This window comes from Megascapheus bottae, chromosome 8 (genome assembly GCF_031878675.1).
Source record: "Megascapheus bottae isolate mThoBot1 chromosome 8, mThoBot2.hap1, whole genome shotgun sequence".
Taxonomy (NCBI): Eukaryota; Metazoa; Chordata; class Mammalia; order Rodentia; family Geomyidae; genus Megascapheus; species Megascapheus bottae.
In genome coordinates this window covers 64,463,253-64,535,341 of record NC_143516.1, presented here as the reverse complement: position 1 = coordinate 64,535,341, position 72,089 = coordinate 64,463,253, and the positions used below count along the sequence as shown (strand labels likewise).

The following is a 72,089-nucleotide window of genomic DNA, read 5'->3' as shown; positions in this document are numbered from 1 at the left end:
GAGCCATGTTCTTATCTTATGCTTTGCCCTCCCAAGTAAGGAAAAAACCCAGTAGGAGTGAGAAAATGGAAGCCCTCAATTTTTCCTGAGGGAAAGAAGAAAGCTGTGTTTGCTTTTGTTTTTCAGTTCCCATTTTAGTCCCAGGCCATTATTAGATTGCATTAATTCAGGGCAAGGGGGGTGGGGAGTAAAGTTAGATGGAAAACATGGAGTTTACTTAATGATTCAGCTAATGATTCTCAGCCTCTTGAGCAGCTAGAATGACAAGCATGAGCCGTTGGGGCCTGGCTTTTCTGGTTACTTTAGAGATAACTTGATGGCATGCTTCAGCTGCCGTCTACCTACTTTAGGATTCCAGGTATTGCTGGGCTTGGGGGGGGGGGCATGCCAGCAGATCGGCTTCGCTCCTCTGAAGTCTCTGCCCAGACTGGCCTGGAACCATGACTCTCTTCTCAATCTCAGCCTCTCCGGTGGCTAGGATTACAGGTCTGAGCCGTCAGCACCAGACTGATTCCAGAAATCTTCAGCAGTTCTGTAAACTTATAATATATAAACCATAATATTTGCCTGTTCAAATGTAGTTTAGTTCTTAGCACATTCACAGAGTTGGTCAACAAACACCATCAGCTAACTTATGATCTCACGCCAATGGAGAAATCTCATTATATATTAATAGTAATTTTCCATTCCCCTCTGTCTCTGTCCCAGAAAAACACTAATCTACTTTCCATCTCCACAGAATTGCATCGGGCTGACCGTTTGCATGTATGGAATCATATATTGCATAGCCTTTTATAACTGGTCTTTTCACTAATAATGCTTTCTGAGTTTCATCTGCATTATAATATCATCCTGGCTATTTATTCTTTTTTATGGCTGAATACTATTCAATTGCATGCATACACTACATCTTTACCTGCTCACTTGTTGAAAAACACTTGGATTGTTTCTACTTTTGGATTATGATTTTCAACTGTTACTCAAAATTTTTTATGACATGGAGCCTATTTCTTTCCTTTATTTTCTCAGTTGTGGGACTTGAACTCAGGACCTAGAAACTGTCCCTGAGCTCTTTTGCTCAAGGCTAGTGCTCTACCATGTTCAGCCACAGCTCCACTTCCGGTTTTAAAGGGGTTACTTGGAGATAAGAGTCTCACAGGGACTTTTCTGGCCTTGAACCTTGATCCTCAGATCTCAGCCTCCTGAATAGCTAGAATTATAGGCCTGAGCCACCAGTGTCCAGTGCAGTCTATGTATTACAGCTTCTATAAGTCTCATCAGGTGATTAGTATATTCCATTTAAATGAACCAAAGCCATTATTAAATGGCTATTATTGAAAGTTTCCAAATAGCATAAAATAATTATCTTTTGAAATAACCAATTATTGTACTAAACTTTACTATTCGCAGTGAAAAGCCAGGTTACTTTGGTTATTTCATGCAACTTGAAATTAAGACTCCATTTCTACAACACTTTGAAACAGGATGAAAAGCTGCAGCTTGGCTCTGAGATCTACATCAAGTCACTGGAGATAAACCTGACGTTGGAAGTCCATCCATTAAATTCCATGTAGAGTGGAGGGGGGCACTTTATTGTTTTCCATCATATAAACGAACAGAGACAGATTTCTACAGCCTTGGCACGAAAAGTCCCTGGTGGATTTGGCAGTCGATGTATTTGTCATCTTACATAAATGGGGAAATCCGATTTCGCTTATTCACGAGTTCTCGGGGTGACCCCAGCTCTCCCAGAGAGAGAGCCCCAGTTCTCTGTCTTCCCGCTGCGCTGGGCTGGGGCGCATGGCAGCCATCTGGTATTAGGGTATAACAGGGACCCCTCTTTCTGGAGAGAGGCTGAGGAGTTTCAACGGCTAGCTCTGGCATGGTTGGACACCCCTTTAATCCCAGCTACTTGAGAGCTGGAGAAAGGAGATCAGAGTTGGAGGCTAGCCCAGGCCGGATAGAGGAAAAACAAAAATTAACTCAAAGCAAATAGAAAATAAAGCCAAGGACAGAATAGGGCTCCGATACTGCAACATTCCCTGGCTAGCCGGGCCCGAGTGTAGTCCAGCCAGCGACCCTCTGCAGACAGCCCGGACCGCAGCAGGGCTCCGGCCACCTGGTAACCACGATTGCGAGGCTTGAGTTTGAATTCAGGGCCTATGTCTCGAATGGTGGCTGTTCTTTGTGTTTCCTGTCAAACACCGCTGGATTAACAGTGTGAGATTCAGAAAAGGGGCCACTCAAGGACTTGACCATATGTCTCAGGGCCTGGGAGCTCTCCCCGAGCTCTTCAGCTCAAGGCTAGCACTCTACTACTTGAGCCACAACACCACTCCTGGATTTCTGGTGGTTCATTGGAGATAAGAGTCTCACAGACCTTCACGCCCCGGCTGGCTTTGAACCTCAATCCTCAGATCTCAGCCTCCCTGAGTAGCTAGGATTATAGGCGCGAGCCACCCATGCCAGACTGAGATGTGATTTTTAAATAATGTACTTAGTTTTGGATAATGGTGACTTTCCTTCTGGACCAGCTATGTTGTTCTCTGGGAATGATTTCTATGAACACAGCCTAGAACAGATTGCTTCAACTCTTCCAACAATTTTGTGAACATGAATTTCCCATCTTCAGTTCCAGCCTGCAGAAAATGTGTAGAACAGTTCTTTTCGTTGTTGTTGTTGGCAGTGAATTGTAACAAAATCAATATCTTATTTGGCTATTTTGAAAATGAAATAATATATCTGTGGACACAAGCACTCACTACAGCCTCCTATGGAGTGAGGTCTAAATACATGTTGAGCACACTAATGAGCAAGAATGTGAACAAGAATTTTGACAGCAGCTCAAAGAGTTTCTTTTCTACAGATGAATCTAGCACTAGAAATATATGGATCCAGCTGCTACTAAATGGTGCTTGAGTCATGCACAGAGAATATGCCCACATTCCTGTGACATGTTCATTCAGGAAATGCTATTTGGCCCTTTTCTGACCCCATACTCAGACAGTGGCCACTTTACCTGGCTCTAAAAGGGGAATACCTCCCCCCCACCAAAAAAAAAAAAAAAGAAACCTCTTTGTCTCTGGGACATTAGGAGAATGTTGTGAAAGGAGCCATAAATACACTGATAACAGAGACATCTTATTGAAATCTTCTCTTTAAAAACCAATTTACTTGATTTTAGAAGGCAGATAAAGATAAATAATAGGCTATTCTTGGAAGTGGGGCTGTAGCTCTAGGGGTAGGGTGGTAGCCTTGAGCTGAGGAGCTCAGGGACAATGCCCAGGCCCAGAGTTCAAGTCTCACAACTGACAAAAAATAATAATTGGCTATTGTTAAATAAATGCTAATTAAAATACGGAAATTAGAAATGAATTGTAAAATACTCTTTATCAGGATACCAAACAACAACAAAAGAAACTGTATCAGGCACTGATGGCTCATGCCTGGAATCCTAGCTACACAAGAGGCTGAGATCTGAGGATCTCAAAGCCAGCCCAGACAGAAAAGTCCATGAAATTCTTATCTCCAATAAACTACTCAGAAAAAGCTGTAAGTGACTCTGTGGCTCAAGTGGTAGAGTGCTAGCCTTGAGTACAATGAGGCTCAGGGACAGAGCCTCGGCCCTGAGTTCAAGCCCCATGACCAGCCAAAAAAAAACCAAACAAACTCAAAACAACTAACTGAACACGCATTAATTCATCCTCAGATTCTTCAGTCTCCCTTTCAAAGTAAATTCCCTTATCAAACATGCCTTGCACTGAAGCCACCCAAATATCTTATTTTTCTGTTCTTCCTATTGAGTCCAGATTTTGAACCTCAAATGGCCATTAATTTGTCCCATGAGAAGCACCTGCGATGACACACCATTCATGAAATGCAGAAGGGGGATGGCAGGTGTTGGTGACAATGATAACATGACAGGTTTTGCTTTTGCTTTTTCACATGAGTCTTGAATTCACATTTGGGGCAAATATAATTGTTCAATTTTGTAGGTAACCCCTTGCCTTGCTTGGCATGCATGCTTTATCATCAAAGTAGAGTTGCTGGGTAACACATAGAAAAGAGGTTAGGAATCTATGTATTGGTTGACTCTGCTGAGATTCTAGCTAGTTTTTAGTGACCATTGCTGGGCAAGAGGTTTCCCTAAATTCTCATTTTGTTTTGTTTTGTTTTTAATCTGTAAGATAAGCATAATGAGAGTCTCTCTTTACAATTTTTATGGAATGTATCAGTCACAATGTATTTGAAATGCTTAGCTCAGTGTCTGGCATTTTGGAAATATGTGATGCTGTACCTGGGCCACAATAATTTCTTCTCATTAAAATTTCTTTGCAGATTGTTATGATGAGTTTGTGTCAAGACCTAGGACACACTGGTAATATTGTTGTAGCACTATTCACAATAGCAACGTTATAGTAACAGTTCAGATGTCCTACTATAATGAACGCACTAAAAATGTGGCCCCTCTACATAGTGGAATATTACTCATTATGTCTCTTGTAGACACATGGATGGATGTGGAAACCATCATATTAAGTGAGTAAACCAGATTCAGAAGGAATCTGGTTTCCCTCATATATGGATGTTAGGCTTAACATATAAATATATAAATAAGTATACATGGTGTAAGCACATATGTATACGATTAATTTGATTGAAGTACAATATATGCATATGTGAAACACCATGGTGAAAACCCTTGGAACAAATAATGTGCACATAAAAAAATCAATCAATGTTCAATAGTTGAAGCATGTCTTGTATGGGGTTTAAGCATTCGTGGGAAGGGGGCAGATAAATGGGCAGAGGAGGGCAGCGTGAATAGAATTAAAATACTTTATATGAGTAAAAATGGCATGAGGAAACTTGGTGAGATTGATTTGGGAAGGAAGGAGAATGGTAGAGGCATGATTATGATGATGCATCATGGTTGAGCTGGGAGCCAGTGGCTCACATCCGGAATCCTAGCTTCTCAGAAAGTTGAGTTCTGAGAGGCAGACCAGGCAGACAGATCTGCGAGACTCTCATCTTTAACCAGCAAAAAGCCATAAATGAATAGTGATAGAGTTTCAGTCATAAGTGAAAAACCCAAAAAAGAGCACAAGGCCCTGAGTTCAAGTTCCAGTACAGGAACACATATACACACAAACTATTATATAATAAATATATAACTATATACAAATATATTATGTGCTTATATAATATATAAATATATATAAAGGACTTGTTAAACTTGTGCAACTGAAATTACTGAAAAATCACAGATTAAATAATAACAAAAGTTAAATAACATAACTACAAACCTAAATACTATTGCTATAGCACTTCATAAATTCTATTGTCGCCAACTCCCACTGAGGACTGACCCTGTTTTATTTCTGAGATCAGCCAAGATTTGGCGCATTCCGGATGATAGGGCCATAGACAAAAATGCTTTTTTTTGTGGGTGATCCACCTGTTTATTTCCATCCCCAAAGCCTGGGAGATTATATCTAGATACTTGGCCTCTGCGCCAGAATCTAAACTTATTCCTAAGATATTTGTAGACAGGAAATACGAACTATTCTTTTATGGCTATTACTTGGAATTTTTATTTGTATTTCTTTGATTTGTGGTGGGGCTTGAAATCAGGGCTTGGGTGCTGTCCAAGCTAGAGCTCTATCACTTGACCTACAGCTCCACTTCCAGCTTTCTTTTCTGAGTAATCCTGCCTGAGCTGGCTTTGAACCAGGATCCCCAGCTTTCAGCCTCCTGAGTAGCTAGGATTCAGGGGTGAGTCACCAGTGCCAAGAATATTTTATGTATAGGACTATACTTTGAATTATAAGCAGAGAGCTTTAAAAGAAAAGCTCCAAGCAGAGGGCTATGGGTAAGATTTGCTACATTGAGATTTTCTGCAATGGTCATTTGCAGGACATCAGGATTGCACTTTCCTCTGCACCTGCAAAGGTGTGGAGAGTTGTTTGGAGTTCTGACTATTCCTCTTAACCAAAGGCAAGCTCTCCTCAGGGCTCAAAGGCAGATCAGGTCCTGGGAGCTGACGAGTTGGTTGCCTTCCAACTACCCAGTGTGGCTTAATCCTTTAGACCAAGGGGCAATCAGTCAAGCCCAGAGAGAAAGACTCTGACTTCCCAGTTGTTCTTGACTCTGACTTGCCCCTATTTTTCTGTAACCAGGCTACTGGTGCTTTGCCACATAAACAGTAATCAAATGTGACTCCAAGTTTTGCCTGTAGTGTCAATGGTGGAAGTTTATATTTGACTTCTGTTCTGTAAGTGGTCTGAACATAACTTGACTGGGATGCCATTGTTTAAGCTTAGGCACAAGAGGGAACAACGAACTGGCTGGTACCAATTGAGCATCGATAATGAGAAAATTCTTTTAATTTTTCTTTCAGAAAAAATGTTTATATCCATTTTATCAAAATGCCTTGATTTTAAAAATCACTTTATAGAGATATAATTTACATACCAAAAATAGACAAATGTAGAAGGGGATAATTTTATCAAGTTATGGGACCATTATGAAAATCTAGTTTTAGAATATTCTAAATTCCTCATTGCTAGTATATTGAAATGTAGTTGATTTTATATAGTGCTCTTGTATCTTGAAATCTATCAATATTTATATAATTTAAGTTTTAGTTTTTTCTTTCTTTTTTAAGGTTTTCTGTATACATAATTATCTAAGAATCAGTGTTCCTTTATCTTTTCCTTGCCCTATTTTTTGTGCTTGTACTGGACCTTGAACTCAGGGCCTTGCATTATATTCTGGCTTTTTCATTAAGGCTGGAACTCTACCACTTGAGCCACATCCCCACTTCGGGCTTTTTTGCTATTTAATTGAAGCTAAGAGTCTTATGGACTTTTGTACCAGGGCTGGCTTTGAACCTCAATCCTCAGATCTCTTGGGGTAGCTAAGATTATAGGCAAGAGCATCAGCAGGTGCAGGTGCTAGTGATTCTCCATGGATTTTAAATTCAACAAGAGATATCCAATATATGCCGTCTATGAGAAGGAATTACTAAGAAGAGACAAGACTAATTTTGCCCTACATAGCTCATCAGGGTGTTGATGTGACAAGATGTAATAACCAAGAACCTATTTCTTAGTTTCTGGAATAAGATGCATCTTCAGAGTTATTTATTTACTTAGTTATTTCTGTAGTATTTATATTTATGTTATAATATATTTCCTTAAGGCATGGTTATTTACAATACTCGATGAGAATTCCTTTTCCTTTATAGGTTGAAAAAGAAATACGAAAGTGGCAATTTAAATGCTTTCTGGTGGCATTTATGGCTATGGCTTGTACATTACATGCGAGAATTCCTACTGTTGTGTTAACTGCCATCATGTCCCACCAAACAGAAAACGAAAGACCTATTTACTTCTCTCCTTTCTTTTTCTTCAAAAACCACTAAAGGACATCCCTGCAGGTGAATTCTGATTTTGTTTTTGAATTTTAACTGAAAATTTGCGTGCCATGCTGGACGCCGGTGGCTCACATCTGCCATCCCAGGTGAGTAGCTGAGAAGACTGTGATCTGAGTATTAAGGTTCAATGCCAGTTCAGCTAGGGAAGTCTGTGGAGATTCTCATCTCTAAAAGTCAGACATTCAGCAATGGTTCAAGTAGTAAAGAGCTAGCCTTGAGCATAAAAGCTCAGAAGCAAAGATGTTCAATTCCCTGTGCTCACTTTTCGGGTCTCTGCCTGAAAGTTTCAAATGCCTCGGTTCGTTTTGCATATCCCCCAACAGCTTCAAGAGTCCTACGAGGCTTGCTTTCTTCCCAATTCAAGACAGGCACCGCATCAGACTTTTGGCTTGATTTAGTATCTGCCGATTGATTTCACGTGGGAAGTGGGAATCGGAGAATTTGGTTGAGAGCCTGCAGCTTGGTGATTAGCTCTGCGAGGATTTGATCATGTCTGCCTTGAACTCCAGATCCCTTTGTTGTCATTGAACCCCCTGCCAGGTTTTCCTTGAACTGCTTGGCTCCACATCGCAGTTTGGTTCCCATTAGCTGGCCATGGCACTTCCACAGTGACAGTCCTCATACCCGCTCAAGACCACTGGACAACTATGAATGCTGGTGGCTGTGAAGATCACTGCTTTTGACAAAAGAGATGTGCCACACCACTGCTGATGTCACGGTATGGAAGAAATGGCTGTAGAGGTGTGTGATGCTGTGGCATATGAAGTCACTTGGATCAAACCCGCAAACAATTTAGTTCTTTCTTGATAAATGCTATTAACTCTTTTCGTAAGCCCCCTGTGGCTGGAGGACCACAGGAGGGGAAGCTATTTGACTTTTCAAATGTGAGCTCAACATCCTCCCACCCTGACTTTTTTGGTTTTGTTTTGTGCTGATCCCCGGGCTTGAGCTCAGGGCCTGGGCTCTGTTCCTGGGCCTGTGTGCTTAAGGCTAGCACTCTATCTCTGGTTTTTGGTGGTTAATTGGAGATAAAAAAAAAAAAAAAACCTCATAGACTTTACTGCATGGGCTAGCTTTGAGCCACGATCCTCAGATTTTAGCCCCCTGAGTGGCTAGGATTACAGACTCAAAATTACTTGGCTCAAGGTTTTATTTTTGTGTTGTTTTGTTTTGCTGTTACTGATAAAACGAGTCGCTCAAACAAGTCCTGATTTTTGTAGTGTTATGCGTGGCTTTTGGGGACAGCATTTTTCTGATGTCCAACTCTTCAATTATCCCATGAACAAAATGGCCAGCTGGGCAGTATCTGTCATGCCCGTTGTCTTGTCATAAACCACGGAGAAAAAAGGCGTATTTCATGAAGAATCCTTCCTTTTTGTTCCCCTTTAATATCTCATGCTTAGTCAGTAAGCTGATTCCGAATGGTTCTTTGAGACAAACTAACCCTGAAATAATTTTACTTTGGGGTTAAAAACCCTGAAGCAGCCACTCTGCACTCTTCCAGAAACTTCTCTACATGAGGCCTCAGTTTCTTTGGGATTTTCTAGCTCTCTACATAACTGAATGATGTTGGGTCTGTCTCAAAGAAGACCAGCAAAGCTGCTTGCTCAACTCCAAACACCAGCCTAGAGCAGGGATTTTATGTAGATACATTTGGCCATGAAAGTCATTGAGTTTTGCATGTGTTGAGCTGTTGTTCAGTAATTCCAGGCTTTTGTTTATTTGTTTGGCTAGTATCAGGGTTTGAACTCAAGACCTTATATTTGCTCAATTATCATTTGAACAAGCCTCCAGCTTGAATTTGGTTATTTTGGAGACGGAGTCTCATGAAATTTCTGCCTGGTCTTGCTCTGAATCTTAATTTTTGAGATCTCAACCTCCTACGTAGGTAGAATCTTAAATATGAGCCACCAGGTACCCGATTCCAGATTGGTTGGTGCATTGCCACAGAGTGGGTGTCCATTTGAATACTGAGTGAAATTATGCCTGAAACAGGTTACTTTATCTAGGACATACATCCCAAGATAACAAAGGTGATGTTAACAAATGTTTGTCACAGAAGCAAACAAATCTGGCAGGGTTGAGACAGCTACATTTTCAGATGACTGGGACGTTCTTTACAGTTGACTTAGATCCCTCTTCATCATTAGTTAATATTGGCTCTCACTTCTAGTCACTTCCCCACCCACTTTAAAGTTGGAAAAGAACTACTCAAAACCAATTACAATTTTGCTTCTGTGTAAGTCCAAAAAGTGCCACTGATGTATTATCACATGCTCAGTAGATTTGCTATTGCAAAGTGTCTACATGGAATTGTGCATGGCTCGAGATTCAAAAAAATCCATGTCTTCTGAGGAACCAGCCCCAGATGGCAGCAGCTTGTCTGCCATCTTGGCCCTGTTGCCTCCCTTGCATGTCCCTAGGGGCTGCTGGCCTGGTTCTGCTTCATGCTGGCTCCATGGTCTCCCATGAGCCTCTGTCCCAGCATTGGCTGGCTGAGCTGCACCCCGCATGCTCCCCTCTGCACTGGGAACTCAACAAGCTAATTAGGCTAGTAAAGGGCCCAGAGAGGCAGAAATCTGTTGGAATTTTTAGTCTCATTCATTTCTTTCAGAGGAGCTTGCAAGGAAGCTCCTGTCAGCTTTTGGAACGAGAACAGAATCTCAAAAACTTGGCATGAGAAACAGCTGAAGGCGCCAGCCTTCCAGGCCAAAGATTCCAGTCACAAAGGGCCCCAATTCAACATTTTCCCTTGGGGCAAACTTCAAAGTATGCAGGAATCGAAAACTCATATAATGGAAATAAACTCTGCTAAGACTTGCTGGGCACACATTTCTCCACTCTGCCTCAGTGCTCTGACTCCTGAAGGCCATGACACTTAGTTACTAGGAAGGAAGACAGAAAAAGTTTTCTGATTCTCATTTACTCCACTTATACTTGATTTATTATACATTCTTATTATACAGATGTGGAAATATGTAAATACTGTTTCCTAGTTTCTTTCAGTGTTTTGTCTTATTCTTTTGTTTCTTTACCTAAGGCTCTGGAACAATATGTAATCATGGTTTAGAACCCAGTTTGTTCCTTCCTTGCTCCTTCCTCCTCCTCCTCCTCCTCCTCCTCCTCCTCCTCCTTCCTCCTCCTTCTCCTCTCCCCTCCTCCTCCTCATCCTCCTCCTTCCTCCTCCTCTTCCTCCTCCTTCCTCCTCCCCCTCCCCCCTCCCCCTCCCCCCTCCCCCTTCCCCCTTCCCCCTCCTCCTCCTCTCCTTCCCTTCTCCCCCTCCTTCCCCCTCCCCCTCTCCTCCTCCTCCTCCTCCTCCTCTCCCTTCTCCTCCTCCTTCTCCTCTCCACTCCTCTTCCTCCTCCTCCTCTTCCTCCTCCTCCCCTTCTCTTCCTCATTCTCATCCTCGTTGTTGTCATCCTCCTCTTCCTCCTTCTTCACCAGGAACTGGTGACTCACACCTGTTAACCCAGTAGGCTGAGATCTGAAGATCACAGTTTGAAGCCAGCCTGGACATAAAAGTTCCTGTAAGATATCTCTAACTAACCACTCAAAAATTGAAAGTGGCGCTATGGCGTAAGTGGTAGAGTGCTGTCAGCCTTGAACACAAAGAGGCTCAGGAACAGCCTCCAGGCCCTGAGTTCAAGCTCCACGACTATATATAATTTCTTTAATGATAGAAAAAAATCATGAAATGACTATAGTAAGTGATCAAAGTAATCTCCTCACTCCAGCCCCCGAAATAAACAATGTTTGGACTTGTGGCACTTTTTTCTAAGTAAAATATGAGCTACTTCAAATAGATCATAGAAAACTGTAAGTAAAACGTTTTAGAAATTCATTTGGCCATTAGACCCAATTTAACAGAATAAGCACTGGAGGTTTTCATCTCTTGGACGTCTCTTGTTTCTGTGTGCTCCTGGCAGTACCTAACTTTGTCCCCACTGGTGAACAGCTCGCCTCCAGGCTTTTGGGGATGGCAAGAAAAGAATGGCATTCTCACAGCCTGTGGGAGAGCATTGTTCACAAACCAACGCCCGTATTCAGAGCACAAATGTGTATTCCTCGGGACTGCTGCTGTAGTCATTTATACATTTTGCTTGCTCCTACATAGTGCCATTATCTGCATGCTTTTCTAATGATTTGATTAAAATTTGCAGCATAGTCAGCTCCTTAAAGTCTTGGCACAGTCTGTTAAAATTAGGATTTCCTACCAGAACATGTTGGATTTCGTAAAAGTAGAATAGACAAAATCTTCAATTACTAGTAAGATCTTACCTCATAGAGTTTCTTTTGGGGTAGTTAGGTGTTGGTTATTATTATTTTTTACCACCACTATTTTGGAATTCTGAAGCCTGCACCATTTAGATTTGGATTACTGTCAATTATCAATTAGTGGAGACAGGTGTGGGTTGTTTCACCCTTTCCAGCACTTTTCCATGCCACTGCAACTCTACAGAAGCTTACTATTCAGTGGCATGATGGATAAGTGGCAGTCTGATGGCTTGGGTAGGGAAGGTGCATGAGGGAGTCGTTCTCTTAGAACTCTTGGACCCTGAGAAATTAATTAGTCCCCTTAATAGCCTTTAGAAACTAAGTGGCGAGCACTAAACATCATGGAATCTTTTGTTCTGAGAATAAGGTATTGCTGTGCCTCACAGTTCTCATTCTGAAAGGGCAGAACTACAGTAGTGAACGGAGGGGTCAGAACAGAACTCACACTGCACCCTGGAACCATCTGCTCAGACATTATTGTCACTTAGATCCATGACGTCTTTCTTTCTTTTTTTTTTTTTTTTGCTAGTCCTGGGCTTGAGCTCAGGGCCTGAGCACTGTCCTTGGGCTTTCTCAAGGCTAGAACTCTACCACTCAAGCCACAGCATCACTTCCAGCTTTTTCCTATGTATGTGGTACCGAGGAATCGAACCTGGGTCTACGTGCATGCTAGGCAAGCACTCTACCACTAGGCCACACTACCAGCCCCTGATGTGTTTCTTATCAAGAGGGTGCAAAGGCACGAGAACAGCTTGTCAAGGTTTATATTATTATTGTTGTTTTCTTCTTATTATTGTGAGAGTGTGTGTGGGGGGGTGCATGCCAGTCCTGGAACTTGAACTCAGGGCCTCTTACTCTCCCTTGGCTTTTTTTTTCTGCTCAAGGCTGGTGCCCTTCCCTGTGGGCCACACCTTCACTTCCAACTTTTTGTTGATTTCTTGGCGATAGGAGTCTCATGAACTTTTCTGCCTGGACTGGATTTGAACTGTGTTCCTCAGATTTCTGCCTCCTGATAAACTAGGATTACAGGTAATTCTAGCTAACAACTAACTCACTGTATGGTGTTAGGCAAATGAGAGCTCTCTTTCTAAATTTCCTCATCTGCTCTTTAGATAAAATCTGAGGACTTACTACTTTTTTTCAAAGCACATAACTAAAGAGCATAAGACAGACCAGGAGAATTTGTCAAATCATAAGCACACAGTTCCCAGAGTATGTGCTCATTTCTGACTGCTCTGTCAGGTTCAAGGAGCTTCCACCCCACCTTTGGTTTTGATAATTCATTGGAAAAGTTCCTGGAACTCATTTATTACCATTATACTCATGGTTACCACCAATGATAGCAAAGGGATATGAACTAAAACCAACCAAAGGAGGAGACACACAGTGCAGAATTAGGAGAGTTTGAATCTCAAAGTCTCCCTGATCTGGAGGCTAGATTATCTCCAGGTGTCAAGGCCTGGACACTATACAATAGAGAAAAAGACATCCTGGAATGTTTTCTTTTCTTTTTTTCTTTTCTTTTTTTTTGTTTGTGAGTCATGGGGCATGCACTGGGCCTGGGTATTGTCTCTCAGCCCTTCAGCTCAAGGCTACCGTCCTACTCCTGGGCTTGGGCTTTGTCCTTGAGCTCTTCAGCTCAAGGCTACTGCCCTACTTTGAGCCAAGCCACTTCCCATTTTCTAGAGGTTAATTGGAAATAAGAGTCTCAGGTCCTTTTGTGCTCTGGCTGGCTTTGAACCTTGAACCTCAGATCTCAGCCTCCTGAGTAGCTAAGATTACAGGCATGAGCCACTGCACCCAGCTGAAATGCTTTCTCAAACTTAAGTGTTCAGAGACTTTATTGACACTTTATTACCTAGGCATGCTTAATCGATTGTTTGATTGCCCCATGGATCCAGCCCAGCCTTGAGATTAAGCTGCTATCAGGTGACAAGAGGGATAACGAGGTATCACTTTGCCTGCATGAACTACTGGATACAGACAGGATCCACACCTCTCTCTGGTCAGGTCCAATTCTTTATTATACAATCTGGCACATGATCAGTACTCTCCTAATATACATGATTATTAATAATTGTTCCCATTCTTCACTAAGACATTATGCAATAACATTTTCCCACTTCATTTTTATTATGAAAATGTACAAATATCAGGAAACATTATTGCGAGAAACCTTTATACTCATTGCTAAATGCAACAACGAATATTATCTACATTTATTTTTATCTCTAGATGAGTTTATGTTACCATGCATGTTAATATAAAATATGTATTATTTATCTATGTCATTAAACATTTTTTTTAGGTCTGAGAGTAAGGCTCAAACTTTGGACCTGACATTTTTGCTCACTGGCCAGTGCTCTACCATTTGAGCCACACCTCCAGACCTCACGTGTCAAATGTTTTAAGATGTATTTTACAAGTTTCATATAGTGCTTTTTTTTGACATTTTTAACTGTGACTACAAGGTGATACACAGAGGGGTTACAGCTGCATAAGTCAGATAAGGAGTTCATTTCTTTTGGACAATGTCACCCCTTCACTTACTCTTTCCTAGTTTCTCCCTCCAATCCCCACAAATAAGCTGTATAATCTATTTTCAGCAAAGTGTCGAATGGCCATCACTACTGCATTTGTTCACATTTTGTCCCTCTATTCTGTGTCCTCCTTACCTCTCCAAAGACAGAGAAACAAAAAGACAAAAAGAAAACAAAAACAGCAATAAAGAAAAAAACTCTTATTTCCATTTCTTGGAGTTCATCTTGATAAGTATTATTTCATGTGATACACATAGCTATTGAGCCTTTGTCTTCCCTCCTTCTTGGTCTCAGTGTGTGACTGCCTAGAGTCTTTTATAATTTATCATGTCCTCATGATTTTTTTAACCATCCAGTATGTTTACTTGTAGATTTACAGTCACATTTGGGTTATCACAAATGAGGAAAACCATGCACCTATGTTTCTCTGGGCCTGGCTTACTTTGCTTATTATAATTTTCTCCAAGTCTTTCCATTTCTTTATGAATGGTACAGTATCATTCTTTCTGATGGGAGCACAGAATTCCATTTGGGAATATATAGCATATTTTCTTCATCAATTCATGCACTGAGGGGCATCTGGGGTTGATTCTATGTCTTGGCTATGGTAAACAATGCTGCAACAAACAAAGTTGTGCTGGTAGCTTTAGTGTGGCCAGGTTTGTGGTCTACTGGATAAATGCTCAGGTGTGGAATGCCTGGGCCACAGGGAAGCTCTATGTTTAGTCTTCTGAGGAACCTTCATACTGCTTTCCAGAGTGGTTGAACTGGTTTATATTCCTATCAATACTGAAGTAGCATTCCCTTTTGGCCACCTTCCTGCCAACGCCTGTTATTAATTTTCTTGATATTGGCCATTGTAACTGGGGTGAGGTGGAATCTCAGTGTTTGTTTTTAGTTGCATTTCTTTTATGGGCCAAAGATATTAAAGACTTCTTCATTTCTGTTGGCCATTCTTACTTCTTCTAAGAAGTCTCTTTTACGTCTTTAGCCCACCTATTGAGTTGTTGTTTCTTTGAGTGTATATTTTTGCTAGATTTTATTTTTTGAGCTGTAAATATATTTTGGATATTAGACTGATATCTGATGCATAGCTGGTAAAAATTTTCTCCTGTGCGATGGGCTTTCTGTTTAGCTTGTTAGCTATGTCTTTTGTCATGAAGAAACTTTTTAAGTTAGTGCAGTCCCAGTTAATCAATCTTCTTTGATCTTTTGGTAATTCCAGATTTTTACTTCGGAAGTTCCAAGCCATGCCTTGCAGCTGTCGTGTTGCTTCTGCTGCTTCTTGTAATACCTTCATGGTTTCTGGTTTTACACTGAGGAGTATTTTTTTGTTGTTATTGTAGAGGTTATAGTCATATAAGACAGGCAATGAGTACAATTCTTGTTGCACAATATCACCTTTTCTCTAACCCATTTTGAATTGATTCTGGTGTCTTTCTTCCAATCTGTGTTTTTGGATTCTTTAAACAAATAATAATTTTGTGGGTTCATTTCTGGGCTTTCTATTCTGTTCCAGTGGTTGTCAGTCCTATTCTTTTGCCAAGCCGTTTTCATTTCTATGGCTTTGTAATAGACTTTGATGTTTACTATTGATATTCCTCCAACACTGTTCTTCCTGCAAAGGACTGCTTTTGCTATTTGGAGTCTCCAACTCCCATTGGTCATACTTTTTGCGGAATCCTGTTTAAATACGCTGTAGATATCACACCAATCATCCTTCAAAGCTTCAGCATGCATTTTGGAGCAATAATTACAAAATCATTAAGCAGTCATACAAACTTTAAAATCACACAGCAATTCCCTAATATGTATTATCCAAATTGCATTTTAATCAAAGGGGGAGACAAAACAAGGGTTACTTAAGGGATTTGTTTTGTTTCCCAGATTCCTTATCTCTGGAAATTCTGCTCATGCTGTGTTTCCCCTAAGAAAAGCATATGTCTCACAGACTTAGCCTACGTTCCCATGTAGACTTACATAATATTTCTTTTAGTGCATCAGGCATGGTGGTAAGTGCTTTTTATAATCTTAAGTTGCCATTGGTCTTCACCAACAACCCTCCTTTCTAATGCAAACCTTGTGCACTGGTTTTTCAGAGGAATCATTCTTTCACCTCCAACTTCACAGAGGTCTTGGTTCAGAAGTCTTCCATGTGTATCCTGTAGATTCAGCCATAGGTTCTAGGGGCCTCTGGGTAAGGTTCTGGCTAATGGGTGGATCACAGTCCTTCTATGAAGTTCCCACACTACCACCAGGAAATAATTTTTGGCATTCAGTTGTTTTAGTGGTTTTAAAAGTCACTAATCAACTTCAATGTAACCATTTTACAAAAGAAATGGAAGTACATAGTGAATGGATTTTTCTCAGGTAGCCAAAGCTTTGTTTGTCAACAATCCAACTCAAGAATACTTGAGTCCATATACTTCCTTCTGGCCTTTGGAACTGACTGACACCTGCTCTCTGACCCCTGGCTCCCTCTCCATTCACAGCTACTTAAAGAATTGGGAGGATTTGTAATTTCTCCATCAAGTCTTTTTCCTTTCAACCATTTTCCTTTTGAATATTTTTATTGTCTTTAAGTAGTTGTACAAAGGAGCTGCCATTCAAAACAGTTTACAAATACAGTGCATCTTAATTAATGTCACCCCTTCCAACATTCTCACCCACCCTTCACACTCTACCCCATCCTCACTTTTCTTTTTTCTTTCTTTTTTTTGCCAGTCCTGGGGCTTGAACTCAGGGCCTGAGCACTTTCCTTGGGCTTTCTCAGGACCAGAGCTCTACCACTTGAGCCACAGTGCCACTTCGGGCTTGTTCTATGTATTTGGTAACAAGGAATCAAACCCCAGTCTTCATGCATTCTAGGCAAGCACTCTACCACTAGGCCAAACTCCTAGCCCCATCACTTTTCTTAATTTTTAGTTTATGTATTGATTTTTTGGGCCATTTAATGAAGCAGTTTAAGATAATTTCTTGTCTCCTGGAGCTTTGTTAGTGTGAACTACATACATATTACAATTTTTTTCCTCTAGAAAACATTTTTTCCCTTCTTTTACACATTTTAAGTGAAATCTAGTGCTTTTTAATTATGAATAATTTTTCCTGAATTATTTGCAGTCATTGTACTATGTTTGTATCTAACAGATTTAGCACCCATCTCTAAAAATGAGATTATTTTTGTATAATCTCATCACTATTATCTGCAAACTAAATTCAATTTCTAATATGTACTAACAGGAAATCTTTTTCTCTTCCCTTTTTTTGTATTTTAGGTTTGACTCCTGTTACTTTGAAAGGTAAACTTTCCATTTAGTCTACATGAATAATTCAATAAACATCCACTGAATAATTATGTGCCCGGCATCAGTGAGGTGTTTAGCCTATGAGGATGAATAACTAGCTCCCCAGATCCCACTCAAGGCTCAAGTTCCACTTGTGGAAACAGATAAGAAAACAGCATTCTTCAGTAGGCCAGGAAAGGTGCTATGAACATGAGATACAAAGACAGCTCACGGTGACAGAGAGATCAAAAGGTTGACCTCTGTTCCTGTGCCTCTGAGACACCCTGTGGACACATGACTGACAAGAGTTTTAGTTCTTAGTTTTGAAAAATCAGTACCCAACTTCACTGTAAAAAAAATGAATTCAAGAATTGCATATTATGGGGGTAGGGAAATAGGGACCAAGAATGAGCAAGGGTATCAATGTTTGTGAAATAATGCACCTTCTATCTGGTGAATATAATGCAACCCTTCTATTAATTACAATAAAAATATATGGAAAAATTGTATATTAACCAACCACCTTTTTGTCTCTTAAGAACAAAGCCAAAAATGACATCTTCTGTTACAAAAGTTATTACAAATGACTCATAACACCACAGATGAAACATATACTGCAAGGTATTTTGTATACAATGAGTACCCAGTTTTTAAAAATACAATCTTCTTTTTATTATTAAGGTGATATACAGAGGGGTTACTATTTCATGGTCAGGTAATGAGTTCATTTCTTTTGCAACAATGTTATCCTTTTCCCTTGATGAGTAGTGGGTGTGTTTTTTTCTCCCTCTGTGTGTGTGTACACAGGCACTAATCCTGGGGCTTGAACTCAGGGCCTCATACTCTAGCTTGGCTGTTTTGTTGTTGTTTGCTGGTTGTAGGGCTGAGTTCAAATTGAGTGAAAATTCAGGACTTGCACTATTTTTCGCAAGGCTTGCACTCTACCACTTTGAGCCATAGTACCACTTGTTTTTTGAGTGGTTAATTGGAGATACAAGTCTCATGGAGACTTTTCTGCCAATATTGACTTTGAATTACAATCCTCAGGTCTCAGCCTCCTGTGTAGCTAGGATTATAAGCCTGAGCCCCTACAGCCCATCTTTCTAGTTTGGCTTTTTTACTTATGGCTGGTGGTCTATCAGCTGAGATACACCTCTACTTCTGGCTTCTTGCTCACAGGCTTACCTTTGTAGGCTACCTTTGTACCATGGTCCTCCATCTTAGTCTCCTAAAAAGCTAGGATTATAGGTGTGAGTCATCAACACCCAGTGAAAGTGTGTCTTTTGATTAGATTATTCTGATTTATTTTCTACTATTGGAAGATCATATATACTTCACAAAAGAGGTTAAATTTTTGTAAAGAGAGACTCAACTAAGAGCAAAGCACAGGCTCCCTAAGGCCAGCCCAGTTTCTGTTTATGGCTGTGAGGTCATCTTCCTCTAAGCTTCCACTTTCCTCACACCATTATTTACCTGTCAGGTCATTCAAACTCTACTGGTCACCTGAGTGACAGACTGAAAAGACAATCATTGGAAGGACCATAAGAGAATTTTTCTTGGAAGTACAATTCAAACTTAATTATGCCAAATGCATGGCCATTTTTGGCAGGACTTCTATAGCAACCAGAGGAATGATTCTATAAGAATGCCATTTGGTAAGTTAACTTACTTAATTCCTTGTGGATATGTTTATGACTAACATCTGTTAGGATCATTGAGATAAAATTCTCAAACTGCATTAGGGAAATGATATTAATGGCTTCCTGTGGAAGAGGGCAGGGCTCTATAATGGCTCTTGAAAATGTACATTTATTTGGGTTAGGATGTAATTAATTTTGTCTACTAGTCTCTGCTCTGCAGAGCAAAGAAACTGACCCTAGTGTCCTGCAAAAGGTCTGATATTTAGATGTTCAATGTGTGTGTACATGTGCATGTGTGTGTGTGCATGTGTGTGTGTGTGTGTGTGTGCATGTGGTGGCACTGCAGCTTCTACCCAGGGCCTCTGAGTCACTTGGCTGGCTTGCTCGCTTGCGGGGATGCCCCTCTACCACTTAAGTTATACCTCCAGCTCCCACATAGTTCTGATGCATGCATTAACTTGAAAGACTTTCTTCCACAGTGTTCTATGCTAAGTAAAATACACTTTAGAAATCAGGATGGATGTACAGAAGAACACAAAAACTGGGGGAAAATGTCAGATGACCTTGCTGTTTTTGCAAGTCCAAATGAGAAAATAAGTACTTTCTGTTAGGTGTTCCACCTAATGTCGACATTGTGTGTGTGTGTGTGTGTGTGTGTGTGTGTGCAAGAGCACACGCAATGTTCTTAAATTCAGAGCTAGAATGCAGGTTTCATGTTCCTTTTTGCTTGGCTTATTCAGTAAGGCTGGTAATCTACCACTTTACTCACACCTCCACTTACAACTTTTTGTTGATTAATTGGAAGATAAGAGTCTTATGAAAGGGCCAGGAGTTTGACCTAGTGGTATAGTTCTTTCCTAGCATCCACAAAGTCCCAGGCTCGATTACTTGGTACCACATACATAAAAACGTGAAGTGATGCTGTGGCTCAAGTAGTAGATCTCTAGCCTTGAGAAAGCCCAAGAACAGTGCTAAGGCCCCGAGTTACGGTTCCCTGGGGCCTGGAAAAATAAACAACAAAAAAAGAGTCTCATGGACTCTTCTGAGAGATCTTTGAAACTTGATCCTCAGATCTCAACCTTCTGAGTACTTAAGATTACAGGCATGAGCCACCAGCACCATTTTGGAAAACTTTCTTTTCTTATTTCTCAAATCTCTGGAGCCAAGAGGCTCCAAAGAGACCTAGGCCCTATGATATCCTACAAGGATGGCAGGGCAGGTCCTCAAATGGGCTGTAACAGTTAGCTCCAGGTATTTGAAATGCTTCTGGGATCAGAGTCAAATTGATTTGCCTGTCTCTAATCCAGTGGAGCTGAAATCATTGTGCGTGACAAAGAGATCACTTTGGACTCACCAATTAAAAAGCACTTTCACGATGGAAACAATGCAGATGCCCTACTGCAGATGAATGGATACAATGTGGTATATATACACAATGGAATTCTACATAGCCAACAGACAAGATAAAATAATGGCATTCGCAGGGAAGTGGATGAATCTAGAGTGAATCATGTTGAGTGAGATAAGTCAAGACCTAAGGAACAAAAGGCACATGGTATCCTTAATATGTGGCTATTAAATCCAAAGAGTACAAGAGTGAGGACTCAATATTTGCATACCCGATGCTATGGACATGGTACTGGAAATATAAACACAACTATATAGACATAATGTTTTATTTCATAAATTAATATGTTTCTATGACATACAAAGCCTTAGCCTAATTGTGATTAAGTTCTAAATACTAAGTCCCAGTGATTGTAAATAGAGATTCCCTCCTTGAACACTTGTATGTTAAACTTGTCATTTAAAATAGGATGTAAAAATCATTTAAAATAGGATGTAAAAATCAACGTTAATAAATTCTTTAAAAAGATTCCTAAATCGAATGCCTTCTAAAAACGATTTTTATAATATTCATCAAATCAGTTTATAAGTGCAATGCATCTTTACTGATGTCACTGCTTTCACCGTTCTCCCTCATCTCTCCCAATCCGGCCCCTCCCTTCAATTTTCCTAGTTTCAGAGAATATGTATTAAATATACATTGAATACATTAACCGTATTTGCCTAATCCATTCATCCAATGGGCTGGGCACCTGTGTCTGTGGTGAATAATGCTAGAATAAATATGGTTGTGCAATAAAAAAAATAAGCACTTTCAGACTTTCAGAGCTGTGTAAGTGGTAGCCCCTTGAAAGCAGGATATGTTCAATTAGTCTGAGCAACTCTGTTGGGTCCTGTTGTAGGAGGGAATCTGAGCCACACCAAAGAGAGTGGGTGACACAAGGTGGCCCAAGACGTGTCCTCAAGGAGCCCTAACACCTATTAATCTAGATACAGGTGTGTACTAGGTGAATATTTGTTCCAACTGCTAAGTACTTAATGATCTACAAAGGACGGTATTAGGGATGATGGTGTAATTTTCCCTGAAAAGTCAATTTAGGATTAGATCAAAAGTACAATGAAGTCAGGAGCCAGTGGCTCACGTGTGTTATCTGCTACTAAGGAGGCTGAGAATTGAGGATCACAGTTGAAAGCCAGCCTGGGCACAAAAGTTTCTGTGAGACATTTATCTCCAATTAACCACTCAAAACCCAGCAGTAGAACTGTGGTTCAAAGTAGTAGAGCCTAAGTCTTGAGCAAAAGAACTCAGAGATACTGTCCAGGCCCTGAGTTCAAGCCCCACAACCAAAAAAAATTAAAAAAGGAGTAAATATGTGAGTTAGGAGAGATTAAAGGTATGAATTAAGAGAATGAGCAATTATTGTTACAAGAATAGTACCATACAAGAAGGTCCAATTTATTTGTAATCAGAGTTCAAAAGACCTTAGCTAAATAACTAAACAAGATAATGATGATTTCATATGTGGGTTAATTTCAAGGAATACTGGGCAGAATGAGAGTTTCTGTGATTGGGCATATAAACATTATTCCACCCTCTACACCAACCAATTAGCTTCACTTGACCATGGGCGCAGGTATGGTCACATCTTTCCTAAGCCTGGTTCTTCCCTGTGCACTGAAGACCACATTTATTTAGACACCTGTTGACTGGCTCTCCTCCCCAAGAGGCTGCAGAGGCATGAAGGGGACAGAAACAAGGCTGGGGCTTGAACTCAGGGCCTGGGTGTTGTCCCTGAGCTTCTTTTACTCCAAAATTAGCACTCAACACTGGAGTCACAGCACCACTTCCAGCTTTTTCTGTTTATGTGGAACTGAGGATATCAAACCCAGGGCTTTACGCATGCTAGGCAAGGAACTCTACCACTGAGCCACAACTAGCCTCTTCATTTGAATTCTGGTGTTAGTACTTCCCAAATGCTAACTTTGTACTGGGTTTCAACTCAGGGTCTCGCACTCTTAACTTGGCTTTTTCACTTGATTGGTGCTCTACTACTTCAGCCACAGTTCTACTTCCAGCTGATTCATTGGAGATAAGCAGCTTTCTGGTTATCTCCGGTTATTGGAGATAGCCAGATAACTGGCTGAGGTCCTCAGATCTCAGCCTCCTGAGTAGCTAGGATCATGAGCATGAGCCTCTACACCCAGTAATGAAAGTATTAATTTCCACCGATAGGAAAATGAAGTTGTAGAGGGCCTTAATTTTCTAGGATCACACAGCCCATGAGTAACAAAGACTGAACCCAGGCAGAGTAGTTTTGGAGTTCATAAGCTTAACTACTGTGTGCTAAGCGAAGAATAGTTCTTGTTGCACTCAAGGGCAGCTCACTGACAAAGGCGACTGTCTGCTACCAACATACCTGATTCTGTCATGGGCAGTACTGGGTAAGTCATTTAACATGTTTCACTTTTTGAGAAGCTGCCAAGTTGTTTTCAAAAGGGCCATACTAGAGTGTGTGTGTGTGTGTGTGTGTGTGTGTGTGTGTGTGTGTGTGTGTGTGTGTGTGTGTGTGTGTGTGTGTGTGTGTGTGTGTGTGTGTAGTTTATAAGCAATGCAATGCCTGGTCAAATTTCCTTATACCCTCTGCAATATCTATTTCCTTTTCTGTATTATTTCCATTCCCATCAGTGTAAACTCATCTCACTAAAGTGCTGACCACCTTACCACCTTCTCTTGTTGTGTTTCTTGGCCACAGACAAGTCTCAAGACCATCTGCTCAAATCCTGTGCTTGGTTTTAGAATAACATCTTTGAAGTTATTTTATACCTGAAATCCAGATTCTTGTTATACAGTTTGTTGTTGAGTACACATATGTACTCTTGTGTTTTAATCTTCTCTACCATCCTGTGGGTGTTTTCTTAAATATTTTCAATTTTGAAGTTATCCACTTTACCTTTGATTTAGCCTCTTGCATTTCTGTGTCATATCACAGAAATTCTTGTCCAGTTCAAGGTCATGGAACTTTACATATAAAGATTTTTACACAAAACTCTCATAGAGCTTTCTCTTCTCCCACAAGGAAAAGGGTGCTTCATGTAGCTTCAAGTGGGCCAGACTCTACTTGATGTTCAAAATTTGAGTTACTTATACTAGGAATAGAAGAACAAAATTTTTTGTGTGTGCTTGTCCTGGGGCTTAAACTAGGGCCTGAATGTTGTCCGTGGACTTCCTTGTTCCAGGCTAGCTCTACCACTTTAGTCACAGCTCACTTCCAGCTTTTCTGGTACTTTAGTACAGATAAAAGTCTCACATTTTAACCCCTTTATACATTACCCCAACAATAAAAATAAATTTTTTAAAGAAATAGAAATGAAAAAAAAAGGCTCACCTTTTTTTTTGCCCAGGCTGGATTCAAACTGAAATCATCAGATCTCAGCCTCCCGAGTAGCTAGGATTACAGGCATGAGTCACTCACTGACCCCTGGCCAAAATAATAAATAAATTGCCTATAAAATTGGCAATTTGTACAAATGGCTTATTAAAAACATTTACTTCTGCCTACTTATTAATCATTGAGATTTAAATATTAGTAAGTTGAATATACTAGAAGGAAATATGAGTTTGGAATTCACATTAGAGGGAAACGCAAGGAGGAGCCACTCAAACGATAGTTGAACCTTGCAATGTTTAGTTGGTAATCTGCACAACAGTGCTTATCTTCTTCTGGCCAAGAGGAAAGACCCCTAAGATTTGGGGACAGAAAAAAAGCATTTCATGCCTCATTTCAGATGTGTTATATAACAGCACATGCCAAGATCTTATGGGCTGGGTCATCTCTTGTTGGAACAATATAGTTTGACTTTGGGCTCAGATTACTTTACTACAGAACTTAAAATTGGAAATTCAAACACCATGTGCACTGGAAACCTCCAGGAAGAACTTTAGTGCGCACATCACTATGCAAGTGGCTCTGCTATGGCACACGGGGGGGACCATGTTACTGTTATTATAGATTTTTCTAGATCAGCAGGCAAGTGCTTTGAAGATTCTTTTCTTATGCTGTATGTATCTATGCAAGGTGTAGTGGTGTACAGGGGGTGGTATATCTGTGTCTTTCAGGTGATCAAGGCAATGTGTCCTTATTTTGTGGCATTTACCAGGCCTTCCTCAAGTACTATAGCACCAATGTAGGATTAATAAGTATTCTAGGCAACTGTCACCACTAACAGTATTCACACATGTGGTCAATACCATAATGAACATTCTTACATACTAATAGACATATGCCAATGATCTACAAATGAATAAAAGTAATGGACCTAAGCCAGCTGCTAGTGACCTACATCTGTGATCCTACTCAAGGGGCTGACATCCAAGGATCAAGTTTCGAAACCAGACTGTGCAAAAAATATGAGATTCTTACCTCCAATTAATCAGAAAAGAGAAAGATATAGGGATGTGGTTCAAGAGGTAGAGCACTAGCCTTGATTTTAAAAATCCAAAAGATGAGAGCTAGGCCATGAGTTCAAGCCCCAGTACACACACACACACACACAATAAGTAATGGCATTGATGGTTATGAATCACTACTTAAAGCATACATTCTTCAAATGGAAAACTAGACAAAAGTCAGAATCTGTAAAAGAAATTCAAAAGGGCCATTAAATATCAGCATAACTGCAATTTTACCAGTCATTTTAATTGAATTTAAAATGAAAACAGTAGACCCTGTTTTATATTTGTTAAATAGCCAAAATAAGAATGCTGGCAAAGGCAGGAAGTAATAGCATCCTCATGCTGTTGATGGAAATAGAGGTTAGTGTGATTTTTATGTTTTTGGCACAGTCAAAATGTCAAATGTACATTGCCTTTGATTTCAACATTCTATTTCTAGGAAATGATTTTGTTGAGCAGAAATACTCAACTAAGCTGTAAGCAGGCAGGGCGCTCAGGCTGGAAGCATGTTCTAAGTACAGTTTTATTGGTAGTATTAAAATATGAAAAATATAGAAATGTTTATGACAACTGTACTTGATTGTTAGATAAATGCCACCTTAAGGTATATGTGTATGCTTATGTGCACATATATGGACTTGCATAAATGAAAGTATGCAGAAATGACCTCTCAGGTGCATAAATGAGGGAAAGAGAGATTCTGAGCTCTTGTTTTATGTACAAGTATCATTTCAGACAAGACATTTAATCTAATTTACATACTTCTAGGTGCAACTGAAAACCACAAGGTGGTCAATGGGAAAAATTAAAAGCTTAATCAGTTTGTGTTGTCAGTTTTCAAAGTAAACATAAGGATTACAGTACACTTCTCACCTAGAAACTAGCTAGCAATGTCCTTCAATTATGTGTTGGCAGCATGTTGAACATGTTTTTTAATGAAGTGTTTACAGGACATTTTTGTCTGGGATCAGTTTTAGCATTCCTTAAACTCATGAATCATGATACTTTTCATGATCAGAAACTAAAGCCACTGGCAGGGCAGTTAGCCTGGTCATTATGTGGTTCACAGCTCTTGACACGGTAGCAGAGTTGCAGACTTGAGACAGTGACACAGTTCTTAGTCCCAAAATTGCTGGACACAGGGTATAACCAGAACATAAAAAAACATCCTGGGCTCCTGACAAGCCACAGTCTGCACAGTTCAACCTTATTCACCATCCCTGAGCTATGAATCTTCATCTAAGTAAAATTCAAAGAGTTCAGCTTTCCTGGTGGACTCAGCTATCAGATGAACACAAACAATAACAAATTATACTTAACACAACAACTGCTGTGATGCTGGCACTGCTGAGTTCTTCTGCAGATAGGACATTGTATAACATTCACAAGGTTCCAGCCTGGTTTTCTCCCTCCTGGGTGGTCACACATCTCCCATCATCCCATTTCATAGCCTCAAAAGGAGTGCTAATATTATCTTTGCCGACTCTCTTTCAGGCCAGCACACGGCTGCAGTGTGGCCAGGAAGGGTGAGATTTCAGTGAGTAAGAAGGCATTTAACACAAATGTGACCAAGTGTTACTTTGAAAGTGGCAGATTTTCAAAGATAAGCCCACAGTTACCAGCTCTGTTTTAGCAAACCTGTCTTCCCAGGACATGCCAAGTCTTATTGTATATGGTACCCGTGGCTGGCCACCTTTGAGAGTTACACGTCCTTCCTTCTGTACTAACAGTCATGCTGGTTTACTGAAGAAGTAACAATGTGAAAAGCTGTGAAATTAAGAAACTATTTCACTTACCCTCATGGAACAGACTACCGAAATTCTTTTTCTAGTATTGGGGCCTGAACTGAGGGCCTGGGTGCTATCCCTTAAGCTTTTTAACTCAAGGCTAGTGCTCTACCACTCGAGCAATACCTCCACTACTAGAAATGAGAGTCCTTCATGCACTTTGAGCTGAATCCAAACTTGATTTTGGATGTCAGCCTTTTAAGTATCTAGGATTATAGGCACAAGCCACTTTTATCTGCCTAAGGCAGTAGAAATACATGTAATAAAATGAAACGATTCCTAAATCAAGTAAAGATGACAACAAGCAGGTATTTTGCAGACAATAAAATCTTTTATTTTAAACCACGAATAATCAGCAGGTGGCCACAACTATCCATGTCTCATTAAAATCACATAAAACCTAGGTACAAAAGCACCACTGATTATTGCTCTAGAAAAACTGCATGAAAAATTCAAATACGCACAGTAAAAACACCACAGGTCACACAAGACTAAGTTTTTTAAAGCGAGGGCATGGAATGCTGAGCTGAATCAATTTTAAACAGTTTCCAATTATTAGACATTTATCTTACTTGTAAATGATGAAAATTTCCAAAAAAGCATCATTATGAGGGTCGAATGTCCATTTTTATATATACTATATGCCAACTAGTAGGGTCCTAAAAAAATTAGCATTTACAAAATACTTGGTAAAAATAGCTTTGAAAAGTTGTCCCAAGAGGTAAATAAAATCACCCCCAATTTTCCATGGCCATTTATTCTCCTTCTTTATCTATAGATTCAGTTTTCTGTGCCTGTGGAAAAGAGAAGAGAAGAGAGATAGTCCAATATACTAGAAAACGACAAAAATCAAACCAAGTGTCCACCCTGTGAAGATACATGGGAACAACCGGGTTCTGCAGCTCTACTGTACAATCTCCTTCAGCTCTGGGTGGAGGGCATACAGGGCAGGAAGACATTAGGCCAATGCTAGGCCACGTTTATTGAGTTCTACTTTCAAAATAACCACAGCAGCCTTACCTGTAACCTTCCGTGGCTTATAAACAACAGCAATGAAAACACCACACTATAATCTGATTCTAGTCACTGCAAACACACAGAGTTTTCTACTGTACCCTTAACTCTCACTGTCTCAATGTGTCCCTTTACTGACAGGGTGCTGGGTGGGGTACTTCTGGAGGATGAGACATTAACACTTGAGCGAGAAATGTGGATCTGGAATTACATTACAGGCAATAAAGAGAGTCATGATGAATGTGCCATCCCAGGCTGCAGGGCCCAGCAATTTCTTTGTCAGACACCCAGTCAGTCAGCAGGAGGTGTTTGCAGCAAATACCTCTTTAGCTTTGGTTTCCCCATTTTCAGATGGTGCTGTGCTTTCTTTCCCAACTTCCTGCTTCTCCTCCTTCTTTCCTTTAGCTCCTCTGCTAATCTTGGCACCAGCTTCTTTCTGATGAAAGATGAAAGCATAGGGAAGGAGAGAGCATGTTCTGACGCAGAGTGATGTGAGCTAACACCAAACTGCCTCCATCCAAACATGTGGTGGAATGGAACCACAGCAACCATGGCAATTTTCAGGGGAAAATAGAACTCAGTTTGGGTTTCCATTGAGAAACTCTTTGAGAGAATGCCACTGGAACAGGCTTCAAAGAAAGCCCACTGGGCCCTCCCTTCTGTAGGAAACCCAGGGTTTGTTTCAAGGACCACCTCTGTTGGGCGAGCAGTGGATGTGCAGGGCCTGGAGAGGGCAACCCGGGCTGCTCTGGGCAGAGAACCTAGCCAGGGGCAGCTTCCTGGTGAGACCCAGACATGGGAGGGGAGACCTAGCACTTGAATAAGTCAGCACACTTGAGCAGGATGAGGAAGCAGTCCTAACCATAAAGAGCAAGCCATGGGAAATGAACTCCAGGATATGAGAACAAAAAGTTTATTTCTGTGGTTGGTTTTTTTTTTTATAATGTATTATGTGAAACTGCTTATTTTCACTTTTTCCCTCCTTATGGTTTACCTCCTGTTGTTACTGCATTTGACTTTGGCATCTGGTGTATTGTATATACATTTATTTGTTTATTTAAGACAGGGAAGGGAAGAAGAAAAATAAGAAGATGAGACAAAGGATAAAGAGTGAAACCAATGTAATAGTGATATTCACAAGACAATATATTAGAAATGAACTTTACAACTTGAGCAGGGTGAGGAGGAGGGAAAGAGAGAAAAACATGGGAAGGAGTATCAGTGTTCAAGAAGTAATGCACTCACTATCTGACAAATGTAACTGTAACCCCTCTATACATCACCCCGAGAGTAAAATAAACATTTTCAAAAAGATAAAAAAAAAAAAAAAGAACAAGCCATGGAAGCAAGCTCTACTTCTCAAGCCACCTGGGGTCTATTCCTGTATGTTCTTTATAGTTTCCTCGCCAACAAATTAGTGCATCTGTATTTACCTCAAGAGAGACAATGGGAAGGTTATGTGGAAAGCAATCAGAACAACGGCTGGCACAGAGGTCTTAGGATTCATTACTTGCTGACATTAATGACCATCTTGTCCTTACCAGTCATGAGACTGGCCATCGTACCAGTGTATATCAACCTCAGGGATCAGGTACCTGAGTCTGGAAGCTCTGACCCGCCAGCCAGGGCTCCTTGAGAACTGATTACTGCTTCTAATGCAGCTGCAAGCCCAAGTTCCCACGCAGGGAGGCTCAGCCTGACCTGCTCCGACCACCTGCATCTCATTTAGCAAATGGGAAACCCATTCCTGCTAACACACAAAACTGTACTTTACGTTTTTCGAGACTCACCCCAACTGTGGTGATTGTTCACTGGTCCGTACATTTTAGCCTGAATCACTACACATGACCATTTCTCAAGATGATTTTGGAGATGTAGAGTGATCATTTATTAATGGCTTAAAAACCAACAAGGTGGAGCTGTAAGTCCCCCTTACCTTAGCAGGTGCTTTTTTCCTTGGTTTAGGCTCCGGTTTAGGCGGTGGAGCAGGTTTCTGTAGAGACGATATGAGTGAATTAAGAACAGGAAAGGAGTAGAAATGACAACCACCATCCACTCTGATTCCTGATGATGTTCATTTTAAACATGGTCTCGTGCGATTTTATTTTCAGCACTAGGGAACAGCATGAAGACACCAGTGCTTCCTAACTATTTTCATCTTGGGTTTGTAAGTGAACGGCAGGTGAACTTGAAAAGCGAACTCATTAGTCACTGGTCCAGAATAGCTCTCCGGAAACAGACAGAAAGCTTCTGCCTCTGGTGTCTCTGCTCTTCCTTTCATCCCAGTCCAGAAACAAGAGGTATGGCTTGAAGCCTTGGTCAAGTTTGAATTTAGTCACACTAGCTTTCCCAACAACCTAGAAATGACAGCAAGGCCCATCAAGTCTCAAGGATCCATTCTGGGAGATCTCTCAAATCTGGGGGTGGGGAGGCAAATCCTTCTCTAATGTAGATTCCTAAGTCAGTACCCCAACATCTTTTGATTTTTATTCTCTTCAATGTCAGCATAATGTGTTTACCCCGACCAGACCATGGGGTAGTTTTATCTCTAGAACTTATTCAATAGTGATTCTGTTAAGTCCTGACATTTAACATCTATAGATCCTATTAGCCAGAGTGCGTTCTAAACTTTTTGGCAGTCCTGTCTTTTTGGCAGTCCTGGGATTTGAACTCAGGACCTTATGCTTGCTAGGCTAGCCATGATACCATGCAGCCACATTTCCAGCCCTCTTTTTCACTGGTTATTTTTTCAAAATCAGGGTCTTGCTTCCTGATTTTGCCTGAACCAAGCTCTGCCGATGATGTCTCTCTGCGAGCCAGGACGACAGGTGTATACGACCATAGCCATGCACTACCATGCCCGGGATCCCTTCCGTGAAGACTAGGCTGCCTGGGCTGGCCTGGCACCTCAATCCTCACACCTCGGCCTCCCACACAACCTGGGTAAGAGGCATGTGCTGAGTGTGTCCAATTGTGAGTTGAGGAGGTGTCTTGAGCATGTTTCTGCCCAGGCTGGCCTTGAACCATGATCTTTCTGTTCTCAGCCTACAAAGTATGTAACTTACAAGTGTGAGCCACCAGTATTCTGTCTTATGTGGATCTCTTCCCACCCTAGGGAACAAAACCCAGAGCCCTGTGGTTCTTCTCAGCCCTGGCCAGTGTCCCAGGTCCTGAAAGCAGGGGGCATGCATGGGTATGGAGCAAGAGGATCAGATCAGTTTAAAGCATGGGTCTCCATAGAGCTCATAGGACAAACATTACTCTAAATTTTTCCTGTCATTAGGAGAATGTTTGTAAATACTAAACACTGACCAGGTCTCCCTCTCCATGGAGAAAAATACATGTATGTACTATGTAATGTTTAGATCACAAGCACTTAGCATTGCTTTATAGTGAAAACATTAGTCATCTTTCCTTCTAGCTTTTAAAATATTCAGTTTTCATAGTCATCTCTAGTCATCCTACAGTACAACAGCATATTATCACTTATATTCTTCCTAGTTAATGATGACATAGACCAATTAATAAATAACGTTTTAAAGATAAAAAATACATATTACCCTCCAATGTTCCAAGAGAAATTTAAGGCTCACATTGAGTCTAGCCTTTTTCATCCAGGGGCATAAAGTGAAATTGAAGACAGTTTAATAATGGGAGAATGATTGTTAGAAACTACCTCTCAGCCAGGTACCAGTGTCTCACACCTGTTATCTAGCTACTCAGGAGTTTGAAATCTGAGGATCATGGTCCAAAGCCAGCCAGGGCAGAAAATTCTGTAAGACTCTTACCTCCAATAGACTACACAGAAAAAGCCAGAAATGGCACTGTGGTTCAAGTGGTAGAGTGCTATCCTTGAGCATAAAGAGGTTCAGGGACAGCAAGCATCTAGACCCAGGTCTGGCAAATAATAACCTTTCAAAAAATGACAACTGAGCTTAAAAAGAAAGTAATATTATTAATGTTCTCACAACCCTAAAATCTAAACTCTACTCTCCAGATATACCTTTTATGACTCCCTATTTATTAACTTTTAGTTTTGCTGGCCCTGGGACTTGGGATCTGTACCTGACCTTTTTTTTCTCCAAGCTACCACTTCTAGCCATTGGCTCCTGGGCTTTGGCTCCCCAATTTTTATGATTTAAAAATTTTGTTGCTGGGAACCAGTGGCTCATTCCTGTAATCTTAGCTATTCAGAAAGCTGACACCTGGAGGAAGGCAGTTCAAAACCAATCCAGGCAAAAAATTGTTTGAGGCTCCATCTCTATTAGACCAGCAAACTATCAACTAGAGTCATAGCTCAAGTAGTCGAGGGCCAGCCATGATCAAGAAGGTGAGAACAAGTGACCTTGAGTTTAAAGCCTCACTGCTCTGTTTCTTCTCTGACTCTCATTCACACATGTTCTTGACATTCTGTGTTCTGATATATTACTATATCCATGCTTTCAATTTTCATCAAACCATTTCCTTTTGTAGTACTTTTGGTGACAGAGCCTCCATCCCCAGGGCCACCACTGTGGCAGGGTGTGTATGAGACTCTAACCTTATTCTCTCCCCTAGGGATGGCCTATAGAAGAGACTCTGAATGACAAAGTAAACTTACTAGCTTTCAGTGATGCCCCAGGTGAGAAATGAGGCTAAAGTGTATGGATTTAGAAATCTTAGGACCATTCTGAGCCTGGAATAGGAAGTGTGTTGTGGAAATGGATGCAGAATCTGAAGAGCAAGACTTGGATTAATGTGTGCTTTTCCTTCAGATACCTGGTAATAAACATCAAGCATCCTGGGCTTTATGCTCCTGGCATGAGGGAGCCACAGTTTTCTCACAGACACTTCACCAGGTGAACTGCTTAGCAACAGGGGTCAGATCTGCTAGAGATGTGACCCCAGGTGATTTCTAAAGAGAAAACACTTGAGAAATGCCATCTGCCACCTTTGTCATCCTTTTGCTGCTTTACACAAAGGGAACTCATATCGCACCCCCACCCCAGGTGACACCAGGGGGCACTTAGGTACTCACTGCGGATAATCTGGCAGACCGTCTTGTGGGCTACAAAATGGAAAAAAAATATGTATATGTAATTACATAAAACCAGGTTGATTTTCCAAATCCATCTTGATAAATCTCACTGTGTCCAAAGAATCTAATGTAGAGCTCCCATCGCCCTGTCCAGGTTAGCACAGTAAAAGAGATTTCATCCCAATGTCCTTCCAGAGAAAAGCTGTGATTGCTAACTTTGCAAAGCTAGTCTAAATGTAACACAAGGTGTTCTGTACGAGAAGTCGTTCCCAAAGTTCAGTGAATAAGGAAAAGAAGAGATCACTAATACTGACTCCCCCCCCCCAAACCAAAACCTCTCATCTGAACATAAAATGGCCAGGAGGACAATGAAGTGGCCTTGGAGAAAGGCGTCCATGTAGACTCCTCCTTCAGAAGAAGCTACTGCTCGAGAGTTAATAAAAGAGATTTATATTAATTGCACAGAAACCAGAGTAGCATGAGTTCCCTATCTTTCTGCTGGCTGGAGAAGGGAATCACTATAAATCTTCTATAGTTAATAAGAAAGACTTTTTTTAGCCTGTAATAAAATAAAACACTTATCTACTAAAAGCATGTCTGCTCAATCATTTGACTAGAGTAAAAGGTTCACTAGTCTTTTAATTTCAAACTTCAGAAAACGGAGAGATTATACGTTGATATTAACTTTAAGTTAATATTTTTTCAGGAAATTTCTTCAAGGACAGAACTAGTTAATAGCAATTAAGACTGACAAAAAATTAAAAATAATTGTATTGTCCTCGATAATTTTACAACCACAGGAGACTTGATACTTTATTTACAATCCAGCAGAAGTGAACTTCTCAAAGGAATTAATTGTCTAAAACCACAACTTCTTTTTTTAAACAAAACACAAGCCAAGAATTCCAAAAGGAATGCTCCAGCACCATACTATTTCTGTCTTACCCACTGCTTTCTCTCGCGTGGAAGAACACACTGCTCAACACATCCATCCTCACTAACAATTTACTGAGTAAATGAATTCAAGCTTTCCCCCCTACTCCTTGCTGCTTTCTGCAGGTTTTGCCTCATCGTGGCAGTTTAATGTTTCAGGGCCAGCAGGCAGCAGGCATGGCCCAGGGAGGATGAATGGTGACGGTGAAGATTCATAGGAGTCTCAGAGCTGGACACAAAGCAGTCTAGGCCATTCCGTAAGCCCACACTGGGAAGAAATATGACTTTCCCCCTCCACTTCTGACAGCTTTCTTGCTGAATGATGTCAGAGAAGCTACACTACACGTAAGGAAATGAAGGGCCCGATTCTCCATGAAGAAGCTCAAGAAAGATCTCAGCTAGTGGGCTGTGCTGAGATTAGGAGACTTCACAGGCTGCCTTGTTGGAGGGAACACAAGTCACTGCATCCAGCAGGCGGATGCACTGTGGCACACAGCTGGAACCACAGCTGGGCCTCTGAGGAGTGGGGTGTGGAGCAGTCTCCACAGGGAACACCGTGGTTATCACAGCGCATTCGTGATGAGGCACCCACAAATCCCTAGCCTCAAGACCCAGGCCCTGCCTTTCCAGGACAGTTAACTATCACTTAAAGAACAGGCCACATGACATGGGTGCCTGAGCCCCAGGCTCCTCAGGAAGCTGAGATCTGAGGAACCACCCTGGGCAGAACAATCCAAGAGACTTTTTATCCATGAACCAGCAAAAGGTCAGAAGTGGAGCTCTGGCTGAAGGGGTAGAGTGCCATCCTGGAGTAAAACAGCTAAGGCACTGAGCCCAGGCTCTTCATTCAAGCCCCAGGACTGGCACGCACCCCACATCCTCATGTAAACCTGGCAACAACAGAGTGTCCTGTGCTTTTTCAATACACTTTCTGAGTTTGACAGAAAGCACCACCGCCAGTTACCACACAGAACCCAGCACGGGAGCTGCTGTGTGAGTGCTAGGACCACCCAGCCTGGCTCCCAGGACAGCATGCAGAGGAGGAGCGGCAGGCCTTGTCTTCAGCTCCTCCCTCTTTAGTGGTCAACACAGGAGCACCATGCTGGCTTTACTGTACTGTTCACCACACATGGCTCATGTCCATCCCTCTTTTCCCAGGCCCACCCTTCTCTTCTAGTTCAGAAGCGTCGATGCCTGGCAGGGGCAGAAGTAAACACCAGAATCACACTAAGTTACTCCTTTAACTCCCTGAGAAAGGGCCAAGTATGTCCATGAGATGTTCTCATGGAAGCAAGGCAAAACTCTTGAGGGGAAAAAAAAAATCCCCAGTGCAATGCTCTCACTCTGGGCCTTCCTTCCTCATGTGACCATCCACAGGCAACCCAACAGGCTAGGGCCATCAGAAAACCCTCAGGGATTTGGAGAAACAATCCAAACAAAGCATTCCTCCACACAGAAACCCACCTTTCCATCGAACGTACTTCACTTGACCAGGACAAGAGCTCAAAAATAGAAAGCTTAGGAAATAATGAAAACACAAAACCAAGTTTTCTCTCTATAGGTTATCCAAACCAGCCAGCCTCTAAAAATGCTATCTTTTACTGTGAAACTACCTTATGAAAAAAAAACAAAAACAAAAACTGGACGCCTTAAAATTTCCTATCCAGCAATAACCACTGTAAGTATTTTCTTTTTCAGTGCACACAGACAAAGCTGAGACTAACGTTTTACTAAGTCAGCAGTACTGATTATGCATGCAAGTGTGGATGCCTTCCTGGAAAGTTCCATCAGCTTCTACAGCATTAAAATTTATAAATGATTGGACTGTATGGGAGAGTCAAAACTGCTAACCCCCCTCCTATGCCCTTAAAACAACCCTAGCAGCTCAAGTACCCATTTAAGACTCAGCTTGGCTGGGGATGAATAAGGAAAAAAAAATAAGAATTTCTCTTAATTTGTTGATTCAGCGTGAAACCTAAGGAAAAACAGCCAAGAAGTCTTTCAGGGAGGGAAGAAAGACTGTAGCAAGACAGAATCTCATCACAATGCCCGTGATGTAAGGGTCTGCCTAGGTGCCGGGAACATTAAAGTGACCTTAGTTAACATTTTCTGATTCATTGCTATCATCCTCCAGGCTGGAGACAATTCTGGTGAAGAGTACCGGGAGAAAGGTGGGGATTCTCTACCTTCCAGTACATTGTAAAAGCAACACACAAGCCTAATCTTAAAAGGACAAAGTTCACAAGGGGATTTGGATTTAAGTAGCACCACTAGACTTTGCTGATTAGTGTTATAAATATACAGACCATTTCCTTGGAACTTAGAATTAGCCTTTTTGTGTGGGGTAGGGAATGGGTGATACTGGGCTTAAACTCAGGGCCTCCACTGGTAGGCTGGCAGGAAGCGGCTGAGCCACACCTTGTTTATCACTGGTTATGTTTAGCACTGGGTCTTACTTTGAGGCACAGGCCTAAGCCATGATCCCCAGACTCTCAGCTACTGATGGTTGCTGGGATTACAGGCATAGGTTACCCGGACTAGCTTCTTTTTGTGTAGACAGAATCTCAGGCTTTTTCTGCCTGGGCTGACCTTGCACCATGATCTTCCCGTCTCAGCTGTCACACCTCTGTGCATACTGCTATATCCAGCTTGAGTGAGAAGAGAGTGATCTTGTGAAGTATTCTGCCCAGTCTGGCCTGGAACTACTTTCCTCACATTCTCAGCCTCCCAAATGGCAAGAGTTATAGGCATGAAGCCACCAAGCACCAGGCTTAGAGAGTATATTCATTTTTATTTTTATATTTTTTCCAATCCTAGAGCTTGAACTCAGGGCCTGGGCACTGTCCTTGAGCTTTCTCATGGCTACACTCTATTACTTGAACTATAGCACCACTTCCAGCCTTTTCTGTATATATGGTACCCAGGAATCAAATTTAGGGCTTCATGCTAGGCAAACATTCTACCACTTAGGCCACACTCCCAGCTCAAGTATGCTTACTTTTATGAGCTGGTTTTTTGTTATTGTTTTTTCCTGCTTTTGGACCTAACAATGTATTTCCAAGTCAAACTCAAAAGGAAAAATTGCTTTTAATTGTCGAAACAAATGAGAAGTTATGTATAATTTTCAGCTTTCCTTTGAAATCTGGGAAGGGAAAGATATACATTGTTAAGCCTCCAATGAACAAAGGTAAAGACCAACATGGTTTTGCCAGACTTTTTTAACTATAGGAAAAAGACACAGAAACAAAAGATGTTGCATGAGGAGATCCAGGGCTTTCTCCTGGGTTCTGCTACTTAAAAGTTGTCATACCCAGGAAAAACTCTATGATTTCAGAGGTTTTTGTTTGTTCTTAGCTAAAATAGGTATAACATTTGCCTATGTGCAATTAAAAAAACAGCATTTCTCCAATGTTCACTACTTCTGTCCCCTGCTTTATTTCTGCTTGACAGAAAATATGCTTTTCTGTCACTGTTATTCTGGTAGCGGGTCTTGCACTCAGATCCTGGGTGATGGTTCTTAGCTTCTTCACTGAAGGCTAGCAGCTCTACTGCTTGAGGCACACCTTCACTTTCTTCTAGGGCTTTGGTGGCTTCTTGCATTGTCAGTGCTCATAGATTCTTGACAAGGGTCTGAGCTGGTCTATCACTTAATGGTACAGCATGAACTTATTAGCATGTGCAAAGGCCGCAGCATAAGGAGGACAAAAAAATGAGGAGGAAGAAGAAGAGGAATGAGCCTTAAATTATTGTGGGGATCAAGACATGACTGTGAGTTTTAAACTGGTGTTGACTTAAATGACAGGATCTTATCTAGAAAAGATGTTTATTACTAGTAATATTAAAAACAAATACAGAAACAAGATGATAGAAAATGTAAAGCCAGTAATAACCTAAAAATATAAAGGAGAAAAAATTCTTGGGCTATAATACTATACTTAATTTTTTATGTCTCTTGATTTGCTTTTAGAGAGGCGGGACTGAGAAGATTTTTCTTACTGAAATTTACTGTGTATAATAATAGTTTCTAGGTTTCCCAACTCCTAATCAATTTAAATGTCAGTTCCTGAGGAGAATCCCAGATCTGTGTGTATATGTGTTCAAATTTTAAAACATTAAGGTTACACTAAACCAAGTCTCTTCAAAATCACATTTTGCCATTTTCTAAGGTTTGACAAGCACTTGTCTTTTTTCAGATGTTTCTAGCATTTGTGTGATGACTTGACTTTGGACTGCAAACTTCATGTTTATCTCAAATTCTTTCAGACAGTGGATACTTGGTACATGGATGATAGGAATAGGCAGTGTTGCTTTTGCCTTCAAATTACTTCTTTATAGTTTCTGGTAAAGATTTTCCCTTTAGCAGAAGGAATTTCCTTGTATAAATCCTGTGCAAAGAGTTGAGGTATAATGACAAATGCCTCTGAATTATTAACCACAGTATGAATCACCCAATCAAAGAATCTGTGTCTGGATACTGTTTTTGTCTGTCCTATGACCCCTTTTTGTTTATATACTCAAGTATAAGAGCTGTAGTTTGCCACATACTGTAAAGGTCTCTGCAGCAGGGAATGGCTGCCATAACAGATAAAATGCATCTCATTTCCTCCTTTCTCATCCATCTCCTTTTAGATGATTGTAATTCTATCACAAAGGGCCAAATACAAGCATCCCTGCCAGGTTCCCCCCGCCCCCTTTTCCTGTATTTTAATCAGTGTCTCTGGATCATTACTTAATTTTGAATCACTGCCTAATTAGTTATCTCAAAGCCCTAAGTGTTTTCCTAACTTAAACAAAGCTTTTGTATTTTTTGATGTATTATATATCTTTTCATAGTTTTATTTATTTTTTTAACCTAAGAGATGGATGGATCCTTTTAGCTGAATGCTCACATCTAAAAAGTAACTAATAATTTACTTACTGGAGCAGAAAATTTATGAGACCAACAGCTTTTCAGTTTACTGCTATGAAAAGTGCTTACTGTTCTCCTTGATGAATTTACCTATTATCTCATTCATTCCTTGTCCAGAAGGAATTTTCAGTATTCCCTTTATCAGACAAGCAGGACCTACAGATGGATAGATAAACAATGCAGTAATCGGGAATACCTCATCAATATACTGAGTGATTCATACCAGGCAAGAGAGACTTCACAAAACCCTTTATCAAGCTTCTGCAGTCTCAGCCATCTTTTTTACAACAGTATTCACATACAAATGTTCTCCGTAGCATTAACACTACCATTTCCAAGATTGTCAGATAAACAGAGAATGTCAGATACATAAATATAAATATAAATATACAAGTATATTTATACTCACCTCCCGTTTGGTTACTTTGGGTCCATCTTTGCCCTCTGTATTCTCTGGAGACTAGAAAGAAAATATTTCAGTGAATTGTCTTTAAATAAAAAATTACATGCTATAATAAAATGAAAATACAGAATGCTAGTTTAGTTCCTGACACCAGAGAAGCCAAGAGAGTGATTGCAGGGAAAAAATAAGTTCAGGAAAGATTATGTTTTACACACACACACACACACACACACACACACACACACACACACACACATATGCACACAGAGTATTTAGCTACATAACTGCTCTATTTTAAAACAGGAATGGAAAGGAGGGGGGTCACAGCACACTCCGCCACACCCAAGCAGTTTTCGCTTTTCTGCAGTGAGTGGGCCATCAGATAAAGGACAGGGACTCAGGATGTTCGTCCGCTTGCTAAATCACCATGTCTTTTAAGATCAAGGGCAGGAGGAGGCTAGAGAAGCCCAGGTCAGCCACCAAGTTGCCAGCTCACTGCTGACCTGCTGTGTTTGGCACAGACTGGTATCTCTAGGGCATGCCCAGCTGTGGCACCACTATAGGCACACATACTGCCACCTGACAGGCACACATACCCCTACCCCCACCAATGTCTGATATTGATCCCTCCCCGGGGTAGCTGTCTATCCTCTTCTGTGACAGCTCAGACCGGACGGGAGACAAAGGCTGCAGATAGCTATGGGAAAAACGCCTGTTGTATGTTCCCTTATGTTGCAAAGAAAAATATACTTTTGGTTGGTAAAACACTTCCCATATCCCAATATGTTTCTACTGGCTAAGAGTTAACATGTAAGATAAAACAAGTATGCTAATTAGAAAAGGAAACTGCTTCTCACACTTTACAACTCCATAAAACTGGACAGTGAAAACTCTTTCTCTAAGGCTCAAGTGGGTCACGGGTAGGAACAGAGTTCCCATTAGAAAAAAATATAAATAGCATAGCCACATTTGGTACTGTGTTTGGCTCAAGAAAATAACAAAGCTCTACAGCAAGGCTCTATCTGATGAAACAAGCACAAATTTTATAAGATCATAAAGCCCACTCCTTCAGAGGGGCTGGTGACAGTGTCAATTAAATAATCTCAATGAACAACAGAGCACAAAATAGACAATGAGCTAGTATATTAATATGAAGCAATAGTATTTCATTTGTATTATATATAACTGGACACTACAAATGTAGTAAAGGAAAGAAGCATGTAAACTATGAGAAGTGGCTCAATTCTGTTTCTACCTAAGAGCTGTGTGAACCAGGACAGTGGCTGCAGGTTTCACCCATCCATGAATGACAGGTGATAATGAAATCAGAGGGTCTTTTTTATGATCAAGTGAGAGATGTAGAAGAAAGAATCTTATAACTTGTGAAGCAATCCACTGATGTTATATGGCAGAAAATATGCAAGCTCTTTAAAGTTTTCTGAATGAAAAATGGAATTATACTCAACAGTCTTGAGGTTGGGCATATTTCTTTAAGTTTTTTTATTTCATTGTTGGGATAATGTATAAAGGGGTTACAGTCACATTCATCAGGCAGTAGGTGCATTACTTCTCCCATATTGATACCCCTTCTCATATTTTTGTCCCCATTTTCCTCCCTCCACCCCTCCCAATTGCCTTGTTTCCTTTCCTATCTCAAATAAACAAATAAATGTATAATTTCTTCATATCCAGAGTATCAACCAAGTGCTCACCTGATCTGGCTGTGTTTATTTAATAGACACTCTTTTGGGAAGATCTACCATTATTCATCACAATCCTTCTCACCAGGAACCCTTAGCCTGGAGGTCAGGATAGGAAGGACTGAATTCCTTGTCCCAAGATGTTGTGAGACATAAAGGACAAAGGAGGGAAGGAAGGCAGGTGATTTAGATGTAGCTCAACCCTCTGATGGGCTGAAATGGAGGATGAGTCAACAGGATGAAAACCAGAATGGCCAAACAAAAATGTCTAGGCATCAATCTGCTAAGCCTGGGTGATGACTGCAAGCCAGCAAGGAAGCTGGGGTTACCCAGAGAGAGAGGGGACCACAGGGCATGGGGAAGTGACTGGCTTCTGGCACGGGCTCAGAACACAGAATTTGCCAAGTGAAGGCCTGAACTTTGGCATGAAAATCTTATTTTAAGTGAACAGGGCAGATCCAGGGCCATCACAAAACAAGCAGTTAACTGGCCAGACACAAGCCACAGACTCTGCTCTGTGACCTGAGCTGGGCAAGAGGCACTTTCTGAGAGGAAGCAGAGTGCCCACCAGTCTTGGGGTAGAGTGGGAAGATGGGCCCCCAAGGGTTTGTGTTAATTCCAGACCAGAGGCTGAAGGATTTGCTCCTTCAGGGGGTCCTGAGGGGTTCTAATGGATCTGAGAAGCTGGTGTCAGGTAGACTTTAGTGTCTTCCACTGAATGGGAGAGCTAGCTGCTTTCTTTAGCTGAACAGTAGGGCCACCCACCAAAAAGTGGAAAGTAGAAGTGTAGCTCAAGTGGTAGAGAGTTAACTTAGAGCAGATACACCAGAGTAACTGCTTCATGTTTAGAATCCAAGCATACAAGTCTTGTGGAGTGTGGAGACACACTAGGGATGAAACAAAGAGAGTCACGTTACCCCACAGGGGCAAATCCTTTACTCTTTGGTTCCTATAAAAGCTAACTTGAATTTTTTTTAATATGCTAGTACTAGGGTATGAACTCAGGACCTAGGCACTGTCCTTTTTCACTTAAAACTAGTGTTCTACCACTTGAGCCACATCTCCACTTCTGGATTTCTTCAGAGGCTCTCAGATTTGTCTGCTTGGGCTGGCTTTGAACCAGTATCTTCAGATCTCAGCCTCCTGAGTAGCAGGATTACAGGCACCAGCTGACGTGTACTTCTGAGAGTCTAGACAACAAGGGCTACAACTTTACACCTTCAATGAATTCGTTGAAAGCCCAGAGCACTTAGGAAACTCAAATGACCACTTGCCAACAGCCATAGAACAGATTCCGTCTGCAGTCCTATTCATCTGTGCCAGGATGCTACAACTCAAGGCAAGGGAACTTCAGGCACTTCTTCTAACTGAAAATTACCTATCACAATCAAGGTGATTTTTCTCCTACTTGCTGGCTAACAGTTTTAAATTATTTTTTGCTACTCCAAATTTCTTCAGAAATCAATTTCCATTTGCTGATAAAAATCCAAGCCTGTACTTTAAAGAAAAAATAATACATTGTTCCAATGATGAGCTTCCTAGCAGAACAGAACCATTCTTAGGCAATAAAGTTCAAATACGCTCACCAAGAAAGACTGAAAGTTGTCTATCTCTAACTCGGACATCTTTCAGCTCAATGTAACACTTAACCACTTGATTCATTCAAGGTTAAATTTTCCTCATAAATGAAGTTATTGCCCATGAAGTTCTTATGAGGGTTTTTTTTTAAAGTATCAGATAGTTTCCATGAGATCAAAGTTATTTCCAGCATATATGAAAGACATTAGAGGTTTTATTCAAAGCCACAGGACTACATGTTTAGCATCCGCAGTGCTTTTCATTTATCCATGTTTCAAATCCCCAAATGATGCATGCTTATTTGCTTTTTTATTTTTGGTAGGACTGGTCAGAACTTTGTGCTTGCTAAACAGGCCCTCCATCACTTGAGTTAAGCACCAAAACCATTTGCTTTAGTTAGATTTCAAATAGGGCCTTGTGTTTGGGCCCTAGCCCACCTGAACAATGATCTATCACTTATGCCTCCTGCAGAGCTGGGGTGACAGGCGTGCACTACTACTCCAGATTTATGAGTTGAAAGGGTATCTTGCCCAGGTTGGCCTTGAACCACAATCCTCTCCGCCATCTCTACCTCCTCAGCATGCCCAGCATGCCCAGCACTGCATTGTCTTATTTTGAGGGTTCTAGGATTTGAACTTACGGCCTTCTACTTGCTCAGCTAATGCTAACTGTTGATCTATCCTTTCAGCCATGCCTACAGCTCTGATTTTTTTGCTTGTTATTTTATGCCTGTATTGTCTAAGTAATCTTTAAATACATAATACATGAAGGCACCAGGTTAGAGTGCATTAACAAATAAGGCTGTATCAAGTTTCTTTAGTACTATTTCTTCCTCAGCTTGGCTTGACAATTTTACCAGGTAACTTCTACAATCCCAAATTATATTGTCTAATATCACTTCAAGCTAGTATGCCTTATCCAACTCTCCAGCTATTCAAAAGTAACTCCAAGCTGAACCTCAGTGGTTTTATACTTATAATCCTACCTACTCAGGGGAGTTAGAGGTTGAAACCTGAGGATCAAGGTTTGAAGCCAACCTGAGTGGACAAATTTGAGAAACATATCTCCACTTAACCAACAAAAACACCAAGTCCCGCTACTGGAGCACACCATACATATGTGTGCACATACACGAAAACTTTAGATGAACTCAAATACACAAGAACTCTTTTCTGAGAGTTACTTAAAGGAAATGTACTTCATCCATAATCAAGTAGAAAAGTTTTATATTTCCCTAAAAGTATGAAAGTCAGGTTCAAGTGAAATTTTATAAAGTATATAACATAATAATAATATATTTGATATGAAAAATAACTATTCTATACTGTTTCTTCTGCCTTACTCTTTTTGTGGGCATGGGTTTGCATGTGATTGTGGAGAAAGAACCCAGCTGAGCCTGAATTTCTGTGTGGTTCACACTTGACTTTGGGCCTGAATTTCCTCACCAATAAAAGAGGAAGGAGCTGAACCCCTTGTGTGTGTGTGACCTCATGGCTCACTACAGCAGGAAAGGGAAAGGATGAGGAGGAGGGGGAGCAGAAGACAGAGACAGCACGGATGTGGAAATGGCTGAATGCTTTCCTCTCAGCATCCTGTGAGCATAAATTCTAGTTTCTACCATGTTTAAGGGAAGAATGGAGGCCAGGCAAGTGGGAACCATTTGGATGATGCAGCTGGCCGACTTCCTGATAAGTGGAAGAAGTTCAGACTTTTTGCAGCACAGCACTTGAGTGGCTGGGGTTCACAAGCGACTCAGATGTGGGGTACAGAGAACAAAGAGCTTTCAGGTTGGGAACCTTCATCTATAGCTCTAGCCAATGAACACACGATGTAAGTGGGTACTTATAAAAGCACTTCACTTAGGAGCCTCCTGAAACAACAACAAACTAAAAAGACACATGGTAAGATACACATGCTTTTCCTATTCTGAGTTGTTAAATGGTCACAGACATAGATCTAAGTTTGATATTTTTATATCTCACTCAAAAATAAAGACAAAACACCCATTCCTACCATTTTATATCACTTCACATTTCTTCAGTGTGCTTTTGTTGTGTGTGTGTGTGTGTGTGTGTGTGTGTGTGTGTGCGCATGTGTGTGTGCCCACGTACACGCACACAATGGTACTAGGACTTGAACTCACGGCTTGTGTTCCACTTGTGGCATTTTGCTGGTTAACTACAGTCTCTCAGATTCCTCTGTTCAGGCTGGCTTTGAATCAGGATTCTCATATCTTATCTATAAGCGTAAGCCACTGGCTCCTGGCTTTTCAATGGCCCCTTGACTTGTCACTGCATTTGATATCCTCTCAGTTATCACTGAGATAAAGAAAAAAAGCCAGTTTCAATAGTCTCACTTTACAGATGAAAAGCAGAGTTCTAAAGAGATCTGTATATCCAGGCTCTCTGACAGGCTCTCAGGTGGTGACTTTATTTTTCTATTGTCCAGGTATGAATTAACAGCTAGCAAATATGAAATACAATTATGATGCTAAGGAATTTTTACAAAACAAGTCAGCTAGCTATGATGATGATGTATGTGTGTGACCACTAAAAGAAATTTAAAAGTAATTCTTGCAACAGTGAGGTAAAATAAGTAATGAAAAGTAAGTTAAAATAATGCAGTTAAAAAAATGGACATATGGAATTCTGTTGTTGAATTGTTTTAATTAATTAATTTATTTATTTATTTTTTGTGGGTCATGGGGCTTCAACTCAGCCTGGGCACTGTCCCTGAGCTCTTCAGCTCAAGCCTACCACCCTACCCTTAAGCTAAGCCCCACTTCCCGTTTTCTAGAGGTTAATTGGAGATAAGAATCTCAGGTCCCTCTGTGCCCGGGCTGGCTTTGAACCTTGATCCTCAGATCTCAGCAGCTAGAATTACAAGCATGAGCCACCGTGCCGGGCTGTTGTTGACTTTTTAAACAGCACCTTTCTATGTATCCCTATCCCAGCGGGGCCTGGAAGCTATGAGCTTGCTTCCGGTGCCTCTGGAGATCTGGGATTACAGGCAGGTACCACCATGCCAACCAGAACTCTTCAATGCTTCACATTCTAATCCCCTCACCACTTCAATACATCATCTCCCATAGAAACCATGCCACCTCCTCAGAATGTCCACAATGCAGAATTTAATTGCCTAAAAGTGAAAAATTACAAATTACAGCTAAAGAGAGAAGAAAAAGAGAGGGAAAAATAAAGAAAACCTAAGAAACGCAATACCTCCCAGAGTAGATTTTCTGTTTCTTTGCATGGCATTAAAATAACCAAGACCAAATTTGAAGAAAGAATACATGTCCCTGATCACAGCAGGTGAACCCCTATTATATATAAAAATGATAGAATAAGGTGATACAAATAACATATTTTGCTGTAGCAAGCCCAACAGTTCATTGGACTAATACCATGTGAGGAGAACAATGTTGGACTTAACACAGGGTCCCCCAATCCCAGAGATCACTGTTACCTATGAGGTAGAGGGCTGCTGTGAGAAACAGTGAAACATACAATTCCAGCACAATACCTTCTGTGCATGCTCATTTCTAATAATTTCCTACACTTCTATTTAAATAAGATTAAGTGCCTAATGAATAAAAAACACAAAGCTCAGACCTGGTTCCCATGTAGTATTTAAATCTGGAAGATAATACAGATATTGACATTAATTACAGTCACAAATTTTTCCTAAAATATTACACTTTGGGACCCATTTGAAAACCTAATAACATTTTCTCTATTCCCCTACTGGGGGCTGCATAGTGTTTGCTGTGCATGTGACTGAAGAGGCTTTGCCTGCGCACAGCTCTATTCCCACACGTGCCACAAGGCAGAAGATGACTGGATTCAACAGATGTCAATCCCCAACCACCACAAAGCGAACTGACTGAATTCTTCAAAGGAAAAAGCAAAATGTACATAAATAAGAAAAAAAGAGAAATCGACATTTTGATCTGGTTTATTTTCGACTCTTGGTTTTCAAATTACTCGGGAGACTAACATCATACTTCAACATTCTAGATCCTATGAAAGCAGACAGTTTAAATGCTATTTATTTTAGTCACCATTTCCAAATTGTACCCAGCAGGGAAATGGAATATATTTAACTCTAGTATAAAAAAGCAGTGGAAGGGCCGGGAGTTTGGCCTAGTGGTACAGTGCTTGCCTAGCATGCACAAAGACCCAGGTTCGAATCCTTGGTACCATATACATAGAAAAAAGCCGGAAGTGGTACTGAGACTCAAGTGGTAGAGCTCTGGCCTTGAGAAAATCCAAGAACAGTGCTCAGACCCTAAGCTCAAGCCCAGGATTGGCAAAAAAAAAAAAAAAAGCAGTGGGATTGGGGGGGAGGGGAGGTTGGCAGAATAAAGGAAAGGAAGGGTATTTAACTGATTTGCCAAAGCAATTTTTTAATTATTTTATTAACACTGACTTTTTTACATCATATTTCAAATGTCAAGTTTAACAAACAAGTATTCAAGAATGGAATCTTTATATGCAATCACTGGCATATAAATTTAAGAACAAAATTAAAATTAAGCTGAGAGTTTGTATGTCATAGGTACATACAAATCTATATAATATATATTAACATAATATACTATCTAACATGTCTGTAGAGTATATATCCCATCCTTTATGTCTATATAGTTATTTTTGTATCTCCAAGATCATGTCAGTGACCTTGAATACCCAAGTACTTAGTCATTGCTCTTGTACTGTTTGGATCTAATATCCACATATCAAGGAGACCATGAATCTTTTGATCTTTCAGTCTTTAGCCAAAGCAATTTTAATCTTAATATTACATGAAGATATTTTTAAACTTTGAGAAAAATAACCATGTAAAACTGTACTAGATTAAAGTTTGTGTTCTAGTAAAAACAATGATTTGTCACTCTGTCGTTGAGCAAGGTCTCTTACAACTACCTTCAACTACCAAACTGAGATCTGCTTGCTTCCTATCCAATTCAAGTGTCATTTGTCCTGTAAGATGAAGCTGGAGGGTTTGTTTTAGTCGGTCTTGGGGCTTGAACTTTGGGCCTGTCATTGGGTTTTTCACTCAAGGCTAGTGCTCTACCACTTGAGTTACAGTGCCACTTCCTTTTCTGGTAGTTAATTGGTGAAAACAGTCTCATGGTCTCTCTTGCCCAGACTTACCTTAATCCACAATCCTCAGATCTCAGCATCCTGAGTAGCTAGGATTACAGGCAAGAGCCATCAGTGCCCAGTGAAGCTGTGGGTTTATTATAGCTTATTATTTCATTATAGTTCTGTGTGTGTGCGTGCACGTACTTGCATGCTAAGACTGGGGATTGAACTCAGGACCTCAAACTCTTGCTAGACTTTGTCCACTCAAGACTGGCACTCTATTACACCTCCATTTTTGTCTTTTTGTTGGCTAATTGGAGGTAAGAGCCTTGTAGACTGTCTACCCCAGGTAGCTTCAAACCACAATCTGCAGGTCTCAGCCTCCTGAGCAGCTAGGACTGAGCCTCTAGCACCGACACAATGTGGTTTTCTTCATAATTTAAAAACTCAGTCACATTAACAGCACTTTTCAGTACTCTGTCCTGGGCATTTACATGTATCATTTCAATTTCCACAATTCTATGAGGTGGGGTATTTATTATTTACAGCTCAGTAAACAAAGTCCCAGGAAATAAGGAACATAGAAATTTAATGCAAGGTTAATTAAGTAAACTGCCCTAAATTATATTGTCACTAAACAATAAATGCTGGAACATATGGGGCTCTAGAATGGGAAGTATGGGATATATTTCAATTCATTAATTTCTTCCGCTGACAATAATTCATTTATCAACTTTTTCAACCAATATATCTATAGCATTTCCATTAAGTTTCATGGAGAATAAAAGCTCAGAGCCTTCAAAGACCTCACATCAGATTAGAAGGATTAAACAACAAAATTAATTAAGAACAGGTACAACAACCTGTGTAAAAATAATCAAATAATCTACGTCAACTTAGAAATACAGCACCAAACAAAAGCCAAGAAATGGAAATAAGTTTTTATTGTAGTTTGCAGTTATTTCTTTTTTCTTCCTTTCATTTATTCCCTTATGTCATTTTTTACAAAAATTTCTGTACCCTTTGTCTTGTATATATTTATATGATTTGGGGAGGGGAAAGGGAAGCACAGAAATGATGGGACAAAGGGTAAGCCAATTCAACAGTGATACTCACTAGATATTGTTGGAATGAACTGTTGGAGCAAGGGGTCCGGAGGGGAAAAGTGGGAGATGAGAAAGCGGTGACACTGCTCAAAAAGAAGCAGACTCATTACCTGACTTAGGTAACTGTAACTACCGCGAACATCACCAGTAAAATAAAGTTTAAATTACCATAAAAATGATATAGGTCGAAGAAGAGCTGCCATGGCTAGCTCTCAACAACACAACTGTTGGTCAAGGCTTCTCCCTTGGGCGTTCAGTTTGGTCAGCTGGACACACACAACTCGGGGCATTCCTCCTTCATGATTCATTACTGCGTTTGCCATGGATTATGAAGACACCTGTCCCTGTCAGACCAGATGTTCTTAACAATAGGATACAATCTCATTGACTCTAAAATTTCCCCAGGTGATTAAACATTGCATGGCAGTGGTACTCAATAAATGCTTCTTTTACAGAGAGAATATATAATGGGTACAGCCCTGTCATTTTTGCGTCTTACTCATATACATGTTCCATAGCAATGAGTAACTCAAACTCAAAGTATTTATGGATGTCAGGTTCTTTTATCTTCAGATATCTTCAGACCATGGCACTCAATATTGCTACAAGGGCAATTTTGTCAAGTAGTTATAGATTCAAATCAACCCTGTCAAAATCGTGGAAGGCTTAGTTTTGGGGAGGGAAGGGTGGGGAGGTGACAGAAATTCAGAAGCTGATTCAGGACCTATTAGAAGAAAGAACAAAGCATAGGACTGGTACTCCCAGATTTAAGATTATACTACAAAGCCATGGTAATCAAGATAGTGTAGTATTGGTAGCAAGATAGACTTATAGATAGTGGAATATAGCTGACAGTCCAGAAATAAAGCATTACATTGATGATGAACTGAGAAAGAAACTTTTTCTTTGTTTCGTTTGTTGATTGTGGAGTTTATGGCCTGGGTGCTTCCCCTGAGCTCTCTCATTCAAGGCTAATGCTGTATTACTTTAAGTTAAAGCTCTACTTTGGGTTTTTGAGTGGTTAACTGAAGAGTCTAGAGTCTCATGGACTTTTCCTGCCCCTGGCTGGCTTGGAACCATGATCCTCAGATCACAGCCTCTTGAACAGCTAAGATTACAGACATGAGCCACCAACACCCAGCAAGGAGGACAGTCTTATCAGCAAATGGTGCTAATTGGTTATTCACATTTTTTAAAACGGGAATTAAATTTCTTTTCCCGCACACATAATTAGTTCAAAATGGGTCACAGATCTAAATACAACTAAAATTGTACAATTTCCAGAAGATATCTTAAGGTTGGGTTAGGTTAAATGTCACTAAATGCATTTCATAAAAATTATTTTATCATTCAAAAGATACCAGGAAAACAAAAACAAGTTGGGTGTTAGTGGCTCACACCTATAATCTTAGCTACTCAGGAAGCTGAGATCTGAGAATTACAGTACCAAGCAAGCGGAGAGACTCTTATCTCCAACTAACCAGCAAAACCTGAAAGTGTGTGGCTCAAGTGACAGAGCTTCAGCCTTGAGGGAAAACTGGAGCAAGAGAGTGAGGTCCAGAGTTCATATCCCAGTACCAGTTTCCCCCCAAAAGAAAAAAAAAAACAAAGAAAATCTCAAGATCAGAAGAAAGTATGTACAAATTGGGGTTGGAGGCCTGGCTCAGTTGGTAGAGCACTAGCCCATGAGCAAAACCTTTTGGTACGAGTTTGAGTCCCGGTCTCAGACAAAAAAACAAACAAACAAAAAACAAAAACAAAAGAAAGAAAGAAAAAGGAAAGAAGGAAGGAAGGAAAGGATGAAAGAAGGAAAGACAGAGCATACATTTGATAAAGGACTCATACCTTAAATGTCAATGTAACAAGCCAACAACTTCAATTTAAAATGGGAAAAATATTTACAATACACATGAAACTCAGTAATGTATGATTCTGAATATTATTAAATATAATGTAACTTAAAAGTTACCAGAGTGTCTATAGGCAAAAATGCATCATAGTACCAGGTAAAAGCAAGAAGGAATTTTCATATGCTTGGGGAAACAGTCTGGAAGTTTTTTAAAATGCTAAACAGTGCTGGGAGCCAGTAGTCCTAGCTACTCAGGAACCTGAGATCTGAGGATTGGATTTAAAGCCATTCTTGGCAGGAAATCACCAATTAACCACTCAAAACCTGGAAGTAGCATTGTGGCTCAGTGGTAGAGAATTAACCTTGAGCAAAGGAGCTCAGGGACAGTGTGCAGGCTCTGAGTTCAATCCCATGACAGCCAAAAAAAAAAAAAAAAGGGTGGGGGAAAGAAGTTAAATACTTCGAAAACCACTGACTAATTCTGTGCTTAAGATTGTTCAGAGAAATACAATGACTTAACAAACCTTCACAGTTTTGATAGTAATAACTTGTATTTGAAACAATCCAAACCCGAGAGTCCATCAACTTTTAAATGGATAACAGAAAGCAGTAGTTCTATATCAAATACGATTGGACAAGAAAGAAGAATTAAAAGCCTCACACATGCAATCCAGGTACTCAGAAGGCTGAAACCTGAGGATCTCAATTCATAGCTAGTATAGGCAGGCAAATAGGAGATTCTTGTACCCAATCAACCACCAGAAAGCAAGAAATAGAGCTGTGGTTCAGCTGGTAAATTGCCAGCCTTGAGCAACAAGTGAGAGTTTGAGGCCCTGAGTTCAAGCCCGAGTGTTAGTGCATGCACACATACATACAAAGAATGAAATAGGAGCTACCACATAGATCTCAAAAACAACATACATACTGAGACTACATTAATTTCCCCAAAGGCAAATCTACAGAGAAAAAAAAAGAACAGTGGTGTTGTGGAGCTAGATACAAACATGAGGTGGAGGCTTTGGCAAAGCTTTGAAACTGTACCATGGGACTGGCTGTGTAAGTTTATAATTTATTAAACACCACTGAATTCCATATATTTTTGTGTTGGTACTCAGGGCCCTGTGTTCTCACTTGGCTTTTTCACTCAAAGTTAAATCTCTCACGACTTGAGCTAAAGCTCTACTCCCAACTGGTCAAGTGGACCTAAGAGTCCCTTGGGTTTTTCAGCCCTGGCTGGCTTCAAACTGTACTTGTCAGATCTTAGCCTCCTGGATAGCTAGGATTACAGGCAAGAGGCACAGGCACTTGGCTGAACAGTATAGACAGACTTCATGGTAAATAAGATCATCTTCAGTAAATCTTTTTTCTTGTAAAGAAATTTAACTCCTACACATTTCTGCAACTACTTAAAGATGTTTTAAAAGCTGAAAGTTAGCCGGGTGCTGGTGGTTTATACCTGTAATCTTAGCTACTCAGGAGACTGAGATCTGACAACTACAGTTTAAAGCCAGCCCAGGCAGGAAAGTCCAGGAGACTTATCTGCAATTAACCATCAGAAAACCAGAAGTGGCACTGTAGTCGAAGCAGTAGAGTGCTAGCCTTGAGCAATCGAGCTCAGAGAGCTCAGGGGCAGAGCCCAGGCGAGAGTTCAAGACCCACAACTGACAATAAATAAATAATGTTTAAAATTAAGAAAATAAAAACATTAAAACTGAAAAACAAATTCTTGTCCACACTGCTTAAATGGGCTGTCTGTACCTCTTAATACTGTGAAACTTTCCATCTCTCTGACCCCTACCCATTCTGCATACACTCACCCTTCTCACAGTGCTCTTCTAGAGATAAGGAACCAGCAGAGCACAAAGGAGGGCATGAAAACATGTTTGCTGTTGCTACTCAGGCCAGGATAGTGATTCCAGGCCTCCACTGGTCTCCTGCTGCTTCTCTGTGAAACATTAGATCATCACACTACTGGTCATGTGAGCAGAACAGCCCAGAACTTAGCTACTCATCGCTCTGCCATTCATCCTTTGCTTGCTCTTTTCGTTGGTTTCCTACCCATTCTATAGCTCAGGAATCCCAACTGTAACCCTTACCAGCTCAAAAAAAATTATACGGTTAGGTGCTATAATGCTTCATAACCTAATACACTGGATACTTTTCTTTTTAAAATTGTTGTATTTAAGCTGAACACTGGTGGCTCATGCTTGTAATCCTACCTACTCAGGAAGCTGAAAGTCCAAGAGACTTTATCTCCAATGAACCAGGGGAAAAAAAGCCAGAAGTAGAGGCCTGGGTCAAATGGTGATTCACGCTTCAACCCTAAGTGGAAAAAGTCACATGAGAGTGCAAGGCTCTGAGTTCAAGCTCCAGTACTGGAAACACATAAAAATAGGTCTAACTTGGACTGGGAGTGTAGCTTAGTGGTAGAGTGCTTGCATGAAGCTCAGGGTTCCATTCCTCAGTACCACACACAGCAAAAGCTGGTACTGTGGCTCAAGTGGCAGAGCATTAACCTTGAGAAAGCTTAAGGACAGTGCACAGGCCCAGAGTTCAAGCCCAGAACTGTCAAAAAAAAAAAGTTTAACTATCACACACATATATATCATGTGTATAGGTGTGTGTATATATGTATATACACACAAGTTCTACATATACAAAACTTAATAAAAATGTTCTAAATATGGAAGATATTATGACCTTGAAGTTGTGTAATACATTTAGTCATGTTAGATATAATCAGAGGTATTCAAATGCTTGAAAACAGAACATGACAGATTTTCTCTTTGTGCAATGGAGTTCTTCCCGCTTGTGGGGAATAGCCCAACCTCAAACCCTGTTTCCTTGCCTCTCCTGCAACCTTTGCCCTCCAGGTCAACACACTTCACAACAGACATACAGCTCCAGAGCACACTACAAGGCCACCTTTGTCCTCCAGGTTGACACACTTCACAACACACATACAGCTCCAGAGCACACAACGAGGCCAACAGTCTTAAAATAGCGCCAGGATTCCAGATGTCACCGTGACTTTTTTGTATCACTTCTTGCTCTACAGCACAACTTAAGACGTTCAATATATCATACTTTTCGATTTCTAGGGAAAAGTGAGACAAAAAAGCACGAAGACAGAAAAACATAAAAAGGGGCATTTGTGTGCGTGCCTGCCAATCCTGTGGCTTGAAATAAGCTTTTTTGCTCAAGGCTAGCATCTACACTTCTGGCTTTCTTGGTGGCTCACTGGAGATAAGAATCTCATGGTCTTTCTTGCCCAGGCTAGCTGAACCATGATATTTATATCTCAACTCCTGAGTAGCTAGGATTATAGGTGTGAGCCACTGGTGCTGGGATGAGGGGTGGCGTTTTTAAAGCTAAGTATAATGCACAAAGAACAATTCTTTAGTCAAGGAAAATACTGTAGTCTATGGTTGTTTCTTGGTACTCTAAAAGCTAAGACAGATATACCAACCCAGGTTCTTGGGACTCCAGGTAGGGGCAAAAAGCCTTCCTATTAAAGTGATTTCCTTCTTGAAAGAATGATGCATGTCCTGAAGGACACACACAGGAGCCTGTACATAGGTGCACCCTTAGTCTTGGCTAGCTCTTCCATGACCTTCCTGAGACATACAGAAAGGCACTCCACCGCTCTGTGTCCTGGAGAGAGGCAGCCAGCTAGACAGACAGAGCCATGCTTCCATCAACACTGGCCCTTAAACAAGGAAACCTTCCAGCAAGTCCTGATTTGTTTACTGACAAGTCTAAGCTGTTTACCTACGCAGTTACCAATTCCTGGGGGAGGGGGGGTGTGAAGTAGCCCCAACTCACTCTGCAACTCATTTTTATTAGTATATGTTAATTGTACAAGGAGGCATATAACGTATTTCAGTCCCCTTATTATACCTTTTAACACCTTTGTCTGAGCTCCCCTTTTTTGGAGAGTATTTAGTGAAGCTCACTGTTGTTTTCATGGTGTGTAAATGTGTGTGTACACCCTGATCCTGTTACCTCTCAGTATCTTCTCCCTTCCCTTTCTCTATTCCCGCGGTTTTCCAATTTCCCACTTCATTATGCTCATCTCTCATTTTTATTGTTATTGTTGTGTTAGGTCTAGATTCATCCTTGAGCGAAAGCATGAGCTATTTCAATTGGCTTATCTTATAACATTTATCTGATCGCTACTCTCTTCAGATTCTACTAGTTCCCAACACACCATGAGTCTTCTGATAAAATGCTGGCAATAATGACATCACATTAACAGCCTTGTTCCAGAACAACCACACTAGAAAACCAATAGGGCTATGGAAATTCAATTTAAATATGGAGTCTCAAGTCTCATTACTCTTACAGTACCATCCACCTTCTTAGGCCACAAAGTCTTCAGCATTTTCTAATTCTAAAATCCAACCATCTCCACAAGCAAAGAGGAAGCCAAAAGCAACTGGCGGAGGATTCTGGGATATACCACATCTGATCCTTTGCTATTAGCTAGTGGTTGGAGAGATCTAGACAGTGTTTGTGCTATACGGACTCCATCCTTCATCAACTTATTCTGAGAAATGTATAAAATAATCCAAGTCAAACTCCTTGCCTAGAATCAGGTGCCAAGTAGGAACACAACACTAAGCACACACACGCACACGTACAAAACAAAAACACCCAAAACCAATCTTTTTGTCTTAAAAAGAAAAAAGGAAGTGAGGATACTTGCACCAAATTGTAAGTAAGACAACTCGTTCTCAATTTTTAAAACTTTACTACCTTAAAATATGCACACACAACCACCCCCCCCCCCCCCGTCTTTGATAGAGTAGGACGGGTCTGCTATCCGACTTCGAATCCAGCGTCCTCGGGGCGGACCTGAGCCTCCCAGAGCCTCCCATTTCCCGGGGTCCCCTGCCAGGCCCTCACCGGGTCACTGACTACTGCAAAGCCCGGCCCCGAGCCGCATCTGTGACCAGACGCGCGGGTCTCGGTACCCGCGCGGCAGAACCGGGGCTCCGAGGGGGTCGGAGGGCGCCCGGGCGGCCGCACACCGCGTCCGCCCCGCCGCCCCGCGCGGGCCCCCGCCCCGACCCCGCCGGCCCGCCGCCCTCGGCGCCCCGCCGGCCGCGCCAGGCCCCGCGCCGCGTCCCCGGCCCGGTGCACCCGGGGCGGGCGGGGGTCGGCGCGGCTCGCCCCCCTCTTTCCCTCCCCGCTCCGGGTCACCCCGACCTCCGCGCGTAGTCTCCCCCCCCCCCCGCTCCCCAGCACCCCCAGGGCCGGGAGTTAGGAGGAAACTCCTCCCGCACAGGGGGCGGAGAGCCGGGCCCGCTGAGGCCGAGGCCGCGGCCGCTGTCCCGGGAGCACGAGCTCGGAACCCGGAGAGGCCGGCCCGGGAGGGCGTGACGCCGGACGGGGGCGCGGGGTCGGGCGGATGGAGGGCGGGCGTGGGCCGCAACAGGCGTCTGGAAGCCCGCGGGGCCGCGGGGAGTTCCGGCCCCGAATCCCTCCCGCGCGCCGAGGCCCGTGAATGAACCCTCTCCCTCCTCCCTCCCTCCCCACTCCACTTACCTTTCTCTTCGGCATAGTGACCGTGTCGCTGGAGTAAAAAGTACAAGCCACTGGAAGGGACCGCGGGCCCCACCGCCCCGCTGGGTGCCGCCTGGGTTTGCAGTCCGCCGCTCCCGCACGCACGGGGCCCTGCACAGCCTGGCCTCCCCGACCCGCACCCCAGAAGCTCCCTGGCGGCCCCTGGCCCTCCACTCGCTCGCCTGCCGCTCCTCCAATGAGGAGCCCCGGCCGCCGGACGCGAGGCCCCATTGGCTGAGGCCGCGTTCTAAATTCCACGAGGCCACGCCCACCTCCCTCCCGCGCCTGTACGCGCTGTTGTAGTTTCCACTCCATGGACAAATCTGCCTGGCGACTGAGCATGCGCAGTTCAACTAGGCCTCCTCTGGACACCCAGTGCTGAAGTGTCATTGTTTTGTGGTTTTTTTCTCCAATTAATCAGAATAGAGTGCAACGTCATAGGGAGGGGAAAAACTAATAAGGATGAATTTGCTAACTTTCTAATGTGAAATGTATACATAGCAGGCACTTTATACGTAATCATGTGTGGTGTGTGTGTGTGTGTGTGTGTGTGTGTGTGTGTGTGCGCGCAAGCAAACGCTTTAGTAAAACTTGAACTCAGGGCCTGCGTGCCTCCCTTAGCTTTGTAAATTCATGGCTAGCACTATAGCTCTTGAGTCACAGCTCCATTTTCAGCATGTTGGTGGTTGATTGGAGATAGTCTATCAGATTTATCTGTCTAGCCATCTCTGATGTCTATCCTCAGGTCTCAGTCTTTCAGTGTCTGGCATTACAGATCTGAGCTAGAGCACCCAGTTGCTATCATTATTATTTTTAATGCTTTTGTTGTTTACCTATAGTCAGTGAGAACCTATTCAAATTAATGTCTATTTCCCCACTCCATGCTTACTCTCTGGCATTCAATAGGTTACAACGTAATAATAGAAGACCTGGTATAAAACCAATCCATTACTCTAGAGCTGCATAAAAGCTAAGAGGTTAGTAGTTTTACCCATTAAAATAATAGTAATAATGAAGGTGTCTTGGAAGAGAGTTAATTTGCCAAGAATCTGACAGTATTTTTAAACCAGGGAGATACTTTTAATAAGATGTATGATAAAGATGCTAGGTAGAACTGTCTATGTTGAACTCTTACTTTATGGAGATTTAAAGATGTCAATGACAGGGCTAAGATGAATTGTTTTCTTTGTGATGAAGAGTGACTCCCAAAATTGACTTCATTATGCTATTCAACAACAGCAAATTCGTGTTTACTTTTATTGCACATAATAAAATAGTGGCCATGAAATTGAAGCTTGGTAGATGAATAGACAAAGTTGTGAGAAACTTGGAATCATTCGAATCCCTCTGTTCCTTTACAAATGCTGAAAATAACTGTTGAAAAATAGAAATAGTTATCTTTCTCTTGGTGTAGACTGCACCGGACTGAGCAGGAGTGGGGAATTTAGTGTGTTTTCTGTGAGAAAAGCATCTCTTCAAAGTAATTTGTTTCCTTTCTGTTAATCTTACAAGAATTGTTTTTCTGAAAAGTTCTTGCTTTGGCCCAGGTGGCTTGGCTGGCCCTTGTCAACTATGTTCAGTTACATCCTTTTCCTGCAGCACTTTAATTAAGACATCCTGTTAAAAGCTCATTGAGTTTTTGTTGCACTCTGCTAATTTAAACATCCTTTCCCAGACTGTCAATGGGAGCTCAGCCAATATGAGTAGACTGGCCGGGGCCTTGGGGGTTAGGGATTAAAAGGGAGCAGTCTGCCTGGTCTGTGTACTTATTTGCTAGAATTTTTACTGCCTCAGAGGTAAACTTTGCCTTGCCCAGTTCCTTTGGAGTCGGTATCCTTGGAAACCATGTGATAACATGACACCTGTACATCTCCATCCTTTTCTCACATTTCCTCTGTACCCTTGGTCTTCTTCAATATCTGGGAACTCAGCTCAGACCTCTTCTGGCAGGAAAAAGGGGTTAGCAAAGAATGATTTCATCAATCAGTAGAATGTCCACATTAAGGAATAAACATACCTGAGCAGATATGAACATGCCACAAGGGAGAAAGTCAACCTAGTGAGTAGATTCTACTGAGCTCCAACCAATAAGGTAGTTAAAGCTTCTCTAAAGGATACAGGTATCACAGCAGCAGTCCACTATAATATTAAAAGTTACTACCTAAGAAAGAAATGGGTGAGCAAACTTCTCTTCCATCTCTAAATCCACCAGGAAGGAAATTGCTGGAATCCTAACACAGACCCCAGAACTTTCCAAACAAAAGGGCAAAACCATTCATAGTGTCATCAAGGAACAAAGGAAGTAGAGAAAGAGCAGTAGACAGAAAAGAAAGGGCCGCGCAAGGGAAAAAAAAAAAAAAAAAACAAGTGCTCTGAGTATGCTGGGTTACGATGTGAAATATATTTTTGCTATTGGTCTTGGTAGAAAAAAAAGAAAACTACTTTTCTACTATTCAGTGCTGATAAGTCTTATGGATTTTTGTGGCCTTCACAATTTGTTCTTCTGGAAGAGAAGTGCTGAATCTTCCAATCTTGAAGGGAAAGTTGAAAAGAAAGGGTCATTTTGAAGGTTACCTCCTCCATCTGCCTCTTCTTCCCTCTTCAAGGCAGGCTTTTCTTTTTTCCTCTGAGATAAAAGTTTGGAGCAATCATATCTGTCATATCTTCAATTTACATACTATTGCCTCTAATTTGTTATTCCATGCTATGTCCTGGTTCTTTAAATAGTCAAAAGAATTCTAAAGTGAATTCAGGAGTGTAACAACATCAAAAATAACAAGAGACAGCAAAAGGATACTCTTGTGTTTTGCCAATTTTTTTTCCTAGGGCTAGATATGCAGTTCCTACTCAGACTAACCTCAGACCACAGTTCTTCCATCTCTACTGCCTGCGTAGCTACAATCAAATTTTTGACTTAATTGCATGCTAATTTATTTTTCACATACTAACTTTGGAAAAGACTAAGTTGAGTTATTACAAAGTGAACTTTTCCAGACTCACATGAGCTACTTGATAATAATTGCAAGTTTTTAGATCCCAACTCCAACCTTCCTATATTATGGCCACACTGGAATTATAAAAGTCTGGACTAGATCTTTGCTCTCAGGAAATTTGTGTTATATTCTGGTACAGTTATCCCTGGTTTCAGAAGCTCCCAGGAACACAGCCTGTAGATACCCCTTTATTAATTGTGCCCTGTTTACTTATAACTTATATGCTTTCTCTTATATACTCTAAATCATCCCACTTCTCAGGCAAAATATGCTATAAATGTCCTAAAATCATACTTATGTTGTTTTCTGGAATCACAAGAAGAAAAGGTCTATAAATGTTTAGTCTAGATGTAATTTATTTTTCCTGATATCTTGTTGAAGCCACAGATGTGGAACCTATGTGTAGAAAGGGCCCACTGTAGTTGGATTCCGAGATATGTATAAAATAGGTTTATTTAAATGAAATAGTTATATATAAAATAGGTATGTATAAATAAAACAGGTTTGTAAGAAATTGATTTGATGATTTAAAAAAAAACAACCACATTTCAAAAGCAGAAGCCAATATCCGTAGGCAAAATTTCCACCACAGATCTTTCCTTGTCTCCAGCTCCCAGTTCCAGGTTGTCTTGGCATGAGCCCTGACTTCTCACTCTTCTTCCTTGGACCGGCAAGGAGCCTGAAGAGTGAAAACCATCCACATTCGCATCCCCACATCAGCACCTCCTTTGTCCTCCCAGCTAGAGCAGGAATTCCATCTTAGAGGCCTGGCTTTCTTTCTGTGCCGACTAAAGGATTAAAATACAAGAACGTGTGTAAAGCAGCTAGAGCAAGTTTATTTGAAACCAAAAATAGTATACAGCTAGGCATCTATAGTCCTGGCTACTCAAGGGGCTGAGATCTGGAGATGGCAGTTTGATGCCAGCCGGGCCAGGAAAAGTACATGAGCCTCTTATTTCTAATTAATCACAGAAAAAAGCTGGAAATAGAGCTGGGGCTCAAGGGGTAGAGTGCTAGCCTTCAGCACAAAGATTCAAGGACAGAGCCCAGGCTCAGAGTCAAGCCCCAGGAGTTGCAAAAAATAAAAATAATTTTTTAAAAAAAGAGTAGAGTTGGCCGGGAGTTTGGCCTAGTGGTTAAAGTGCTTGCCTAGCATGCATGAAGGCCCGGGTTCGATTCCTTGGTACCACATACGTACAAAAAAGCCGGAAGTGGTGCTGAGGCTCAAGTGGTAGAGCTCTAGCCTTGAGAAAGTCCAAGGACAGTGCTCAGGCCCTGAGCTCAAGCCCAGGACTGGCAAAAAAAAAAAAAAAGAGTAGAGTATAGACACTCTCCATAGATGGGGGCCTCCCTCTCCTCCCACGCTCCCTCCCCTGGACTTCATGCTGATTCCTTGATGACAATGCTATTCACCACCCCAGCTCTTCTCGTTGGTTGAACGGGAACCCAGGGCATTAATGGGAAGAAGACACTTCATGATGGACCATATGTTATCTCTCATGTGTTATGGCCACCATTTTTTAGCCCTATCTACCTAAATAAGGAGACCTAACTCTCTCAGCTCTTTGACCTCCTACAAAATTAGTTACCCTCTGACCATACTTCCTCAAAGAGAACCTGGCCCAAAACTTGCAAGCCACAACCTTTCACTGTGTGGTTATGTCAAGGGCCGGACAAGCATACTTTATAACTGCTAACAGCAAGCCAGGCCTCTGTGACCTTCCAACAGGAACCCTTTCTGCTTTCCAAGACTTTAGTCAGTAATCCATGAACCGATTCTTTATCCCAAATGTATTTTACACAGCTCCCCTGCCCACCAGCTCTTCAGGTTCAATTTCTCTTCTGTTTACCTTTCCTTTTTGCTCTGCTGCTTAAATTCACAGGTGTATAATCAGTCAGTTCTTTGTTAGCCCACAAACGTGTTAGGCCTCACGCACTGTAGCTAAAATCTGGGTTTAGGTTACACTCATTGAGCCAACCCTTTCCACCAGATTGCTCTCATGTCCAGTGTTCATAAGAACTGGACACGTCCAATTAAAGGGTCCGTAGGCAGAGGGAAATCACCAAGGTTCACCGTGAGGACACAGCAAAGTAAGGATGACTTCCATCCCACTAGGAAAAAAGCCACAAGGTGCCCAAGATGGGTTGAATTGCTCCCAGGCTGAATGAGCTCCACGTTCCTGTAGGCAGCTGTCATTGCCAGCCCACTGTCACCCACGGCCATCCCTTCCCAGCGCTGGGTTCCGACTCTGGCACTCTGTCCAGCCTCAGAATCCCTGGGAGTTTTAAGAGGTGCACAGTGCTGTCTTTCGGAGTAGACCCGCATTCCTCCTTTCTTAATGGAAGTGAACACAGCGGGGCTAAAGGAGAGGAGAAATCAAATGAACTGTGCTGGAAACTGTCATTAAGCAATTGGAGATAATTTTCAGGTTAGGTTGATTGATGACTATTCTAAATCCAAAGCACTAGTTAAGAGTTAATAGAGGTAATAAAATGAGTTTGCTAGGCCAGTATGAATTTTAGCCACAAGGCTGTAACATTTTTTTTTACCAGGCAGTGGAAAAGTAGCCTGAAAACATGGCATAATGTCAAAGGCTACTATTATTAAGCATGGCTTTTTTTTTTAAAGCATGTTTTTCACATTAGGGTTCTAGGATCTATTTTCTCCTTGCCATTTTGACTTCTCCAGAATTGGGAGGGAAAACAGTCTGTTTCATTGCTTTGTCGGTTTAAAAAGTTTTAATCATTTATAACGTCAGTGTTAATCAAAAGCCATGGATTTACCGGTGCAAATTCAAATCTCATATCCCTGAGCAATGATCACATGACCTCTTTGAACTTTGATTTCCTCATAGTATGAAGAAAATAGTTGGTTTCATCAGAAGCAGATATCCACCCTAAACTTTCTTTCCTACAGAATTCTGGGTTAGCAAAGGTCCTGGCCAAAGCAAATACTTTAGTCCCCCTGTTCCTCTGCAGGTAGCGGTTGCTAAGTGGCAAGCTGAGCTACTGATCTGTCTGTGGAGGTCAGAAGGAAAAGGTGTAAAGATCTACAATCAATCAGCCTTTGCCTCTGTCCATTCCTCCCCTTCCTCCAAAGGGAAGTTGCCAACAGTGTCTATAAGTAGGAGATCCATGTTGTCCACAGAGATGAAGGCCACAAGACATTGACAAAAGGAGCAAGGAACACAGTCTGAATCTGCCCCGGCCTGGAATCACCAAACTTCAAACTTCGAATCTGTGTGTGTGTGTGTGTGTGTGTGTGTGTGTGTGTGTGTGTATACTGGACCTGAGGCTTGAACTCAGGGCCTTGGCTTTGTCTCTTAGCTTTCCCACTCAAGGTTGGTACTGCACCACTTGAGCCCCATCTCCCCTTCCAACTTTTTTTTCTTTTGTCATTTGTGGGGATTGAACTCTGGGCCTAGGCACTGTCCCTGAGCTCTTCAGTTCAAGGGGGAGGGTACAGCACCACTTCCCATTTTCTGGTGGTTAATGGAGTTAAGAGTCTCATGGACTTTCCTGCCTAGGATGGCTTAGAACCATGATCCTTAGACCTCAGCCTCCTGAGTAGCTAAGATTACAGGTGTGAGAAAACAGTGCCATACCTGCACTCCTGATTGTATGAACTCTGTGCTGTTGTGGGGCTTTGTGCAGGGCAATTAAATAGACCTTGCTACGTTGCTTCATGATGGAGGAAGAAGGGATGCTCAGATAAACTCTGGGAGGCTTCAGTGTGTAAAACCTGATACTTTTACATCTTTTCTTTTTTATTGTAAGGATGATACAGATGGGTGACAGTTACATAAGTAAGGTAGTGAGAAGATATTTTGTCAAATGTTGTTACCTCCTCCCTTGTTTTCTTCCACTTTCTCTCCTCCCCAGCTCTGTCCCCCCAGGTTATGAAGTTCCTTTCCAATGTAGTATCTTGTGAGCATTGCTGTTGGATTAATTCACCCTTAGTCTCAGCATTTTGTTATTGCCTTTCCCTTCCCCAAATCAGATAAATATGTATACAAGACACGGTAAAATAAAAAATCAAAAAACAGTGACAACAGGAGATAAACCAAAAGGGGAAAAATAAAAGAAAAAAGGAACTTCACACAGTCCATTCAAAAACAAAAACAAAAAAATAACCCTTTTGTTTCCATATCTTGGAGTTCATTTTGATTAGCATCATTTTATATGGTCATATGTACATAACTCTTGAGCTATTGTGATCCTCTGATAGGATTATCCTACCACATACTAATTATTACAAATGAGGAAAACTGTGGAGCCTATATTTCCTTGGATATGGCTTACTTCATTTAATATGACCTTTTCCAAGTCCTTCCATTTCCTTATGAATGACACAACGCCATTCTTTCTGATGGCAGCATAGATTTCCATTGTGTATCTATCCCACATTTTCTTTGTCCATTCATCTACTGAGGAGCATCTAGGTTGGTTCCATATTTTAGTATATAATGCTGCAATGAGCATAGTTGTGCTGGTAGCTTTACTGTGGCCTTGTTTGTGATCCTTTGGGCAAATGTCTAGGAGTGGAATTGCTGGGTCATATGGCAACTCTATGTTTAGTCTTTTGAGGAATCGCCATACAGCTTTTCAGAGTAGTTGAACCAGTTTACACTCTCACCAACAGTATAGTAGTATTCCCTTCTGGCTACATCCCTGCCAGTATCTATTATTATTTGTTTTCTTGATAATGGCCATTCTAACTGAAGTGAGGTGGAATCTCAGAGTTGGTTTAATTTTCATTTCTTTTTTATAGCCAAAGATGTGGAGCATTTCTTCATATTTGCTATCTTTATTTCCTCTCCAGAGAAGTCTCTTTTTAATTCTTTAGCCCACTTATTAATGAGGTGGTTGTTTCTTTAAAGATTTGTTATTGAGGGGTTTAATTTTTTGAGCTCTAGGCATATTTTTGGTATGAGATCTTTGCCTGTTGTATAGCAGTTGAAGATCTTCTCCCAATCAATGGGTTTTCTATTTATCTTACTAGCTATGCCCTTTACCATGCAGAATCTCTGTATTTTAATGCCATTCCATTTATCCAGCTTTTCTTTGATTTATTGTGTTTTGGGATCTTTATTTAAGAAGTTTAAACCTGTGCCAGGGAGCCCCAAAGTAACCCCCTACCCTTCCTGTAATAGTCTCAGGGTATCTTCTCTTACCTTGAGGTCTTTGATCTATCTGGAGATGATTCTAGTGTGGGGTGATATATAAGAATCTAACTTCAGTTTTCTACATGGGTATAGCCCATTCTGCAGCACCATTTGTTGAAGAGGTTGTCTTTCTTTCATCTGATAATTTTGGCTCCCTTATCAAAGATTAGGTGGTCATAGGTCTGCATGTTGATTTCTGGGTCTTCAATTCTATCCCATTGGTCTTCAGACCTGTTCATATGCCAGTAGCAAGCTGATTTACTATTATGGCTTTATAATGGAGTTTAAAGTTTGGCACGGATATTTTGCTAGCACTGTTTTTCCTACTAAGGATTGTTTGAACTATTCAGAGTCTTCTATTATTCCATATGAAGTTTTGGATGGCTTCTTCTGTTTCATTAATGAATGATGTTGGAATATTAATGAGTATTGCATTGAATTTGTATATAGGCTTTGGCAATATTGCCATTTTCATGATGTTAATCTTTCCATTGGATATTTTTCCACTTCCTTAAATCTGCTTTAATTTCCTTTTTCAGGTTTTTAAAGTTTTCATCATAGAGGTCCTTCACCTCCTCGGTTAAGTGCATTCCTAGGTATTTTTTAGGGGGGGGCTATTATAGAAGGAGTTGCTTTTCTGATTTCAGCCTTGTTCTTCTCATTGTTGGCATACAGAAAAGCTCCTGATTTTTGTGGGTTCATTTTATACCCCGTTTCTTTCCCAAAGTTTTGGATCAGCTCAAGTAACTTGGGAGAGGACTTCCATGGCATTCTTTAAATACAGGATCATGTCACTTGCAAAGAGGGAAAGTTTTACTTCTTCCTTCCCTATTTGGATCTTCTTTTATGTCTTGCCTTATTGCTCTAGTTAGGAACTCAAATACTATATTGAAGAGTGGAAAGAGTGGACATTGTCTTGCTCCTGATTTTAGAGGGAATAGTTTTCACTTTTCATTTTTCATCTTTTGTATATAACTAATAGAGTCTATTTCTCTTTCAGTTACAAGAGAGCTCAAGAAATGTTTTACTTTTCCTGAATACCTGAGGGCCTAATAACAAATACTTGATGTCTTTCTTAAAATGACTTAAAATAGGCTGGGATTAAAAATGGCCCAAATTAAAATTATCTATTATGTCGCTATACAACACGGTGACCTGCAGTATGCCCCTTTACTGTGTTTTTAAGTGGTGACAATGTTGGATAGTTGTTCAACTATGCTGGATTGCCCCTGGCAGCTAGGGCTTGGGGTTAGCAACACACATTAGCATGAAATTTAGGAAGTGAAGTTTCAGGGAGGCCACACTTTTGCTACATCAGTTGTGTATGCTATTTCTTATTTTTCTTTTTTAATGAATTACTTTTATTGTTATTCTTTTTGTTGTCATTCTATTTATTTATTGTTATTCTGTTGTTTTTCTACAGCAATATTAGGCAGATTCCCCCTGGCACTTGCCCTGTGGGGTTTTTTTTTGTTTTGTTTTGTGTCAGTCCAGGGCTTTGAACTCAGGGCCTTGATGTCATCCCTGAGTTTCTTTCTTTCTTTCTTTCTTTTTTTTTGCTCAAACTTGGCCCTTTGCCACTTGAGCCACGGCTCCACTTCTAGCTTCTTTTTTAGTGCTTAACTGGAGTTAAGACCTTTATGGACTTTCCTGCCCCAAGCTGGCTTTGAACTGCAATCCTTGAATCTCAGTCTCCTGAGTAGCTAGGATTACAAGGCATGAGCCATGGGTGGATTTGGAGAGGCACTTCACTTCTCCCTGCCTCCACTCTTTAGGCAGACTGGAGGTGAGATGGTGACTTCCTGTGAGAAAGTGTTTGTATTGCACACATTATGGATTTTTGACTGAAAAATAGGTTCCTATGGGGTGGGAGGAGCTGGTACTGGCATTTTCACTCGAGAACTTGCAGTTGTTCAGCTTGTTCACTCAGTCAGTGCCGAATCACTTGAACCACACTCCCAGCTCTAGTTTTTACTGTTTTTAAAATAAAGTCTGGTGTCCTTATCTGCTCAAGCTTGCATCTAACTATAACCCTCCATTTCAACCTTCTAAAGTAGCTAGTATTACAGAAGTGAGCTACGACTGGCCAGCTTAAGTGGTAATATAAATGATTTGGTTCTGGGATGACTTTGGGAGATTTGCCTAGTCCAATTCTTTAGTTTCATTGCCTTTCAACCTCGAGTTTGTTTCTTCAGTTCTCTCAACTATCCCATCAGCCACTGAGTCCTTGGGTGCCTTCCTCCTTATCCTGAGTGGAGTGGCTGGAATCCTCAATAGTGGAATGGCTTCTGCTCGAGCGCTTACCAAGTACTACAGCTGACAGGAAGCCTGCTTTTCCTCTGAAGCTATGATCATGAAAGCTGATGTTGACGTGCACATTATCAGTATACCTGGAGTAAACAGAGCCCTTGAGGACTTCTGCAGTGGGCATGCACTATGAGTCACAAAACCTTCACTGAAACAGCTGAGATTTGGGGGTATTTCAACTCACAGTGTCACCTGGCTTAACCTGAAATGACAGAACTTAGAATCTTAAGAGTGGGGCATGGCTTTAATAAGAGAAAACCACCAAATACATGGCTTTGGTTTAATATTTGGTCAGAGGGCCAGGAAACTATTACTAAAGACAGGCTTAGAAATTTATATTTTCTAGTAATGAAATCCATAGTGCAACTCTGTCTGCAGTAAACTGGAAGATAAGTAGCATATCTGACATTAGAGGAGAGGTTGAAGAAAGATTATTATTATTACCATGTGTCAGTTGTTACTAGCTGTATTTGACAGGACATTTAGCGAGATATACTCAGAGAAGCATTGGTCATAACTAAGGAGAAATGAAAAAGTCAAAGAATCTACAAATTCACGAATTTATAAGGTTGGAAAAAGCAACAGTTTTTCAAATGCAGTGCGTGTTGAGCAACACAGCCTAGCTACTGCTGGCTGTCAGTAGCTCATGGCTGTAATCCTAGATCATTAGTAGGCTGAGATCTGAGGATCCCAGTTTGAAGTCAGCCTGGTTAGAAATGTTGGTGAGACTCTTGGAGCTATGGCTCAAGTGGTGGAGTGCTAGCCTTGAGCAAAGCAAAAGGTAGCTAAGAGATAGCACCTGAGTTCACGCCCAGTAGAGGCACATACATGCATGTGCACACACACACACACACACACACACACACACACACACACACACACACACACACACCAGAACAAACAATAAATGTAAAACACAAAGGAACAACAAAAACAAAATAACCCCAGTTTTGTAGCAAGGATCAGATGAATGGTCATGAATTAGGTGTGTTGCCTCTCCTTCACTTTCAACCGGACACATCAATAAAAAGAACCTAAAATGGTATAGCTTTCTCTCACTGATGGGCTCAGAGACCCTATCATTGGGGTAGAGGTGGGGAGAGAAACTAACAGAGAAGACTTAGGGCAAGAAAACAAAACAAACAAAAAAAGGACAAAGAAATATGCTAGCTAGTGGTAGGTAAGAAGTTAAGCAGTTTATAGTTTGTATGACAGTTTCACTGTTAGAATAGACTGCAATCTAGACTGAATGTGCCCTTAGGTATTCTGACTTGAAATGACCTGTGGCGTCATAAAGACTTTCACGCAACGCAGGCATGGTTGGTCATTGCTTGCCTCAGACAAGGCCTAAGGAAGACATTCCTCAAGGGAAATGAGTGGCTGAAGGGCCCCCTCCCAGAAGCCCCTTATGGAGTCTATCCAAGTAAACATTCCTCAGCAGACCAACCTATGGTCCTGTATTGTTCTCCAGGGCCAGGATCATTCTGGTTCACCACTATCATCTTAATTTCTTCACCAATTTCTCCTCACTCTTAACAGTTATGAACTGCTTTTTCTGATTTCTCAATGTCAAGAATAATGTTGAGAAATACTGTGAGAAAGCATGAGAAACACACTTACCCATCCAAGCTCAAAGAATGGATTCGAGTAGTGAAAAAGAGACATGATTATCTTCCTTGAAAGACTGGGTGGGCAGAGACATGCCTACAGCACCCACAGCAAGCATTTTACTCCCCTGGTGAGTTGTCCCTTCCCCTGTCTTCTCATTAGTGGAGTGCTATGGGATGTACAATCTTTCCGATGCCACTTAAGTGTTGATGCTTCCTATTGGGTAGTTGTAATATGCACTTCTTGGGATTGGTTGAATTTTAGAAGATGTCTTTGGTTGTCTCAGCTTCTAGGGGTGTGTGCTTTGGGGCATACACAGGTTTTATCTACTTTCTAATTTCATCTGGCCTACACTTTTCCCCTGCTAGCTGGCCTGCTAACATCCTGTTTGCTTAGTGACTATCTACAGGTACACTTTACCATTAGCATTATGAACGCAGGGTCAGTTCCTGAACTTAATTTTGAAAATTGACTATTAGTAATTATTTATTAAATTAAATTACATTTTAGTTGGTTAATTAGGGCATTCAATTAATTAAAGTACCTTCATTAATGATAACTCTAGATGAAGGAAGTTCACTGTAACATTTAGAAAAGAACAATAATCTAGCTCCCTCAAAATCTTGGTTTGAATACAAGTCTACTGAAACAACTCGTATGGTACAGAATATCTGTTTTAAAGTTTAACAGAAAAATAACAAAAAGAGACATCTCATAAAAGCCTTAAAAAGCTTCACTCTCATTTTTCGTTGTAATTTTGAGATTGGTAGACCTTTTCATTTTGTAATTTATAGGTACATCCCCAGTGAAATAAACCTTCAAACAGAAGTGTTAAATAGTGAGAAAGTGAGATGTTTCGTTTTGTGGGTTTCTTTTTCTTTTTTGAGGAAGCAGACAGATACCAGGGAAGGCTCTGGCAGAGATGGGATGATTCCTGCAGAATACCTTTCCTGCCTCCACAAATATGTGTGTGGTTGCAGCTCAGGCTCTCCTGAGACCCTGTTCTATTCCAAAGACTAATCTAAAAAAAAGAAATGTGTCCATTTAACTACAAATGGAAATCTCAGAGTATGTGAAACATAGCAACCAGGAGAGAGTCGCAGGGAAATTGCCTAGCAACAATCAGCAATTTAAAAACAAAGCAACTCAGTCACCAAAACATAACCCAGGCAGCCATGGAACCACAGAAAGAAGGATGCAGTCAGTTCCTGCAGCGTGGGGCTGCTCTATGGGGGCTCTAAGGACTATCACCGGACTTATTCTTGACCATTCAAATTCAGGATGTCTATTACATCACTGTATAGTGAGGAGCTAGGAGATCCAAGTTAAATAGAAAATAGTCCCTTTCTTCAATGAAATACCATGTTTAAGCTCTAGCAGTCCATTGTTCTAAATGCTAGGATAAACTGCAAAGCACTGTGTTAATGCCAGGGAGTTGGGAAGTTGGTCTGTTTATTATTTTGTGTCTTGTCTAGTAGGCAGGTGCTCTAACCCTTAAGTCATGCCTCCAACCCCTTTCTGTGTTGGTATTGTTGAAGGTAGGTGCTCAGCAATGTAAGCTTCGATCTCTCTATTTGTCCTGTGTTCTGGGGAGAGGATGAAGTGTGAGTGACTGTGCTCATTATTAGGCATCCTCCTCAGCTGGGATCACGGCCTATTCCACAATGCTCAGTTACTGGTTCAGAGAGACTCATAAACTTGTATGCCTAGACTGGCTTTGAACTTGAATGGCCAACCTCTGCTTCCCAAGTAGCTAGATTTTACAGGATTAAGCAACTACACCTTAATTGTCAATGTCTTTGAAGCATTCAAATGGAATCATTCGTTTGGCAGATGAATTTATAGGCGAGAAACTAAAGTAGTCTGGTGGCATAGGTATAAAAATTTCTGTAGGCTATAGGTTTCAAGAAAATCAAAGGGTTCGAAAAAATCTATGAGAGCCAGGCAGGAAAGTCCATGAGATTCTTATCTCCAATAAACTACTCAAAAAAAGCTGGAAGTGGTGTTGAGGCTCAAGTGGTAGATCACTTTCCTTGAACAACAAAAAAAAAGCTCAAGGACAATTCCCAGGCCTAGAGTTCAAGCCCAAGACCCATCCCTTTATATCTATCTATCTATCTATCTATCTATCTATCTATCTATCTATCTTTCTATCTACCTACCTATCTGTCTTTCGATATATGCACACATAAATGCACATGCACACATGCACTCATGCACACACACACTCACATTGTGGGATGAATTGATTTTTAAAATAGTTAACAGGAAGCTGGAAGGAGATAGAGGGTGAACCAGGAAAGAAAAAGAACAGAAATGGAAAGAAGAGAGCAATCAGAAGTGAGCCAGTGCTGCTTACGACAGGGGTATGTAAACTGAAACTGGAAAGGTCAGTGGTGACATTTGTCGGATCAGGGCCTTAGCAGCAGTGTTGGAAGGAAGTCATGAAAACAGGAAGAAGACAGGGAAAATGGAGACATGAATTATAAAGAAAATCTAGTGAGCTTTGCATTTGAATAGGACAATCATACGGCAGCCTCCAAGCAAATTTTCTAATAATTTAGACTGCATTTGACTCTGAACCTTTTCCTTCATTCAAAAGGTTTTGCTGTTAAACCTTGTGAAGCTGGGAGAATGTACAGCAAACTGACACTGAGTAATTACATTCTTTAGATACATGATTGGATTTGATGCCTATACCACCTTTTAAGAATTTATTTCATTTCTTAGATTTCAGTCCATAAGCATCATTTTATATGATCATATTCACATAGCTGTTGAGCCCTTGTGGTCCTCTCCTAAGAATATTCTCCTTTGGTCACACTGTGCAAATGTTTTTTGAGAGTCCTGTTTAATTTAATTTAATTTGTTGTGAACTATTGGGTTTGCTCATAGATTCATAGGCACATTCTAATTACTACCAAAGAGGGAAATCATCTAGCCCATGTTTCTTTGGATCTGGATTACTTCCATGAATATACAGATCCCCATATTCATACTAGGAGTTTTTGTAAAAGTCAAATCTTCTAAAATCAGATTTTTGTCATGGAAATGGTCTTCAGAATAACTGAGGCAAGGTAGATTAGGTTGACTATTCAAGTCTCTAAAAGTTTTAAGATCCAGGGGTTTGACCTCTGGACCAAACTATTCTTATCAGTACTGAGGTTTCAACCAATAGTTCTTTCAGGCCTGCTCTGAACCTATGTCTAGGATAATCCCTGAAATTTCTGTGAATTATGATGGCCAAATATTTCACCCCCTACCCCAAATTTACTGCTATTATGCTTGCAAGAAAAACTCTTCTTAAGAATAGGTATTTCGAAGGCTAGATATGTCTTACATACTCCCTCTTGTTGACTGGGGGAATCTTATCATTCCACCTTAGCTGGAAAAGGAGATGCAGAGAAACAGGCTACCAAGCTCAAGCTCCTATTGGCTGACTAGGATTCAAAGTGTTTGCCTTCCAAACCCTTTCTCTTTTTTGCATGGGATTACATTACAGAGAAACTAAAATCCAAACACACAGACTTATCAGGAGATAGATAGATAGATAGATAGATAGATAGATAGATAGATAGATAGATAGATAGATAGATAGAGATTGTGTGTGTGTGTGTGTGTGTGTGTGTGTGTGTGTGTGTGTGTATTTATTTCAGCTCTAACATCCAAACATCCATGTGTGAGGGGAACCGTGGATGTTAGTTCTTCTGTGCCTAAGTCATTTCATTTAACATGATGATTTTCCACATTCACCTGTTTCCCTGTAAATGGCCTCATTTCACTCTTCTGGCTAAGTAATAATCCATTGTATAAATACCATCACAAAAACCCCTTTGAACAACTAACATGCATTCTAACTAATTAAAAGAATATAAGGAAATTGAAAAACAAGAACTCATCTTGGTTTAGTGTTGAAGGGAATGGTAACAGCGAGGTGTTGCTACTCCGCTTTCATTTCTGTAGCCTTTAGGTCTTTAGGTCTTATCTGACTGTATATTAGTCACTTTCTGTTATTATAATGAAATACCCACGGCAAGCTAACATTGTAAAGAGGCTTGTGTAGCTCACTGTTGGCACTAGTTTACGCA

General features: G+C 41.0%; 1 protein-coding gene across 1 annotated transcript; it reads right to left on the bottom strand.

Moving 5' to 3' along the window:
* Positions 1 to 27,075: 27,075 nt before the first annotated feature.
* Hmgn3 (high mobility group nucleosomal binding domain 3) lies at positions 27,076 to 56,098 on the bottom strand. Its single transcript, XM_090338535.1, has 6 exons — positions 55,911 to 56,098; positions 39,047 to 39,097; positions 32,796 to 32,825; positions 29,715 to 29,771; positions 28,101 to 28,214; positions 27,076 to 27,558 (listed from the first exon to the last, which is right to left on the bottom strand). Exons 1-6 carry the CDS (start codon positions 55,923 to 55,925, stop codon positions 27,520 to 27,522), a joined length of 306 nt encoding a protein of 101 aa, XP_090194661.1. The 5' UTR covers positions 55,926 to 56,098; the 3' UTR covers positions 27,076 to 27,519.
* Between the last annotated feature and the right edge of the window lie 15,991 nt (positions 56,099 to 72,089).

What these genes read in the sequence shown, in the direction of transcription:
- Hmgn3 (XM_090338535.1), bottom strand. An exon ending in GGTCTGCCAGATTATCCGCA is followed by an intron (nt 29,772 to 32,795) that starts GTGAGTACCTAA and finishes TCGTCTCTACAG; the next exon opens with AAACCTGCTCCACCGCCTAA. An exon ending in GGAAAAAAGCACCTGCTAAG is followed by an intron (nt 28,215 to 29,714) that starts GTAAGGGGGACT and finishes ATCTTTCATCAG; the next exon opens with AAAGAAGCTGGTGCCAAGAT.